The sequence below is a fragment of the Dromaius novaehollandiae genome, chromosome 15 (assembly GCF_036370855.1).
Source record: "Dromaius novaehollandiae isolate bDroNov1 chromosome 15, bDroNov1.hap1, whole genome shotgun sequence".
Classification (NCBI taxonomy): domain Eukaryota; kingdom Metazoa; phylum Chordata; class Aves; order Casuariiformes; family Dromaiidae; genus Dromaius; species Dromaius novaehollandiae.
Window position 1 is genome coordinate 2,916,263 of NC_088112.1, and position 70,925 is coordinate 2,987,187.

General features: G+C 44.9%; 2 protein-coding genes and 1 long non-coding RNA gene across 11 annotated transcripts in view; 1 reads left to right on the plus strand and 2 right to left on the minus strand.

Moving 5' to 3' along the window:
- Window positions 1-9,353: 9,353 nt before the first annotated feature.
- On the minus strand, window positions 9,354-41,593 carry LOC112981814 (uncharacterized). Of its 9 annotated transcripts, none has more exons than XR_010391710.1 (7): window positions 41,355-41,589; window positions 40,482-40,582; window positions 34,895-34,958; window positions 21,963-22,070; window positions 18,845-18,992; window positions 9,613-9,713; window positions 9,354-9,528 (listed from the first exon to the last, which is right to left on the minus strand). It is a non-coding gene; the product is annotated as an uncharacterized LOC112981814 (long non-coding RNA). The 9 variants fall into 9 exon arrangements; XR_010391713.1 differs by lacking the exons at window positions 9,354-9,528; window positions 9,613-9,713 and adding exons at window positions 16,739-16,973; window positions 34,382-34,552 and having other exon boundaries at window positions 41,355-41,593; XR_010391709.1 differs by having other exon boundaries at window positions 9,354-9,713; window positions 41,355-41,586.
- A 31-nt stretch (window positions 41,594-41,624) lies between these two features.
- DELE1 (DAP3 binding cell death enhancer 1) lies at window positions 41,625-54,700 on the plus strand. The gene is made up of 11 exons (XM_064521239.1): window positions 41,625-41,746; window positions 41,853-41,964; window positions 42,162-42,288; window positions 42,635-42,778; window positions 49,210-49,265; window positions 50,912-51,005; window positions 51,716-51,858; window positions 52,650-52,808; window positions 53,338-53,469; window positions 53,571-53,810; window positions 54,608-54,700. Exons 1-10 carry the CDS (start codon window positions 41,625-41,627, stop codon window positions 53,589-53,591), a joined length of 1,110 nt encoding a protein of 369 aa, XP_064377309.1. The 3' UTR covers window positions 53,592-53,810; window positions 54,608-54,700.
- A 7,141-nt stretch (window positions 54,701-61,841) lies between these two features.
- The window catches only part of PCDH12 (protocadherin 12), a 19,978-nt gene continuing 10,894 nt past the window's right edge, over window positions 61,842-70,925 (minus strand). The window contains exons 2-4 of the mRNA XM_026097711.2: window positions 70,526-70,620; window positions 68,192-68,343; window positions 61,842-62,677 (exon numbers count right to left, since the gene is read on the minus strand). Of these exons, the coding sequence (XP_025953496.2) occupies window positions 62,313-62,677; window positions 68,192-68,343; window positions 70,526-70,620 (612 nt within the window). The 3' untranslated portion in view covers window positions 61,842-62,312. The remainder of the gene's footprint in view (window positions 62,678-68,191; window positions 68,344-70,525; window positions 70,621-70,925) is intronic.

A 70,925-nucleotide genomic window follows, 5' to 3' on the forward strand; every position in this document is an offset into this window, starting at 1 on the left:
ATATAATTATGCAGAGTAATCTCTAAATCTCCTGACTTTTTGCTGGTTTTTGATAAAGCTTACAAGGTCTTCATCCTCCTTCCTTTTTCCTCTGCTCACCACAGCTGCACAGTCTTTGGCATTTTGAACAGTGCCAGCAGTCTGGCTGGGCTACCTAAAGCAGCAGATGTGGATAACATAAATGGTCTTTGCAACAGAATAGCTAACGACATTTATCAGGTTTTCCTAAAGCAGATTGTAAATATCCATGGTGCCTTTGCCACATCCTCTCTGTCTGAATACAAAATACCCGAGCTCGTAATACCATTTTGGTATTACGATATCTGTGCCAGCAGAGTTGGCAGGCCAGAGTCTAGGTCTCTGATCCAGGTCAATACATATGTAGGCATCTCCTCAGTTCATATTTAGGTCCCCTTTTGTTTTTTCTGCATTTGGTCCCTACTGATCCAGCACGCGAAAAAGCATGCGTTTTTAAGTCCCTTGAGGATCCACTGAGAAGGACTTCGCAGCAGGATAGCATAAAAATCATCCGAACAGATCAGTCCAGGCAGGGTAAATAACTCATGATTCTTTCATTCAGTTTTTAGCTCATACTTTTGTCTGTGGAATAACTGGGAGAAAATTGCTTTTTCCTTTCCTATTCCAAATTATTCAGTGATTTTTTTTCCTACTGATTTTTGCTATTCTCACTTCTTTGTGAACGTTTGCTCTTGAAGATGGCCTGTTTAGCTCTGAATGGAAAGCAAATGTTGCATTCACCTTCAATGAACTTTGAAGCGATTGATTTTACTGGCATAAAAGAAAAGCTAAAATGAGACTGCTCGTGGGCTTTGCTGAGGATGAATTTTGCCATTTCGTGAATGCCTGTGCTGGAGAAAGCAAGTGTCCCAGAAGAGATATGGCAGTTGCTCTTTTGACTAATCCCAGTTCAGCCAAGAGTCCCATCCTCTTTCACGTGTGGGGTGAGTCTCCCCTATCCCCAGACTGCCAGCTCCTCAGCAGCGGCAGCGTATGTGCTTTAAACAACTAATAGCAAGGAGGACTACAACAAAAATTATTCTCATTAGCTTTTGTCTGTTAATCTGAGGTCAAGAAAACAGACTGCTGCCTCTCTGCTCTTCATTCTCCTCTCCCTACTGCAGGCAAGAAATGCAGCCAAGCTCCAGCAAAGAGAATAAAGACAGAGTTGGCACAAACACAGGAGCTTCTTAAATGAGTTTGCCATTAGCCGGAAGGGCTGCAAATTGAAGCGAAGATAAGCCCCTTAGCATTTCCCTTCTTTAATCCAAGCCTCATAAAAGCGGAGATGTGTTCTTATTCAGTGGGCTTTATACAGAGGCAGGTATTTCATTTACCAAAAAACCCCTGGATCGGATAAATTATTAATGTTATTTATAAAGGCAATTCTGCCATTCAGCAACTTCTTTTGGATCCCTATGCTTAATCTCACTGCTTAGCATAAGATACACTTCAGTTAAAAGGCAAAATCACATTCCTTTACAAGGCCTGCAAAATAACGGAGTGCTGAGGTGCCTGAAAAAGGTTTGTAGTTTAAATTCCAGTTTAAAGACTAATACATTTATCAGTAGCAAACATAAGTACTAACTTCCACTTGCTCGTATCCTCCCCGCATGTTGGATAGGGCCTCACTTGCGCATATCAAGAGTCTTCAAAACTAGTCAATGAGAACAGCTGATATGCAAAACACACTAGTCCTTATAAGAGCCCCCGCAAGGCAGAGTTTGGTGGTTTTGTGGAGCCGCGCGGTGAGCAAGCGTTTCTGTCCTGTCCTGCAGCATGTCCTGTTCCAGGACACTCTCAGCCGTGACTCAGGCTCCTGCAGGCTCAGTGCTATGTTCACCTTGTGGACGAGTGTAATATCAGAGGCAGGAACACCAGCAGAAACGTCCAGGAGTCTCATCAAGCGGAAGCATGGGCTCCTGCAGTGGGGCATCAAAGTCGAGTCCCATGATGCTCAGAAGACAAAAAATGGGTCCTCAGGCTCCAAGCTGCAGCGATGAGTGGAGGCTTGGGGGGCACACTGTGCTTGCTGGGCAAGGAAAGCCAACATGGTACAAAATGAGAACAGAGAGGGAATAAACACAAGAAGCTGGAAGTCTTTGTCCACAGTCAGCATTATGATTTAATTTATAAAATAGGAGCTTTATGGGAGAGTTCCCAGGGCTGGAATACATATACTGAAGCGTAAAGCCAGCACCGTTGCTGTCAGCAGGGTGACAATCCAGTACCTTGGGGTACCTGCCAATGCTGAGGAAGAGGAGAGTCCGCATGTCCCCAAACAGATATGGTCCATCTTCCAGGTGAGGAGTAATGGCTTCTTGCTCCCACTTTGGGGGTACAAGTGAAATTAACTAAAACTTAGTATTTTGATCACTTTGGGATCAGAAAGGTTCACGACTGCAATGTGAAAAAGCACACTTGCAAAATGCTGCATTAATACAATGAGAAAAGGTGGCCATGGTATCGCACCTGGGTGCGGTAGCAGAAGCCACGTCTTGTGCTCTCCTCACTGCACTCGCTGCCCCGTGCAGCACCCACGCTTGGAGGAAGGGGGCGAAGGCGCTGCTGAAGACGCACAGCTCTGTGCTTTTCTGCTCAGCAAGCAGCGTTAGGAGGAGCTGATACGTGAGCAGATGGCAAGGATGTCCACCGTATGCTCTGCAAAGCTCTGTTTTCCCTCGACTGCTCTTGAGAAGTCTGCTCAGCCAGGAAGGGCTGAACCATGGCAGGGCCTAGGGAAGAAACAGGAATGTCAGTTGAGCAAACTGAGCAAGAAGAGTATATTTTGGCTTCAGTTACTATTTCTGAGCAGGTAATTTTGAATCAATGGAAGGAAGATGACTGGTCTAAAAATGCATCTTTCTGGAACGGCAAGGACACTGAAATGAAGGTTGTGGCAATGCTGCATTGACAGGAATTTTCACTTTTGGTAGAAGTGGTAGAAAGCAAAAGAAATACACAGTATCTAGTACAGCATTTGGATATTCTACGTGTCTGACACAAGCAGCATTTATAAATGCTACACAAAATGTCAGTGTGAAGGGAATGTCCTCACTTAACCCATTTGCCTCTAGAGAATGGGAAGGGCTGTGGTGGGCCCTGTGACGGTCCATCCCCTCCTGGCTCCTGCTGTCTCAAAGTCCAACGTTTATCTCTGCGTGCAGAACATGGAAGTCCTCGCAGGGAAGAGTGGTGCGAGGAGATGCTACCAGGACTGGAGCCCTGCAGCAGCATGGGGAGGACCTGGCCTTCACCACTGACACACGTGCTTGAAGGAGAACTCTTGGCCCACCGTAAATCGAGGTAATTGTCAAAACATAGTTGTGCACTCACAGCCTTTCTCCAAATTTGAAAGTGATGCAATTTTTCGCATAGGAGAGTGCATGGCAGCTGTAGAGAGATCTGGAAGTTTTCTAATGAAATGTTTTCTTAATATCATATGTTCCAAAAAGACCTTTCTCCCCCCCCCGCCCCAGCATTCTTCTCTTTAAAGACTGCATTAGAAACTTTAATTGAACCATTGGAGCTGACTGGTATTTTGTTTCAGCACTATTTGAACCAAATCAAAATATTTTTGTTTGCTGAATTCAGTCAAACTTTTCACTGTGTGATTACCACAATAATCTGTATTTTTAATAGACAGCACAGCCTCCAAGGAAGAACTGCTCAGAAGGTTCATGATTCATTCTTTTTCATGGGCTGGGTGGTGTGGACAAAGCACGGCTCCCAGGTGGCAACGTAGTTTGCCTTTGATCAAGGCAGAAGTGCATCGTGGTAGAGCAATAGCAGGAAGCTCTCCTGCAGGCATATTTGGAGCAGGGGGTGTCTGAGCCAGAGGAACCACAGAGAAATGCACTTTTATGTCAAAATGATTTATAATAAGATGTTAAGTTTGTTCAGGAAGCTGAAATGAAATATTTAAATACAGCACTAGAGTAGCATTTTATTTTCATGAAAATACTGAAATGTCACTTGCTAATCAAAAAACATTTTAAAATTTGCTTTGTAATATCAGCATCTTTATGCAACCATTTTTTCCAGGAAGAATCAAATGGAGAGGGAAAAAAAGTTGAGATATTGACCATTTCCTCATATATGGGATGTCTGCTTTTCAGTCTTTTTTGGTGGGTTTGTTTGGAGCCATCATTTTCATTTGGAGCAGGTAGAATCAGGCTAGAGAGCAGCCTATGTTGTTGCATCTAATTATATCATCTTTGTTTCTTACACTGATTACAAGACATTTATGTTGGAGAACTCCACTGGGCATTAGAGCTATTCTAAAAGGTTTTCATGGTTTGAAATAAATGTCATAAAAGAAATAGCAAGTTCTTGTATGAAAGTGCAGCTGTCCTACATTTTTGATTGGGGCAGTTTTCACTTTCTTTAGGTGAGACTTAGTAGTCTGCAGTTATTAATTTCCATACATACACACACACATACATATATATGTGTGTGTATATATGTTTGTGTATATAAAATATTGTTATATACAAAAAGTCTATCTCTATTGAGCTTCAGTCTCGCCTCAAAACTCAGATAAAGTTTCTTATCTGACTTCTGGTTGTTCACATGTAGCACACAGCTCCAGGCAAGCAGATTTAGTCATCTTTAGAAAATTTCAAGAGCACTGGAAACAACAAAAGGAACTTTAAAACCTTGAAAAACAGCTAGAGCCATCCAAACTTCCTGGCTCCTGGGTTTGGGTGATGTTAGGGCCATACTGACAACGGGGAATGTGTCCGACTACGGGAAATCAAAGAAGCTGGGGAGGTGAAAAACTTCTGATTGGTTTGTAGGGGGTTTAATACAAAAATTCAAAGAATTGTAAAGATAAAATGTTTGCAAGCAGCATAAAATCTGTTTTAAAATAACATATGGAAGCCTCAGAAGCAATGTATATCACTTATCCAAAAATTTAAGGAACAGAAAAAAAACAGTTGATATGGTTGAAAAGAAGGGTAGAGGAAGCAATCAGATGTATAAAAAAAAAATCTTTCAAAGAACTGAAGTCAGGTCTAAATGGAGAATGTAGACAGAGGCATAAGTCATGACAGGTTAAATGTAAAATGATAATAAGTCAGGCTGGTAAAATATTTTAAGGCACAACTTGCCAAAAGATATAAAGAAAAACATTTCACAATGAATGCTTTTCGAGTCGCTAGGAGCAAGAAACCTACCATAATGTCTGTTGTACCGGCAGATGTCCAAGATAGAAAAGAAGCTCCCAGGGAAGAGGAGCAAAGTAAATTGTTGGCACTGGTACTCACAACAGAAGTGTTTGGAAGGGAAGCTGGAGAAACTGCAGCCAACCGACCTGTCGGTAGAGGCTGCCTCTGAACAGACCATCAGGGCGACGGTGACCAGGTGAGGTGCCACCATGCCACAACCGGGGAGGGACGGGAGCCTGGAGTCAGTGATGCCCGAGGACCAAACCTGCTCCTCTCCCAGAAACATCCCCCACCTTATTAATGGTCTCCCTGCTCCCAAGTGATACCTGCGCTCTCAGCAGCGCTCAGCTCAGCCCCTCGCTCCATGCCAGGCTCGCCGCAGCGCTGGGGCCACGCGCCCTCCTCGGCCAGCCCAGTGCGGGTAGGACCACAGGAGACATTGGCCACGTAGCTAGGCAGAGACTGGATATCTTTTTGATCACTTTGTTTTTAATGAGGAAGGAGTCCCTCAGGTGATACATGCTTGCTTTTCATTTGTCCTGCTCAGGTGCAGGGCCAGGACTTGGACGTGCAGCATCACCCCATGCAGCCTTTGCAAGATGAGCCTTGGGAGTAGTTTAGCCCAGCTTCTTAAACATGAGCTTTTGCTTTATTTTCTGTGAAATTTCTGAACTTAAACTATCAGGCACTATACTTTTTAAGCAAACCCAGAGATTTTCTAATTCCCAAGTTGGAGAGGATGCTGTCTAGGTACTAGAGGCCTCTCTCTGCCTCAAGCTCTGTTCTCTACGTGACCAACCCTTACAAAGCCAGCAGATCTCCAACCTGCAAAAACCACCCAAGCTCTTTCTTTTTACCCTCCCCCTTGAGATTTTATCCAAGTGATTCAGTGTAAGGCTCTTACAAGTTGTAGATGTGTTATGAAATAAGATAAACTAAGTCTATTTAACAATGCAATGATTAGGAGCCTGCACCGTCTCCGGCTGACCCCAGTTTGCCCCTTGCTTTGCCAGCTTACTGAGGTTTTGGGCCCCACTCTCTCCACGACGAAGCGCTCGGAACCATTTCCAAGACCGGAGTCCAAACTGGCGTCGCTCACTGCTGCTCGCGGAGCCCACCTGTAGCTCCCAGGCAAGTAAATCTGGCTGCCGTGTTATCAATGACTGCAATACTGTGCACCCTACAAGTGGATCCCGATTGCCACATGTGTGTTTCCCACCATACGGGTGAAACAGCACTTAACACATAGCCATGCTTGAAAATCTAAATGCAAGCGATGGTGTGCTAGCAAGCGCTTTTGGCTATGTGCCTCTCCTCACCCGATTCTGGCTGCTGCGAATGGGGAGGCGAAATTTCTGTGATTATTGTGCAGGTGATTAGAGGAAATTGCATTTTCACCAGCTGAATCACTCCATGGCTGCAGCAGTGCTTCAGCTCTTAACTTGCCTGCTGGTAAGCCGCCAGTGAGAGGGGAAGTGTAGGCATAAAATGAATAGCGTAAGAGATTGCAGGTAATTATGTTTCTTAAGCTGTTAACAGGATTGGCCATTTGATAAATGAGAGGATTTGGGAATGTTTTGTCACTGACAAGCCATTGTAAGATCATAGTGGAAACAGGAGACGTTTCTTTTCACAGCGTGAATGAGAGGGGAATTCTCCCGGGCTTCTTACGCCCTGTAAAATTCATCTGCAATCTGGATGCCAGGGCATGGACAGGAAAGGAGAGATGTCAGCCTCCTTCCACTGGCAAAAGCAGGTATCTCATCTACCCCTGCCATTTGTATGCTCTTGGTGCCCCTTTGGAGCATTTCATGTGCCTTTGGGTGCCCCAGGGGCCTCCAGGTCCCTTTCAGTGCCCCCAGATCCTTCTGTTTATTTTATGGTGTCCCCCCCCCCCATCCTTCCATGTGGTTTTTGGTGCCCCCAGGGCCTCCCTTCTTTGTTTCAATTCCCCATGGGATGCTCAGTTTGCTGTTTGGTGTCCCCCAGAGCCCTCCGGTTCCTCTGCACCTCTGGGTTTGCGCTTGTTGTTCCTCAGGTCTCTCTGGAGAAATGAGGAGGAAGCCAGTAGTGCCAGTTTGCCTTTCTGCTCCATCAATACCCCTCTGTGTGGTTTCTAGTGCCTCAAGAGCCCACAGTTTCTTTCTCGGTGCTCACTCAGAGACTGCCACATGCTTTTAAGGGTCCTCAGAGCCCTCAATGTCTTTTACATGCCCCCCAACATCCTCTACCCCCCCCCAACAGCCCTCCGTGCTGCCCAGAATGGGCTCCTCCCCCGCAGCCTGGCCTGGGGAGATGCTCAACAACGCAGGAGCAGCCAGCCGGATCCTGCTTTCCCTGCAGACCCCAGCGCTGGAGGAACTGGTGAGCAAAGACCCAGCAAGACTGACTATTCCGGACCCCTTGCGTGGCTTCTGTCATGCGCAGTGCTGGGAGCTGCCCTGCAGCAGCTGGCTGTGCCCAGGCTGCTTTCCCCAGCCAGGGCAGGTTTCCTGGAGGCTCTGAGCCCAGTGCACTGGTGTTTCTGTGTGGGACCAAGTGAGGAGGCAAAGGCTCCCGTGAATCGCCTCTCAGCTTTGCACCTCTTTGCTTTCCCAGGGTCTCAGCAATCCGTGCCAGGGTTATTTGTATTGCTCTGGTTTCCCTGCAGGTAATAGCAGCGAACATTTCCTGGGAGAAGGTGGAGCCCCTCAAAGTCATTTTCCCCGCAGAGCTGTTCACTGTTATGGCAGCACTTCCAGCAAAAGCAAGTTGCTGGCTGATGCCTTCCTGCTTGGGAGGCCTGGTATACCTAAGCCAGGTGGCACAGTCCACAGCTGCGGGCAGAGGAGACATCCCTGGAGCGAGGGCTGGGTGAACAGCTGAAAGATGGGGGCAATGAAGCTGTGTTTTTGTTTTCTTTGTAGCATGTCCCATACTGCAGAAGCTTTACCAGAAAGTCTGTGAGATGGCCTGGACCTGATCCCAGCCCCACTTTGTCTCCAGAGACCCAAGCACATGGCCGATGGGGAAGAGCAGCCTCTTCTCCAGTGCCACTGCCGGGGAAGCAGCTTTTCCAGCCCTGCATGGCCGACCTATGCGGCAGGGCTGGCTGCGAGGAGCTGGAGAAAGCAGCAGCTGTCCCTTGGGGGGAATTCAGGTACCAGAGGCCACAAAGAAGTTCCTGCAGTTCCTAACGGCAAAGTGGTGCTTCAGCCTGTACAGCTGGATTGGGCAGAAGCAAAAGGACTCAGGTACTTTTAAGAACAGCAGTCGCTGCAGCAACTGAGTTGTGTGGGGGCAGAAAAGGTGAGCAGCTTTTTTGCCCCCACACAAAGCATTTAGGCTGCGGAGCAAGGTCTGGCCTCCAGCCACTCTGGTCGGGCCGTGCCCCCCTCTGGCGGGGGCTTGGCCCTGCCACCCACCTCTGCACTTAATGCGTCATCTCATGACCCTTTGAGGGAAGACTTAATGCGTCATCTCATGACCCTTTGAGGGAAGACTTTAAGGGAAGTTCCCTTTAAGGGTCATGAGATGACGCATTAAGTGCAGAGGTGGGTGGCGGGGCCAAGCCCCCGCCAGAGGGGGGCATGGCCAACCGGAGTGGCTGAGGGAGGGGGCAGCGGCCAGACCTTGCTCCGCAGCCTAAGTGCTTTGTGTGGGGGCAAAAAAGCCGTTCGCCTTCTCTGCCCCCACACAAAGCACTTAGTCTCTGCAGCGACTGCTGTTGCTTCGACTTCCCAGCCAAGCTGGGGTTGCCCCTGTCTTTCCAGGTGCCCTGCTTCCAGTTCTCCTTCCCTGAGTAATTGCTTTCCACCATATATTTAATGGAAATGTTTTGGAAGGGTAGAGGAAGCTGGAGTACGGGTATGAAACTGGAGTTGTACTTGCTGGCTCCTCGCTAAAATGGAGTAAAGCTCAAGCTGAGATGAAGGGAGTATCTGTAAAGGAGGGGAAACAGCGCCCTGTGGCACGAGCCATCACCCGCTGCAAGGAAACAAGAGCTGCCGCAGCGAGACAACTGCTTCTGTTTGCTGCCCCCTTTTAGCGCCAGTGCAGCAGCAACGAGCTCTTCTCGATGCAGCAGCTGCAGGACAAGCTGGGGCTGAGGAGCAGGGCAATGCCTCCTTTGCAGAGCTGTTAGCAGGGGATAAATAAACCATGCATTAAACAAACCAAATGTCACCTTGTTTTAGTTGTGGCTTGCTCCAATTTTTATTTCCAAGAGCAAAAACAATCCAGTGCGATGCTCCTCTGCCCAAATCCCAGTCCGCTCTTCCTGGAGCATGGCTCTGTGGTGAGAGGCTGCAGGGAGCAGAGCGAGCTGGCAAACACAGGCCCCTTCCTTCTGCAGCAGCTCCTTGAGGGGTAAAGGCAGGCAAAAAACAGTTATTGCTCCTTTGAACTAGGTCTTGAGGAGGAAAAAAAAAAAAAGATCACTTACTTTTTGCTCCAGCTCTAGTTAGGGTCTAAAACAGTGGCCCCCCAGTCAGCTGGAGGAGGTGTGGACAGAGGTGAAAGAGCAGTTATTCTCAGCACCAAGCACTTAGGAAAAGAAAAACACATTTTAATAGCAACATAGCAGGACTAGGAACTCTAGACACTTTCCCTCTATGAACAATATGGCTCAAGCCCTGCTTTCCCCAAGCAGGGGAAGGAGTGCAGCTCTGCACACTGGCCTTGGGCCCCCACCACCACCTCCAGCAGCCCCAGTCCCAGCGCTTCACTTCTCTGCACCGACAGCGCAGCGGGTGCCGGTTTCCCACACCTAACCTGGGGCTGCACACTTAACCCAAGCACAGCGGGAGCTTCAGCTACAGCCAGGCCAGGCAAAAGCACAGGGCATCAACAGGAAAACTCCCCCAGCCTCACGTGGGCTGTAGCTAGAGTACTGAGATGCCTGTTCTTGCCAGCAGGTTTAGAGAAGCAGTATGGTTTTCCAAGTCGCTCCTGGGGTGGATGGACAGGACAAGGGATTTCCCTAAGGGCCGACCCAGAGCCACAGCCTTTGCCATTTATAAAGCCTCATCCTCCATGGGGTTTTGAGCTGAGATTTATCTGTGCTCCTACTTGTTTGACCCTACCAGGCTTTCCTGCGGGGAACGCACGCCCCAGCGCAGCACCCTGCACCCATTGCACAGCCCTGAAAACAGCCCCCACTGCCCACCTCGGTCACAGGGGCTTTGCAGACGCTCCCGGGATTGCCGTGCCTCCAGCAGGCAGCAAGGGGCCTCCTCCAAGCCATCCTGCCTGGACACACTGCACACAGCCAACCCTCGGGAACAGGGAAACCCCTGCAAACCCCAACCAAACACGTCCTGTCTGGGAACCGGCTCTCTACTGCAGAGGAGCCAGCGATGGCAGCACCTCGCCAGGAACACCTGCCCCGCAGCACCCAAAGGCAACAGCAGGCGACACATCCCGATATCTAGCACCGCCCCCCCAGCTCGCTAGCACGCGGAGCTGCTGTTGTGCACCAAGCACAGCATCATCACCCCCCCCCCCCCAAACAAAGCTCTGGGGAGCAGCGGGCGGTTGGGGAACCCCAGTGATGGGCCCTGCCCACCCCCCGCCAGGGACACCCCCGCGCTCACAGGGCCGTCGGAGGAAGCAAGGCACCAGCCGTGGTGTCCCCATGCTGCTCATCCCGCTGTCCCCGAGGCCCGTGGATGGGGAGCCGTCCTTCTGTGCTGGCTCACCCCAGGAGGCAAGAACAGGCTCCCCAAGCAAAGGCAGAGCCGGTGCCAGAGCACCCGGCTCTCAGCACGGAGAAGCTTCGCATTGCCACACAGAGGGACAAAGCCGAACCTCCCCACCTCGTGCCAGCTGCGCTCCCCAGCCATCCCTGGGGACACAGCAGGCCCAGGGGAGAGATGAAATCGCTCTGTCCTGGCCTGCCGGGGAGCTGCAGCTCCCAGCACAGGCAGCAATCCCAACCCATCCTCAACTTCTGCAGCCAGGACCGAGGGCTGAGCCAGGCCGGGCGCAGGGCTCAGTCCCAGCTGGCCCCTCCACCCTGCTGCCCCACCGGACCAGCAATGCCACCACTTCAGCCCCTTTGCCAGTGCAGGAGGAAGAGAGAGGCAAACACCAGCTCCCCTCAAGCAAAACATCCCCGTGGCGGCTATCGCTAGCACGGCTGTAAGCACAGCTTCACAGAGCCTCACGCCCCTGAGCCAACAGAAACCGGCTTTGGGAAGACCCTGCTGCACAGACTGGATTCAGGGACTGTTTCCCCCTCTGCCCCCTGCCCCATGCCCATGCCAGGTGCTCGGGGCAGGGCAGAGGCTGATTCTGCATCACATTTTGGACCCTTTTCTGCCAAGCAAAACTCCTTTCTCCGCGGGCACAGCACAGCCCTACAGACCGGTGCTGGGAAGAGGACGCGGTACACCCGGAGCCGACTGCGCCTGTCCCCAGCCAGCGACCCACAGCCACAGCTGGCCCCGGCTACGCTGGGTGCAGCCATGCAGGTTTTGGGCAAGGCATGGGCACGGCGCAGGATTTCCTCCCCCTCGCTCAGGGCTGAGGCCAGGTAGAGAAATACGAGTGCCTGGGAAGCGTTTCTGCTCACCCGCAGGACGGCTCTTTAGCAATTCCTCACCCGCAGGTTTGGAGGCGGTCAGAAGGCTTCTCCCCACAGTTTCTCCACGCCAGTGCCCCCCGCGCGGCCCAGCCTTCCTGCAGCCGCGCTCCACACCCGGAGCTCGCTGGGGAGCATCACTTTAAAGGCCAAACAGCAGGACGAGGCTTAACAGTGCTGCTCCAAAACAGCGATTCACTGTTTGCCCAGAGATTTACACCTTGGTTTCCCTTCTTTGAATCCCTCCCCCTCCCTCCACAGCTGCAGCCGGGGCCTTCACCATCCAGCCCCCGTTCAACGGAGAGCCTTGAAATGGCCATGCTTAAGGGCAACTCTCTGCAGCCCAAAGCCAGAAGCCCCCGGGTGCCCGCGCAGCCAGCGGCGCTCAGTAACTCGGTGCTGCAGGACAGACGCTTCGCAATACCCCAGCCGTACGGCCCGCGCCGGGACACAGAGCAGGGCCGGGGATCCCCACCAGCGATCCCACAGCGCAGGCTGCGGTCAGGAGGAGCACCCGCTCACGGCCCACGGGATCAGTGCCGCAGGCTCAGCCCTGCACCCAGGCGCTCTCCCACCCGGCACAGCACCTGACCCACCGTCTGGGCCCGCAGCCCTTTGGGGCAGAGGCTGGCAGTTCCGGTGCGAGAACGGGCATCCCCCACATCTGCTCTGCCACGTGTCCCTTCAGTCCTAACGGGGAACCAGGCGATCACACACAAGCAAATGAAACTCTCCCTCTCCTGAGCCAAGCAGTGATCATGCTACAGCTTCCCAAAACTTCGGCATCACGGCCCCCCCCTCGCCCCACACTGGCCCTTTTGGTGCACGCTGCAGGGACCAGGCACCTCTGCAGCGCCTGGAGACGAGCCCTGCAGCAAAACACGAGGGGGTGAAGACCTGCAGTGGGGCAGAGTGTCCACCGCTCTCCAGCGCAGGGTGCAAAGGTCCCTGTGGCTGCCCTTGGTCCAGGCAGCCCCGGGGCAGAGACGAGCAGAGCCTGTGCCAGGGAAGAGGGTCATCTGCACCAGGGAATGGGGAAGCTGCCCTGTCCCCAAGGGGCCACTACTGTGACTTATTGCCATTCCCAGAGACAGAAGGGAAAGGACCAGCACAGCCCCTGGTGCTGTATGTGAGGAAAGGGGCCAGCTAGCGAGGCCCTGGAAATGAGAACGTGCAACATTGTCTGTTCTCTTTTACAGAGGAGAAGGAAATACAGTAAGACTTGCTTCTAACCACACACAGAAAGATACCAGGACTCAGAAGGGTGAAAGACAGACTCACAGACATGCATGCTAACCACTAGGCTTTGCTCCTTCACTTCAGGAGATTGTTCCCTCCCAAAAAAAAAGAGAAAGAAACTCCTCACCTGCAGTTCTTCCACCAGCCCAAGGAGCAGCCCAGCACTCAGAGCTCAGCACCCGACCATCCCAGCTTGCGCCAGCAGCCCCAGTGCAATCACAGCAACAGACTCAGCTGCTGCAGGTCAAGGAAGCGGCTGCCGCCTCCAGCCCCAGCTGCTATCCTTCACCTCCCCTCAGCCACAGCACCACTGCCTCCATCCTGCCAGATAAATCAGATGTTCATTTTCTGCACTATTTTTTTCTTTTGGTAAAATGGATGTGGTATAAAAAACAGAGCTGTAACTAAAAATAACCCTCTTTTCCTTCTCTCCACATCTACAACCACTGAAGACACCTGAGCCAACTTAGTTTGGTGCTGGCAACTCTCAGCCTTCTTCAGTTACACCTACGGTAGTGTTTAAATGCATGAGCTCCCTTGCTTGAGAAGTGGTTGTTTCCAGACTTGTGGTATGAGTGTCTTTACAGACCTAGAAAGACCTGTAAGTAATCTTATTAATTTATTTATAATTTTTGTTAAGCTGCTGTCCAGGTTGAGACCCATATAGCTGTCAGAATAGGACATTAGATAAAGACTATACGCCTGAAGGCTCTCAAAGAGAAGTTTGAAGTACTTCTTAAATTTCAAGCGATGTTTGGTGTGCCCTGAAGCTTTCAGTGCTCCCCAGAGCCCTCCCTTGGGCTTTTGATGTACCCCCAAGAGCCTTGCATGGGCCTTATGGTTCTCAAACTTAGTCTTTGAATTTCCTTTGTGCCCCTGCTCTGGGTTTTGCATATTCTCACTGCTCCATCGTAACAAAGTACGCCCGACTGCATAATTGTCTTACAGCTCCACAGCTTGCTCAAAACCACAACCCCTGCACAGCATGTGACCCCAGAAAATAAAAGGTAGTTTCTGTGTGCACAGAGAGAAGGAGCCCCATCCAACAGTGCTGGAAGGGGGGCAGAGCCCTGCAGCTGAAGGAAGGCTCAGCACAGGCAGCACGCCTCATGCACCATCCCTCTTCCAAACTGTGTCCCTGCTCCTCAGCCATGACCGCAAAGGACAGTGACTTTGGTCAGTCCATGACTTTGGTACCCCAACCCTTGACAGCAGAACTGAGACTTTCTAATTAATCTAGCAGAAGGAGTTTTGAAGCAACTTGAAGGAAGCAACATGAATATGCACCATATATAGCCAAAGCCTGCTGTCTATTGAAATGGCTCATTAATACCGCACAGACAAAGCAAATGACTGATGCTTACTGCAGTTAAACATATCTGTGCTTGGATTATTGAAGCAGTGCAGAATATTTCACCCCATATGGTTTGCCTGAAGAGGCTGTTTCAGATAATGGTTCTCGTGTTGTTTCCATGGAATTTCAATATTCCCCAGAAGATGCTTGCTGGAGCACTCCAGAGCAACTTTGTGTCATTTGGTGCCATGTGAACTAGCAGAATGCTGGGTACTTACAATTAAAAGCAGATTACAGAAAAATAATAATGAGGTTCAAATTTAAAAAAAGGGAGCATCGAATGTTTTCACTGCTGGTTTACTGACCCAGAAACTTTCAACAGGGTTTTTTAAGAAATGTCAGTTACAAAATAATTTTATGTATGTGGATAAAATTAATCAAAATCACTGGATGAGAACTAGCACAAGATTAAGCATCCACAAAATATGCCTAGGCACCAGATATATCCTGGCAGGAGGGATGGAAAGAAAGAACTGGGACTCATGCTCCATCTGCTAATAATGATAATGAAGAAATATAGCAGTGCTACTACAAGACAAAGGTTCAGAAAGGAAAAGCCCTTGAAATGGAAAGTGCTGTAAATGCAGCTATAAGGAAAGAAAGCCACTGGGCTTTATGGTACCAACAATGTAAAAAACATCCTGTTCACACAGATCAAAGGGCCATGTAGTCTCTCTGCTCACGTCTTGTGACCTTTAGTGGGTGTTAAGGAAAAAAATATAGGGCGATATATTCTTTTTTTGGACAAGTTTTTCAATTGTCAATTAATAGCCTATGGTCATGGGAATTTATAGTCCAAGCAAACACAGGTGAACAGAGGGAGAAGATACAGCACTTGGGCAGTGGGTAAGACTGACGGTTGGTTTGTTAGTCCATGTAGGAGTAGATGTGTGCATGTATTTCTATACACTTACCTGCACATATGCTCTGTCTAGGAACATCAGTGAGATGAGGAGGCAGGTGTGAACAAGAGGTTAACAGCTTTGATGAAGGAATGAGGATCTCTGATGTGTGGTGGCAAATAGAATACACACTGGAGTTTGAGGAGCCTGAATAGCTTGTGAAGGAGTGGGCAGATTTTACACCTGAACTCCCATGGTCCTTCCATAATCTGTGAGCCCTCTCTTACCACCTGCCTCTCCTCCAGCCCTGCTGAAGTTACATCAGGAGGTCTCTCCAGATGGAAAGAGTGCAGGGTCCCCCTGCCCGGACAGAGCTCTTCCCAAAACACCGCAGGCGAAGACAAGATGTTCTGGTATCCTCTGTTCCCTTCTGTGGCCTGCTATCTACAAATAACAGTAAGGTGCTGTCATCCTCTATAAAGACTTTAGGTAGACTGTGCTTAAGTAGATGCTCATGCTGTGCTGGTTGTTTCAGTATTTGCTGCCAGAGTTGCATGGGATGCTGCGTGGTGCCAGGCTCCGTTCCACATTCCTGATGGGAACGCACTCTACTCGGCACTGAGCTTTTCACCTCTATTCTGTAAACTCTCCCTAGCCTCACTTGTGTCTGTTAAGCTATTTTTGCTTTGCTTCCTCCCTTATACCTATTTACCTTTTAAGTCCTCCTGCTTTTCTTCCTACCTTACATCTATTTACCTGACAAGTCCTCCTATCTGCCTTGCTTCTCAGATCTGCCCGCACACAGTGGCCCCTCTGCTGTCGATTGCACATAAAACCCTGTTCATGCCTGAAGCAGCGCTCAATGTTGGACAAGTCTCCATGGACACATTGCTGAATGCTGGCAAGTCTCAGCTGAGCATACATGGAGTGAGATGGTGAGGAACTCACAACGGGTCAGATTTCAAGGGAGGAGCAAAAGTGCATCTCTTTCTCTAGGGTTATTCCTTTGCTAAGTTTCAAAGCCTTACTTCAAATATTAAAAGACTCCAGCTTTTCAAAAAGGGACTATACAGGATTGTTATCAGTAGGTTTGTTCATACATATGTTCAATATTAAATATAAAGTGCAAATATAAAGGTATGTATGTATTTAAACATTGCAAAAATGGTGTATTTTTTCCTAATCCTTTTGGCATTTTACTTGACACTCTAAAAAACATGAAAATAAATAGGCAGAGTAAGACACTCAGTATGATATCTTAAAATAATTAACTCAAATGGTTACAGTTTGGTAGTGGTATAAGCAATGAAAAACAAAGGCAGAAATGTCAAACTACCCGAACTGCTTATAACTGGTTGTAAATCAATAGGCAGGAAAACTTTTGACCTACATGAACAGAAGCACGAAACAGAAAAACCTCAGAATAAAATCCATGGCTGACAGAGCTTAGTGCAAGAAAGTTGTGTTTGCAAATGAAATCCTAGCAGCAGTACAGGGTCACTGTTCAGTGCAGACAGTAGAATTGTGAAGGATTATGCAGAAAATGCAGAAGTGTTCAAACAGACTTTTATTCAGTATTTGGAAAGAAGGATGATTTGCTTTCATTGCTTGAAGATGATGAAATACCTTCTAGTCTATTAGTAACTGAGAAAGATGTTAGAATATATAAGCAATGAACATTTTTAAATCAGCAGGCTCAGAAACTCCGAAATAGTTGGCAGAGAAGCTCTTGGGTCCACTAACATTGAACGTTAATAGAAGATCCGTATGTGCCCAACTTATGCATTCTGTTAAATGAGAAGGGAAACAAAGGGAATCACTGATCCATCAGAGAAAAAAACAGCTCTGGGTCAAAGTGAGGGAGGGTTTCTTTCCATAACATGTATCATTAGGATTGTCAAGTATAACGTGGAGTCCAGTTGTCCTAACGAACTGGAGTCACCATCTTCCAGGGCTCGTTTAACCTGGTGGCTTTGAGATACTGAGTTGTCACTCAAACCAAAAAGTTTCTTTTTAGTAAGAAAACTTTGACTTCTGGATTCCTAACTGCAGCAGGTGTGTAAGTTCATTCAAAGAACTGTGTAGGTCTAGAAAGTATTATCAGACACTGGAAATGATTACTGTACCACGATGGTGCCCAAATACATCCTACATGTCCAGCTGAAGTTACAGCTGTGCATAAAACTATCTTTGGCACTTACTGATGTTTTCAACCACAAAAGACAGTGTTGTAGTAAACAAGCTAGTGGAAGTTGAACAGTGGGAGTTCTAATACACTGTGTTTTATCTCCCATTTAATGTAATGAGGGCTTCACTGAAAAAAGAAAAGCAAAAAAAAGATTAATCAAAATCCTATGTGAATTTATATATGGATCACAAAAATGTTTCTAGAATATCCAAGACATGGTCAAGGGATAAAGTTAGATGAAGTTAGGATTTATCTCGATTACCTAACCTGGCATTAAAATCCTTTCCACTGATCAGCAAACAGAGGGATAAAAAGATTTCAGAGACATTATGTAGGTCTGGAATAATTCCCAGTACAAGTTCCTATAAGAAGAGGAATTGTGGGAGGAATACAAATATTAATCAGAAGAAAAGGTTCTAAATTGGGAAACTGTGTTCTGGCAATGAGACAAAAATCTAAGTCATTAGCGTAACAACCTCTAATCCCTATCAAAGCAGCCAGTCTTATGACAGAGACAGACATGAAATGGCTTTCTCCATAAATATTTCATTTTTTATTAACTCTAACATTTTATGTCTGGACACAACAAGTATTTTGTGAAAAATATCATGAAAAAACAGAGACATTTGGCTGAACAACCCAAAACGTTGTAGAGAACTCATTCTCTAGGAAATAGGGAAAGATATTTTAAAGTTGTTTTTTCCTACCTCAGAGCAGAAAATTCCCATGTACAACTTTTAAAAGTAACATGTCCCAACAAGCTGCCTATCTAATCAAGTCCAGAGCTGTGCTACTATTCTGACCCTGACTTCCATTGGAAACTTCCTGACAGGCACCAAAATATCTTATTTAAGTTTTCCAATAATAGCAGTTCTGATTTATGAAAACATAAGTAAGTATCTTCTACATCAGGAAAGTTGAGAGATGCTGTGAAAGGTCCTCTGGTCACAGCATTCAAATGGAGCATCAGGCAGTAATCTGGTGACAACTGCTCATATAAAGTAGATCATTCCTATCCAGAGACAGAGGAAGATACATATGCACACCCAAGCTCTGAGATTACTCAGAGCACCCTCTTTTTTGCATGTAATTGCAAATCTTTTCCCTTCAGAGGCTGTGCCAGCGTAAGAAGCTCCTGTGGCAGCACCATGGTTGTGACAATACAACTGCATTGGGGCTAAAATTCAAAGTGGATCAAGGCGGATCCCAGTTAAGAACAGCCCTGTTTTGGGGAAAGAGTTTGTGTGTTTGTTTTAAGGTAGCCCCATTCTCTGTCGAAGGTTCCCGGGCAGCCTCTCAGATGAACAACCATGACCAAAAGGGACTGGGGACAGAAAGGGATGGGAACATCTTTAGCCTTGTACCGGCACTGGAAGAAGTCTACTTGTAATCACGGTCTTTGATTAAGGTGATTCATAAAGCAGAAAATTTCATGCAGGTGTGGAAGGCTGAAGTGCTTTTCTGTCTTACCTGGAACAGTAAGGTCAGAGCCTCTATCGCTTTTGACAGTTGAATGAGCCTTGGTGTCTTTGGCAGGACGCTGGCTTCTCATCAGCCTTCCAGAAAATTTTAATCCATTTACGCTTTTGACATACACAACATCATATGGCAAAAAGTTCTACAATTTAATAATGTGTTATATCAGAATGTATAACTTCCCATTTCAGAACTGATGCTGATAATTTCATGGGGTATCCTTTACTTCTCCTCATTGTTTCCTAACTGGCTATGATTCTCAAGGTGTCTGTCCCATGCCCCACTATTTTCTCTCACCTGGTATGAAAACTACTCTAAACTACTAATAATTTAATGTTCAACCCATAATTGAATGTGTATATTTAGGGTTAATTCTTCCCAGACAAACTACTTCGCATTTATTAGTGTTGACTTTCATATGCCATTTTTGGCTCAGTCACTCGCTACTGTGAGAACCTTCTGCCTCTCTTCTCAGGGTTAGATGATTATCTCAACTAATTTTATGCCATCTACAAACTTTGTCACTGCAATAGTCACCTCCCTTTACAGACCATTTATAAGAATATTGAATAGCAGAGGTTCTCATTCAAGCAGCTGTATGAGTGAACTTCAGAGCTCCCCCCATTGTGAAAACTGACCATTTTCTCCTACTTTTTGTACCATTTTTTCTCCAGCTATTTACTTACAAGAGGACTCCTTATTATCTCAGCTTAAGTACTTAAAAGATCTTTGCAGAAAAACTTACTGATATTTGTTTGAAAGTCCGTAAACACTTCATCTACTAGTTCAGCCTTACCTACAAGCTTGTTCACATCTTCAAAGAGTTTGAATAGATTTACGAGACATGGTCTCCTTCCACAAGAGTCATAATGACTTTTTCCAAATAAATTACATTTATGAAATTGTCTACCAGTTTTCTTCTTTATTATTGTACTTTTTACTCATTTATTCAGTTTGGAAGTGAGATTTACTGATCTATCATTTTCCACATTACTCCTGTAGTCCTTTTTCTCAAGGCTGGAGACACATTTGCCACTTGTCATTCTTCTTGCAGTGTGGTCAGCTTAAATGGCACTTTTCATGCTACATTTAGCTTTCTCTTAATCTAGTATGTGAGGTCTTTCAGAACTCTTGACTAGGTATCATCTTATCTTGGTGCTTTCTCACTGTTCATTTTATTGATTTGTTCCAAAGTGTTCTCTACTGAAACTTCATTTAGGACAATTCCTCATGCTCTCCACTGCTTCACCACTAATGTACCCCTTTCCATCCTTCCTCTATAATTGTTCCCTATTATTACAGTTTCCTATCCTTCTGCCAAGTTTCTGAGGAATTTATTATGTCAATAACTTCCTTTAAAATCAGACATTCTAGTTCACCTCTTTTAGGCTTCAGGCTTGCAGCATTTGTATAGATACATTTCATCATTTTTTTTATTGATTTAGTTGCCCATTTTTCATGTGGCCTGCTTAACTGGGACTTTAATTGCTGAGACCATTCTTTGCTATTTCCTTCCTCAATGATATTGATTTCAGTTCTTTCAATTTTTCTAAATTACAAGAATTTTCTTATTTCTCTTGAAGAGGAGATGCCACCTTGAACTACCTTCATTTGCATATTTGGTGAGTTTCCCCAAATGCAAGTACAAAAATACTTCACCACTTTAGAACGTTAAAACCCTGCAGTCTAGTTTTATATTGATTTACATAGCTTACCTCTCCTGTAAAAATCTACCTCACCAGTGACTGAGAATCTGCTTGTCTGTCTGCCCAGCATGGTACTGGGAGAGTTTACAACACTGTTTTTGCTTTAAGAGTATCTTCCCTACTCATTCCTCTGTCATTGGTATCCACATGATTCACAACAACAGTGTTCTCTTGCACTGAATGGGGACACAAAATTCCAAAAAAGGCCAGCGCTCCAGCACTGAGGAAAATATAACTTCCTCCCATGTTTTAATAAGACATTTTGTTAACACCTCCCAGTATGAGACTTTTGTGATTGCTCACTCATGTTTCATTTTTGATTTTCTCCAGTTCTCATATCCTTCCCTGCAATACTGCTGCCTAATCAGTTATCCCTTTTTTATATTTTGGTATTTATCTTCTCTTTCATAAATGTGGCACTTTGCACTCATCTCCTTTTCTAGTTTTATTCTGTTGATTTTTGGATCACATTCCCCAGTTTCTCAAGATCATTAGAACTTTGATCCTGACCTTCAAATTGCATCTTGGTATTATCCACAAATTTTATAAGTGAGTTCTCTGTTATATCATCTAAGCCATTAATTAAAATACTGAGCAGAACTGGGCCCAGGACATAACTCCAGCAAGACTCCAGTCAAAATAACCTCCCAGTCTGACAGTGCATCATTGCCACCCACATTACAGTAATATCATGTACATTCTAAATGATGAACCTGAAGCTATGAATTGTGCGTGGCCTGCTAGGACAATTAATTCAGGCATGGTGGCCCCTCCCCTATTGCTTTTTGGATCCAGACTAGAGTCTACAGGGAGCAGGGCTGCCCACCAGATGGGCTATTTTGGGTACACTGCAGGCCATCTTCTCTAGGAGCCCAGTTCGTGCCTCTGATCATGGCAATATGTGGATCTGTCTGCACATACACAATAAGCTTCATCACCTCAGGAAGCACTGGCTTTTCTGCACTTGCACAATGCACTTAGGCATTAGAGGAAGGGCTGCAACATACAGTCTCTCACTGATACAGAAAGAAGGTAAGTGACTCACCTAGCCAGAAACACTGGGCACATTGATATAGACCATATTTCTTTAGTCTGCTTCCGAGAGAATCATGTGGAACAGTTTCAAAAGCTTTCCTAAAGCAAAATATGTCCCATCTGCTTCTTTCTCTTCATCCAGTAGACATTATTTTCTCAAAGAAGGAAATTAGATTGAGATTGCATGATTTATTCTTGGCAGATCTATCTGGCCTTTCTTTTTTTCTTTTTATCTTTTTTATCTTGCTTTAAATTGATCATTTAATATTTTTTCAGACTTATCTCTAGGCAGACTGGTCTCTAGTTCCCCGATTTCCCTTTTTCAAAAATGTAAACTGTGTTGGCTCTTCTGTAATGCTCAGTGATCTTACCTGTCTTCCATGATAGTCAGTAATACCTCAGTAATTGCTTCAGCTAGTGTCTTCATTACCTACATGGTTCTCACAGAACATACACGGAGCAGTCTGAGGCCAGAGCTTCTGATCCGGAGGAGCAAAGAGAGAAAAAAAAAAAAGACACAAAACACTGTAAAAGGACACCGGGGGCTAGACCAAGCTTAAATCGGTTGCTCTCATACCTGCTTCAAGGAGGCTAGCATAGCATAGGATAGCACAGTGTAGCACAGCATAAATGGGGTCTGCCTTCAAGCTGAAGAAAGGCAAGCTGATAACTCCAGGAAAGCTATATCTGAAAATACATTTTAGTTGAGAACTTTTTGGTCTACTGCGCTGATGGGAATTTAAATACCAAGATCAATAGCAGATGTGGATGTGATGACAGGAACTTGATGACTTGCAGGCAGAATATGAACAGGTCTTCTATGAGACACCAAGGTGGATGCTAGAGAGTGCTGGGAAGGGGCATACGATCATACTACATGTCACAAATTTTAAAGGGAAATGCAAGCGAAAGATCCTGGAAGGTAAAATCAGACTGCTGGCTAGAAGATTTAGCCCCAGGGTACTACTGACAGTTTCTCTGAAATCCTTCCAGTTATACATAGAACTCCAGTTAGGCAGAGAGAAAGAAGACGCTATCCAGAGGTGATGGTCTCCATCAAAACTCAAAAGTGAAATCAGAGTGCTCACAAGGCAAATGAATATGGTGTGTTTAATTAAGTAGGAGATTGGGGAAATCTGTCATGAGGTAAAGCAAACAGATTGTTAAGGGTTGGTATAACAACCAGGTTGAATAAGGTTAGGAACAGTTCGAATGTGGTTGGGAATAGGTCACAGGTGAAGTTGTATTGTATCAAGAAGACAGTGGACTAAGAAGTTAAACACAGGTGAGTACCAAAAATTAAGAACTATAAGTTTGTGTATACACAGGCAAAAGCTTAAAAAATAAAGTCTAGAAGAAGTAAAATCGAGCTAATAAATTCAGATTTTGACATAGCAGAATATAGTAAATCCCAATGACAAAACCAATGGTATACTATAGTACGTGGCCATAAACTATGGAAAGTGAGTATAAGTCATAAAAATGAAATAATTTTTTTGCATCAAAAAAATGTTTCATTGAATCTAGTGAGACTAAAATTCTTACTGGAAAAGACTATACAGCTAAAAGTGTCTGGCTGCATTTCCTGAGCTGTAAGAATGGAAATATATGAGTAGGGCTATCTCATTGGTCACCAGAGGAAGAAGACTGAGTGCTTAGTGCTAAGAGGAGAAATACTAACCATGGGGACCCTAACTATCCATAAATTAACTGATATAATGGTACAATGGAAAAAAAGTTTACAGAATCAATTTATTGAAACACTTAATATTATGCAACATATAGGAGGAATAAATTCAAGAAGTAGTAGTCAATGAACCAACCACCTAGAGACGGTGAATATGGGCTATTCTTACAGAACAGAAAACTCTATCTTCAAACGCAGTAATCATGCTTTAGGAAGTCTTAATGGACAAGGACCTCACCACAAATGCTCAAGGTAAAAGCATGATAAAATGGGAGAAGCGATTAGAAATACGGAATCAGTTCAACCTCTGGATACCATGTCACTGAAACCACTAGTATATCTAATTCTGATGTTCACATTTAAGGATGTTGAAAAATTAGATTGGGGGCAGAAAAGAGCCATAAAAAGTATATGAGGACAGAAGAACATGTGTAACTGAGAAACTTAAACAGCTCAACTGAGAGGTGATTCGATAAATGTCTTCATAAGGGGAAAATATCAACCAACACTTTTTAATCTAGCAGAGACAGAAGAAAGACTAAGGGCTGAAAAATGAAAGTGATTCAAACCAGAAATGAAACACACATTTTTTAACAGCAGTGATGATTAAATTTGGGAACAAACTACCAGCTGAAGTGATGGATTTTGCAACTTTTGACATCTGGAACATATGTTCCTGTGAAAAGTTCAAGTTTTGATAAATAAGAATTTTTTTTCCTGAAAAATAATTTTGTCAGAAAATTCTTACTCACTATTTGGGTTACACATCTATTTAAAAAGAAAATAAGATGAGCCAGAAAAATAGCTCTGCATACTGAAAGTTGGTCAAAATGATAATTAAAAGCAGAATAATGGAGTTCCTAGATAAGGAATGTGATATGGTAAAAGCTAATTATTGCAGTGTCTGTAGCAAAAATTTTGCATCACTAATATTTCAGAAATATTTGAACATATCTCTATAATAATGATCAAAAGGGAACCGCTTGACATAATCTACTTGAACATTCAAAAGCCTTTTGACAGTCTTTTTCAGGCCTATTCTGGAAGAATACTTTATCACTAGATATTATGGATGCCACATAAAGCCAGAACATAGACCACATGCAAAGACCATAATAAGACCCAGAACACAGCCTAATATGACTACAGGCTTTTGGTTTTGGTTTTATGTAGTGGTGCTAAGTGGCATCATTCCAAGCATAATTTTTGTAATTGCAATCAAAGCACCAAGAATACTTGCATAAGTGGTTTTCATGTACTACAGGAATGAAGTATGATAATTAATGCATAGACAACTTGCAGAGCTTCAACAAACAGACCATGATCATTAACAAACATACCAACAAAGGCTAGTACGTCCATACGTAATTCAAGCAGAGTTGGGTTCCACGTTATTTTTGAGTCTTTAGAAGACTCCAGTTTATCTTGAGTCAATAAAATGTGAAGCATCACTGAAAAAGCATCCTCTCGGGATTCTTCACTGGACTGAGAATTGTGGCACTTCTCAGTAAGTGTCAGGCTTATCAGTGCTGTGAGTAAGCATCAGTTAGCCCTCGAACAAGCTGAGACTCTTCATTTTTTTCAGAACTGCATGTAATATTCTCCTGGCAGGGAACAACTCTTTTACTAAACTGCAGCACAAACTTGTTAAAGAAACCTGCCTCAACTCTGATCCAAAAACTGAAAGAGATCTAGGATATATTAGATCACTGTAGAAGGATCTGCCATTTGACTATAAGCCCTGGATCATTTGGAGTCAAGGGACACAAGAAATGCACTAATTATAAGGAAACATTCTTTGTAATATTTGTTTACCTACTTCAAATTACATGAGCAGGTTCAAGTATATTTTTGACCTATGAGTGGTTAATGACATCAATATTTGCAATACATTTTCATCCCTTCTTAAAGATCCTTTGTTCATTTTCCCATTTAGCTTTTCTCTTTATATTGTTAGATGAGACCTAGCAGCATCTTGGTGAGATCTTCATTAGCATTCAAATAAAAATTCCTCGTTTGCTTGTATAATGGGGAGATGAGTTCAATGTTCACTGTGAAGCTGCTACTATCAGAAGTGTTTACATTCATATCTACGTTTCATTTTCTTTTGATAGAACATAACAAAGCGTAAGAAAGGCTGCACTGGGTCAGATCAAAGGTTCGTCTAATGCAGTATGTTGTTTCCAATACAGATGCCTGGGGAAGGCATCTAAGAACATACCAGGCATAGAGCAATGCTTTCTTAGAATATTATTCTGTTTTCCAACAATTTCTTTCTTAAGACTTTCTGAGCAAGAAGCAGTATCATTAGTTTTAATATTTAACAGATTATATTTTAACTTCATTTCCCTCCATTTACTTTTGCTGTTACCCCCTGAGCACATATAAACTTTGAGCATCCACAATATCCTATGGCAAAGCATTTTACACCTTAACTATCAGCACTATGAAGAACCCTCAGCCAGATTAAATTGATTTCTAGTTCTTGCTTTGGAAATGACACTAAAAGGACTCCTAAGTTTTGAAAGAAGGCAGGTGAGGGAGATATGACTGAGGTTTATAAAATCATGAAGGTGGTGGATAAGCTGAATGCAGAATAGCTGTTCTCCAAAGCCTATGATACATGAACTAGGAAGCACTTAATTAAACTTGTAGATTGGTTTAAAGCAAACAAAGTATTTCTTTATACAGAGCATAGTGACTTTGTACAACTTGCTGTTACAGGATGTCATACAGACAGACAGGTTCAAAAAGAGATGAGATGAGCTCATGGACAGGTCTGTAAACAGATACTGAATGAACTAGGCAGAAGATGTGCTTTCTGCCTTCCCTAATACACTAACAGTGAATGCTGGAAGAGCATGAGAGGAATGGACTACAGAGGCTGGCACTACAGTGGCCAGGCTTGTGTATTCTCTGGAAACAGCACATCCTATTGTCATAGGGACAACAGGTAGACAATCAGGGAGATGGACCACTTGTCTGACTCATTGGAGCATTTCTTCTGTCATTATGACTAGATCATCCCAGCTGTATCTTCAGGTGTCTTTCAGGAGTTTTAACGGATTTGTGAAATTTGGTTTTTCACTACAAAAATCTTCCGTAATGTGTTGGGTTTTATCCATTTGAGATATATTCTTGCAATTTCCACTCACTTGCTCAGTACAGACTCCAATGCGACGGTCTGCAGTTCTCCGTTTTGCTCCTGGGGTCCTTCTCAGATATTGCTGTCACATTCACCATACTCTATCCCTCCTATAGTGAGACTCATTTAAGTGACAGGTTACACACTATAGTAGCTCCATAATTGCATATTTGTTTTCCTTCAGAGCTCTTGAGTGAATACCATATGGTCTTGGCAATTTCTTACTGTTCATCTTATCAGTTAGTCCTAAAATGCATTTTAATGTCATTTGAGACAGTTCCTTACATTTGTCCCCATAAAGTTTGGTTCTCATGGGAGAATAACCTACCTCAGCCATAGCTGGAACCAATGCAAAGCTTCAGTTTCTTTTTCAACCACAGTTTTCTCCTGTTACAGTACTCCTTTTAGAGCTCGATCATCTGTTGACCAAATCTCTGGCAAAGTACTTTACTCTCACAATTTTGAAAAAAATTATACTAGTAGTTTTTATTCCTCTACTGAGTTTGCACCTTAAAATTTTTTCTTGCTTGCCCTATAGGTTGAACTTGATAGTTTATGCTTTCTTTTTCATATAATTTCTTCATTTACTCAGTACTCCCAGATTTTGAATACTATCTTCTACTTGGCTGTTAGCATATTGCCTTTCCGGTCCCTTGTAGAATTATTTCACTTAGTGATACATTTCTCTGAGCTTCAGATAAAGGTTTTTTCATCTAGTGTCTCATCTCCTGCAAGCACTGCATGCTTATAGCAGCTGCTTTTAATTTCCTTTTAAAAAGCTTCCACACATTTGAGTTAAGTCCTATTTTAAAAGTTAGATATTATTGTGATGTACTTGTGGGGAGGAATCAAATCCTCTCAGGTTCTCTACCATGAGTCCCTCAGAAAAAAAGATCAACATCCACAAGGTATTTCCCAAGAAGGGAACCAGGGAGGCACGGGAGGGATGGGCAGAACGCATAACACCTCCATCTGGAAGGGAAAGGATGGAGAGGTCTTCTGCCACCACACTGCAGATAATGGGACCCCTGACCCCAGGGTAGGCGGGGGCAGAGGAGTCTCTATCACCAAGTTTTCAAAAGGCCCTGCAAGGAGGCTTTATCAGGCCTAGGTAGAGGAGAGGCAGGGAACCTGGGGGAGCAGGTTTTAAAGGATTCATGTTTAAAGGCAAGAGCCTCTACCTACAGAACAAGGTGAAACCCCTTGCTCAGGGAAGGCAGCCGGAGAGATCCCCCATTGCTACAGCTCTCCAGACACTCACACAAGCCCCATTTGGAGCACAACTGTCAAACGCATGGCCTTTCTTCAGTGTGTTAGATCGTTTCTGCTAGGCCAGCTCCGCTAGGCCAGAGAGAGCTTGGGGCCAAGACCTGTCGGCATTGCCCTACCGTGGCTCCCGTCTCTGCTGCAGGGCTCAGTACTCTCGCAGCTTACAGGAATTAATGATCAAATATCTCAGGATTGGTCAGCTGTTGCAGTACAAGGCCAGCATTGAAGGAACATACTGCACATGAAAGCCCCTGAGACAAAAGTAGGATCCAGGTTTGGTTGTCCCTCTGGTCTGTCCAGGCAGCTTTCTGCTCACAGCTGTCCGAGTCCCGGCACAACAGTGTGCAGTAACACACCAGCCTGTCTGCAGGGGCGGGCTCCTTCCCGGTTTTGGCCTCCTGGACAAGTACTGGAAAATGCTAGTGCTTTGAGTGTTACTTTCCTTCTCTGAAGTTGGTGGGACCACTGGTTTGTATAGTTAATGAATACCAAGAAGAAATAAATCAGAGCTTGGAGAAACGACCTTCTTCACTTTTCCTCCAGTGTGGCTTGTTGACACTGCTGCACTCCAATCTGAAAAATGCTGTCTATAACGAATACTAAATAGTAGGAGTCTCTTTCTCAGCACTGTGTTACTAAACCCGATTACCGTGGAGCACAATATGCTAGGAGAGAGCAGGGGTTTGGCTGTGTTTCTCTGCTTCAGATGCAGTCACACAAACTCAAGCTTAGGTGCCTCTGTGATCTCCAAGCAGCACGACTCGCTAACACCCTTTCCTAGCTACCCATTTATTTTTAAAATGTTATTTTGCTATTGTAACTCTGTTCTTTCAACCAATTTAATGTCATTTTTACTTCTGCCTTTTTAAAATTTACTTATGCTATCTGAATCTTCTTTTTAAACCAATCCATAACAAAATGTGAAGAGCTGCCTTATAGGGGAGCTCACCTATAGTTAATATTCAAAAACCCTCACAATTTAAGAAATTACTTACCTCTGTGTTATAAAATCCATATTTCATTGCCTTGCACCCCTCTCCTCAGTAAATTCCTGTATGCCTCAGCTTCACCACCGAGAACATTTCTGACCTTGTTGTGAGTACCTGCCCATGGAGGGTCCATGCAAAACCAAAGGATACCAGAAAGCAATGAACATTTTCCATACACTAATGACTTCTAAAGTGCTTCTACCACTCTTTAAGCTCAGAGGACCAGGAAGGAAAAGGGGATTTATATCGCAGAAGATGGCGAAACAAGCAATGAAAGAGGAAAGAGCCATAACAGGGATCCCACACACTTTAAAATTCCTGTGACCAACATGGAATACATCCGTCTATATTCTGGGACAACATTTTTGATTTACCTTCTCTACCAGCAGTTCCATCTTCCAAACATTTCAAGGCACAACCATTATGATAATTCTACACAATGAAGCACACAGGAAACAGTACTGGCAAAAAGGCTTGTTCATGCATAGTTAAGAGTTTGCTGGGTGATATTTTTTGCCCTTTAGAATATTGAATTCAGGCCGAATTAAGGTTTCCGAAAACAAGCACATAGTTCATGCCAATGCAATGTATAGCCTTTCCTTTTTGCCTGATATACTAGACTGATAAATACACACACACTTGCTATGCAGACAGTACCAAACACTCCAGCAGAAGTGTTATGAGAGAGTATAACAGGTTTTTTCGGTAAGATCAAACATGGAGTCAGGTGGGTGCACTGAACAGGAGATACTGGAACTTGCCACACATGCAAACACTTACATTGAGCTGTGCAAAGGTCATTCTGTTCTGTGAATAAGCCCGTGTCAACAGTGAGTATATATCAGAGTCCAGAAAACACTTTGCTAAGGAGATCTAGGGTTCCTGGGTTAAAAGGTTATGAAATTAGTTTAATCTCTATTTCTGTTTTCTTAGCTGTTCACTACCAATCTATTATATTCAAGTAAGTTAGTACAACCTAAATTTAAGTTTCCCAGCTTTTTTTTTTTAATGTAAACCTCATCATACTTCTACAAGACTGTTCAGACTTGTAGTTCAGACTGTTCAGAAGCTTCCCAAGCTAGCTTCAAGTTTCTTTTTTTAAATTAAGGATGAATTGAATGGTTCCTCAGCTGTTCACCAGCTCCATTCAATTTTTTATTGATAGCCTGGAAGAGGGAATGGAGAGTGTTTATTAAATCTGCCAAGATTAAATCCACTAAGAGAGGCTACAAATACATAGGGGATGGGAGTATTAAAAACTTTTAACAACTTGATTCCTAATTTACAGACAACTTCTCTATCGCAATTGTACTAAATGGAGCATTTTATTTTAGGGGAAAACACAGAATGGCCATCAGCTGGGCAGAAAACAGTCTGCCAAAACCAGATCTGAAGGTTCTGAACGAGGGTCAATCTCTTGAGCAAAGAGAAAACATTATACAGATACATTATCAGAATCGACTGCAAGACATCTGAAGCAGTCTGTCACTATAGTAAGTCTTACTCAGATTTCAGTGGAGAGGCATGTCCAGTATTGTACCCCTCTTCAAGAAAGGTTGACAGGCCAAGTGGCAAGAATAACATGAACAGTTAGAGGTTTGAAAAACATGACCGGAATCGAAAGACTGAGAAGATAGGTGCTCCAAAGAGAACAGACTGAAGGGAGATGCAATGACAGTCTTGATGTATACAAAAGACTGCTATAAAATGGGAGAGAAAGAGCAGTTCGACACATCCCAAGCTTGTCACAGGCAGATCTGATGCTGTTGCAGAAAAAGCAGATGGACAAAGTGATTTGCTGAGATTTCTTCCAGCTTCCACAATTCTGCGGTCAGTTGATGCTCATTAGAGTTTCTCGGTACTCCGTTCATCCTGATGTACCCTAGTGACTTCATACAGTAATTGCTCATGCACATTTACATCATTGCTGCACTAAGACATCATTAAGGTTACAGTGTCATACCTTCCTCTTATCATCTTAAGATTATCAGTCTTACAAATACCTCAAAGTGCTATTTGCCAAACCAGCTTGACTTACAACTCATTAATCGAAAGCCATTTTAATAATTAGTCCTCAAATTGTAATTCAACAGAAGATTTGTATCTCTATTTTCCTTTCTAACCAGTGCAACGGGCAGAGGGTCTGTAACTATTTGGCACCAGTACCTCCAGTCCCCTAGGACCTACATTAGAGCTCCTGGTGACAGTCTCCCATTCCACTGCCATCCATAGCTATAACAATTTAAGAAAAAGTGCACAAATCTTGGTCCTCTCCACTTCCAGATTCTTACAGAAGACACCAATCACCACTGCTGCCATTAGCATCTGGTCCCTTCCCTGGCACAAAAGCAGGGCCAGTAAAACTTATGTCAGTTCTGACATAGGCAGAGAGGTACTTAAAACCCTCCCCAGAGTATCCATTGCAGTGATTATTCATTCAGTATTAATGACAAATTCTTAATGTCGCTGTTGCTACACTTTAGCCTGTTATCTCTAGCCACATCCCCAGTGGGCATGGAAAACTGTTTAAGATGCAGCAACCAGTCAGGGCAGCTGACTGACATGACTGCTTCTTAGCAATGATTACTTACCCAAGGTGCCAAGGGAAAGCAGCGACGCCTTACCAAAATATTATAATCAGTTACCAATATTGATTAGAACCAGCTATAGCTTGGTTTCCCACTAGACTCATCAAATAAATGGTTGTGCTGTAGTACTGCTGGAGATTGTCAAGGAGTGGAAACCCAGAAGATTGCAGCCGTAAGATTTTTTTTTTTTTAAGCTTAATTCTTTACATCTCCTTCTCACAAATTCACATGGCTGTCATTTTCTCTTCCATTCCGATTACCTTCTTTGTAATGTATCGGCTCTCTTACATTTACTGAATAATTCCTGGTCTATTATATCTATAATTATACTAATAATAAAGCATGGCTTTTCATCAGCTAGCAGCTAATTACTTCAGTTCCTACCCAGCTTGCTAAGAAAACAGTCAGTTTATCTGTATCTTTATCAATCTCACTGTTGCTAAGCAGTCAATGCTAGTCAGCAACTGGTGTTGTTTGGTTTACTCTGGCTTTAAATGTATTTTGCAGTAGCTGACTAGCGGTGCCTTTTCAACCTCAGAGCAAGTGTTTTTCCATAGCGAGGAATCACAAGCCATCCGAAGTGCGGCACCTGCTTGGCAATGATTGTTCATCCCCACCAGTTTCAGAGCAGCTTTGGGGCTGCTAGTAAGCAGCCACTAGTTGCTGCAAGGCACAGCTTGGAACTGGAGAGCCCCAAAGAGAATTAGTTAGCAAACCAGCCTCGGTCATCTGTGATCTTAGCCCTACTGTTATCATGCTTTATCCAAGATTTTGTTACATGCAAACCGAAGTCATGAAGCACTCAAAAGCTCTGGTTTATCTAGCATTATCATAGTGGAGAACTACTTGCATTCACACACTATCTTCCCAGACTTCTTGGTATATCAGATTGTTCCTGTATCAACCGACCTACGAAGGGATGCTGTCAGCACGACTCTCCGCCACCTCGCTCTGGTTCCCACAAGCACAGGCTCCTAGCCACACCAAAGATGCTGAAGTACAACTAGTATCAAACTTAGTATCACAACAAATCAGCCCGGGTTGCTTTTTCTGCTAAGTGTCAGCTGTCATTTTTTCTATTACGGGTTGGAGAGAGAAGCTGATGTTCCAGGGCAGGAATTCCCACCATCTCCAGCCCTGGCAAGCTACCTCCTTATCTGCTCTCAGTTCATGATGAAATGTTAATGGCTGGTATCTCCAGCCTTTCTAGGGATTGGGCTAGGCCAAAACCCTTAATCCTTATATCTGATTCATGACTGCATACTCTGAAGCAAAAAGTGTTGGCAATTGACGTTGTTGTGCTTGATTTCAGACAGAGCGAATTCAAAAATGAGGAACTTTTGTTAAAAAATATACTCAGAGTGGCAGCCAGAAAGGTAAAGTGTTTTCAGATGGCAGGTAGACTATTTTAAGATTCTATATTGGAAGCTCAAAGAAAATGCATATAACCTGTCAAAAAAGACTTGAGAGAAAAACAAAAAGCTAGCATCATAAAACAGCAGGATCAGGGAGGCTGTTGGAAGTTAAAAGGTATCCTGCAAAAAGCTGAAGTTGTGTCTGAAAAAGGAAAACTAAAAAGAACATAAATTCTGGCAAACTAAATGTAAAAGCACAATAACGTAGACTGAAGAAAGAGTTTAGAAGCAGTTTGCTAAAGAAATAAAAAAAATGTAATAAATCCTTCTTGAACATATCAAGAGCAAGAAGCTTACAAGAGCCAGTGGGCTATACAGGTATAAAAGAAGCACTCGGAAAAGATAATGCCATAGCAAAAAATCAAAAAATCTAAATAGGCATATGGCTTGCATCTCTATTCACCTGGAGAATCTTGGAGAAACTCTGACACCAGCATCTTATTTTTAGGGACTCATAGAAGGATTGTCTTAATATATAACATTATTTAGATTAGGAAACAGACAAAATGAATAATAACACATCGCTGGCAGTGAATGGTATTCATCTAAGATGTTTACAGAATGTTAAATATGAATTATGTGAGCTAATACCTATAGTCTGCAACCTTTTGCTGAAAAATGCTACGGTTATCAGAGGACTGGAAGGTAATTAATATGAAACCAGTTTTTAAAAATAAATTCAGGAGTGATTCAAGGAACCACAGACCACTAAGTCTAATGTCTACACTGATCATGTTGGTGGAAGCTCTAGTAAAGAATGAATTAATCAATATATGAGTAAGTGCAACACATTAAAGAAGAGTAAATATGATTTTGTCAAAGGAATCTAGGCCTCCTAAATCCACTGGAATTCTCTGAAGGAATCAAAAATGTGTGAATAACGGAGACCCAAGTGAGAAGTTTTCCATGTATTTCTAACTCGCCCCAAGCTCCCAGAAACCACACACAGGTTTAAGGAGATCCCTCATGAAAAGCTCTTAAATAAACTAAACAGCCATGGACTAGAGGTAAGAACCTCATAGAGATAAATAACCAGTTAAATAGAGGAAACAGAAGATAAGAGCAAATGATGAGTTTTCTCAATGGAAAAGGATCATCAGTAGCAAGAAAAATATGACTATGCCACTGTATGAATTTATGGTGCATCCGCTGCTTGACTACCAAGTACAGCTCTGGTACCCTCACCTCAAAAGAAAACCATAGCAGGAAAAAGATGAGATACATGGAAGGATGACAAGCATGATAAGAAGTACAAAACTGCTTCCATAAAAAAAAATTTAGCATGTAGAAGATGAATAGGAAATGATGATTTGCCTGCCTTTGTCTTTCCCAGTTGTACTGAGTAGGCCAGGTGCCACAGAGGGAAATGGATATTATATGTTCGGCCATTGAATCCTTCATATTCTGTCACACAAGAATTTCAAGAGGCATGTAAGAATCAGGACAGAGAGGTTTCAGTCACAATGCCATGCATGTTCTTCCGAAAAAAAAATGATGGGGGGAAAAAGGAAGGACAAAAGACTGTTGTTGTAGTGCTTTTTGTTCCTGTTACTTCTAAATTGTCATTCAGTGGATGCCTCCCCTTCTTTTCTCATTTGCCCTCCCCACTCTACAGTTCTAGAATTCAAAAAAAAAAAAAACCTTAGGCAATATTTACCAGCATTTAACTGACTATGACAATCCAGCCATGTACTTACCAGCCTATATAGTGATGCATTTTATCACAGCTCCTCTCACCTTTTTACTCTTCTCTCATTTTTCAAACTCACTTGAGCATAATAGGTTCAAGTTATTAGCTTAAGTTTCTTCAAGGACAGCACTCCATTTGCTTCAGTTTGTGCAGTGGCTAGTACCAATTGGTCCCATACCTGATAATGGTGAACTATTAATATTATGCAGTCATTTTAATTGCAACCTGTTGCCTAGAAATTAGGAGCTGTATGAACAGTTTCTTCTATCCATAATATTATTGTCCCATTGTGCATTTTGGATTTTAGCTCTCATTAAAAGTAATAGAGGGAAACAGTCTGTAGCAAACTGAATGTGTTTGTTTTCACAGTTCACCTCCTGCTCTTCTACGCTAAAACATACTCTCACTCAGTGTCAAGACCACAGCTGTTGCCATCTTTTACTTACCTGCTGAGTGCAATATTTAGCTTGAGGGACAGTGAAGTTTTCTGTTTGTTAGTTATCAGGTCAATAACTCTCACCTTATCACTTCAGTTTCCATTCTGTTGATAAAACCTGTCAGCCTTCCTTGAGTGGTTCCTGGCCCTCAGAAAAAAAAAAAAAAAAATCACATTAAATTGGCACAACCAAGTAAATCTGTAAGGGATGTGCTCCTGAATCCCCAAAGGGAAGGGGGGAGGGCTTGATTTCTCTCCTTCTTCCTTCTTGCACAGCTCCAATGTCCAACACTTAGAGCTCTGTTGAAATCCTCCCTAAGGATTCAGCAGTTAAAGTCAGCTCAGGTCTTTCAATATGGCCCAGAGGAGATGTCCATGGAGCTGAAATTGATATATTTAAGTGCAAGAGACAATAATCATTTCTTCAAGTATAAGCTAAAAATACCCAGAAGAAAGTGGAATTCATAATGGAGATTTTAAAGATCTGTGACATACCAGAGTCTGCACAAGGGTTTTAATGAGAAAGCAGCCAATTTAATTGGCCAGTGAGAGCAGATGCTTTGCTGGGTGAGGGGGCTACAACGCCTCACATCCCATACACCGCCACAAGCATCGCTGCTGTGCTTAATATGGCTGCGACAAGCCCATGTCACAGGAGCAGATCATCAGAAACAGGAAGAACCTCGATAATCAACATTTCTTTGTTGTCAGATCACGCAACTGAGCCATAAGAAGAAAGCACTAAAAGGAGGAAGCAAAAGCTGACACCGAAGCGCTTCCAAAGGTAATTACACGACTGACCATCTTTGGTTATCGATGCTTACTTAATTATTATGATACGGCTCCGCACTAGGCAGGAAGTAAAAACGGTCTGTTAAATTTCAAAGCCTGTTAATATGCTGCATTAACAGGCAATTGCTGAGTAAAAGGGTTAAAATCTGTAGGTCTCCTACAGGAAAAACACTTTTAAAGTATATGTCACCATTCAAAGGAAACCCAGAAATAACCTCCATGGACCATTCAATTATAGGCAATCACCACACAGCGCTCCTTCTACTTGTGGCATTGCTCATCAATCAGGTTTTCTGTCATGATGTCTCTTCTCATAGCAGTCACCAGAAGGCTCTGAGCTCCTTCTGAATTCATGTGACATCTCCTGTCAGGGGCTGTCAACACCAGGAGATTCTCCCTGGGCCTCCGAGTTAATCACAAAGCACCAAGATACAGCCCCAAAACGCACTCCCAGTTTCAGCTCTGGATTACAATGACTGTGACTGAGGGGCTTTGCAGCAGGCAGGGAAGAGTGAAACGCCAGTGCCAGTTACAGCTTATGAAAATAAGAAAGAGCAGATATTTGAATATAGATATTTGAAAGATACAACAGCATTAAGAGAAATACAGTCCAGGTTTTAGGTCTATAATTAATTAGGACTTCCTCAAAAATGTCCTTTACAAACGTATTTAACAGAAAGATGAGATTGTTATCTTTAGCCTTCCCAGCTTCCCAGCTTGAGCATTGATCCTGCATTCCATGTCTGTTTAACAATAAAGTGACCTAGTGGAATAAATTTATAAACCTTAATAAATCGTAGTTGGCAGTATTGACAGGGTGTGTACATGCACATTTGTTTTTGTTTGAACATATTATAAGAAATCTAATAAAATAAACATTTTCTACGTTTGTGAATTGTGAACTTAGATCTTCTATAATTACAGTGTTTCAAGTATACTCAGTCAAAGTCACATTTTTTTTTTAAGCCATAAATTTCTGGCTAGAGAAAATTTGATGTGTATCAAACCTTACGTGTTCCATAAGTTACTTTGTTCAAGATTCAGAAAAAGAAAAAAGTAGATGAAATACCTAATTTACCAGAAGACCCTTATGAGACAAGAGGAAGAAACAGCTTCGGCACCTAGGGAATAAAGTTCCAGTGGCAAATACGCCTCAAAGAGAAGAACTTGTAGATAAGTTGATTTTGCCTAGGCTTTAAAGGGGGATTGGCAGTAATGAGGGTTTAAGGCACTGAATAGCTGAGTGCTTTCAATTCCAAGTCTTCTGAAGGACCTGAGAAGAACTCCTATAACTTCCTAGAAAACAACCTCAGATGTCTGTTTTTAACTTGCTTTCTACAGCCAGTCTGGTGTCCTCTTTCCACTAAAAGAAATACATTTCTTAAGCAGCAAAGTGTCTATTTGCTTAAAATTACTAGTGATATCTTGACAGCCTCATTCTCAAATTGTGAGAAACAGAAAATATTTTCTCTCTTTTCACCTTCTCCATTCCCTACATGATTTTATGGACTTCTATACATATAAATATTAGAGTAATTTCCTATTTGCTGAAGTCATCACCTGTTCAATCTTTTCTTCTATGTAGACACTTCCTATTTTATCTCACCTTGCTGCTTTTTCTATATCTTTCCTAGTCCTACAGTATCTTTTTGAGATTTAAGGACCGGAACTCCTCACAGCACTGAGCCGATGAGCATGCCATGGATTTATCCAATGGGATAATTATGCTTTACATTTTGCCCTTTAATCCTTTCCTAGCAGTTTTTACAGATTGACTTGCCTTTCTGACTGCCATGAGCACACAGCTGATGTTTTCATAAAACAACACGAATTGATGCCAGAACCTCTGCAGCAGATAATTTAAAACCTACAGGGCGGTAGGTGACTGCCTGGTATGCATAGTCAAGTTTGTTTTCCCTCATTTACATTACATTGCATACATATTACAATGAAGTTCATCTGCAATTTTATCACCCAGTAACCTGGTATCATGAGAGCTTTCTACAGCTCCTCATTGTCAGCTACTGGTTTTACTTACCCCAAGTAATTAATAATGTCAAACTTTATCATCTTTCTGAACACTTAAAAACTTAGTTTCTTGCACTGTGTTGGAAAACGTGAAGAACAGCTGGACCACTGGTAGTGAATAATAAAGGAGCCCTCCAGCCTTTATGCTCTTCCCATCACCATGATCTGGACAGGGACTTTCCAGCAGAAGAAGAGCACATAACAGACAGCACAGCCTTTAAAGGAAAGCAGTAAAGGTCTGATGAGGTAGAGCAATCTGTTGGACACAGGCAAACAAGGCAGAATGACAGCAGTGGGGAAAGGGATGAGGAAGACAGGTACACCAATATCTTCCAAGGACTCAAGAAGAAAGCCTCCACCAATATTCTCTTTTTCACCATTTCCTGACCAACAGCCTCTGCTGCCAAGAAAACTCTCTTCTGGTCTCAACCAGAAGCTGCCACCACATCCGACAGCCTCTCTCCCCTACTCCCCTGTCCCAGTCCTCACTAGACATCTTCCTATAGGCCTTAGATGGGAAGAAGCAGCCTTGGCCACTAGAGATGATGTATAAGGAGGTGGTCAAAGTGGCAATGCTGGTGGAGGTTGGGCCCTAGCTTAATGTTGCAGCTGTGGCTCCATACTACTGCAGCTGTATACCACCTAGGGCTAATGCACAGCTGTCTCGTGCCTGTTGTCACTCATCCTATGCCTGAGTATTTCTGAGAAGAAGCTGGCTCTGTCTTCTCTAACCTTCCCATTGGGTGGTTGTAGGCAGCAGTAAGATTCCCCTTTGACTTCTCTTCTTAAGGCTAAACAAACCCCAGTTCTCTCAGCCTGTATGCTAAGTTCAGCAGCCCACAGATTACCAGCATCCGAGCCCAGCCATTCAGGCAACTTTCCATCCAACTTACAGTCTACTTCTCAAATCCATATCTCACCAATTTGGTACAAGGATACTATGGCAGACCATGCCAGAGGCCTGGCTAAAGTCGAGGTAAACTACATCCACTGCTCTCCCCTTGTTCACTAGCCAATCTCATCCCAGAAGGCAATCAGGTTGGTTAGGCACAATCTGCCCTTGTCAAATCCACACTGGCTGTTCCCAATGACCTTCATGGGCTTAGAAAAAGCATCCAGGAGGATGTGTGCCATCACCTTCCCAGAGTCTGAGGTTAATTTAACTGGTTTATAGTTCCCAGTCCTCCTCCTTACTCCTTTTGAGTGTGAGTGTGTGAGTCATTCGTCCTTTTTCAATCATCAGAAACCTTCCCTTATTAACCATGACCTTTCAAAGACTACAGAGTGGACTTGCAATGACATCAGCCAGCTCTCTCAGCACCCCCGGGTGCACAACACAAACGTCCCTCCCAGCTAGCAGGAGAACTGTAGCAAGTCACGCTGGGACCTGTGGCAATTCTTCATGGCTTATCACCTCTTCCTTCTCCATGCCCCTTCAGCTCTCTGACTGCAAGCTGCAAGGATGCAAAGTAGCTGAGCTGGAAGGACACAAGCAGCAGCCCTCCTGCAGAATGCACTGTCCTCCTGCACGCCTAACTCTCGAGTCACTTGTCTCTCTGACATTTATTCCTTCAGCCATGTTACTCCACAACCACCCGCTTCTCTGATTCCAGCTATCTCAGTTTTAGTCCTGCTTTGGACCATCTCCTTCCTCATCTCTCAGAACCTCTCTCTTCTCATCTTCATTCAGCCGCTTTCTTCCTCCAGAGTAAATCACATAAATGCGCAGCAATTCTTCAGCTGAAGTTGTTCAACTACTGTGGCATCCTCATAATATGAATCAAAACAGATTAGCTCTGCTATTGACTTGGCTGTTGCAGAGAAGACAGAAAGCATAGCATACCAAGTGGCTCGGGACTTGAAAAGAAAAACAGGGCTAACACAGCAGAGAAGATCTTGGATGAACCAATACCAACAAACACAGTTTAAGTTGATACCATGTTGATGAGAGAGAAAATTAAAGCAGGAGAATAGAGTAGGGATGCTGATATTTCTATTCTGCAGGTAATTTTCATCCTCAAACAAATCATAGTTGCTTAGAAAATACCAATCTACTGAGACAATTTTAATATTCATTGTTTTATACAGACAAATTTACTAGGACAGAAAACTAAATGGCTTTGTAATTAAGAGAAATCTGGGGTTGAAAAGGACAAATGATTTGTGTTGTATACAACACTCCAAAAAAGAATCTATTGAAAACCAAAGGAAATTCAGTAGTTAGGGCAAGCTTTCAGGCCTATGGAAGACAGAGTAGTTACATATTTCCTGGAAAGCTGCACTTGGAGCTCAAACTTGTAGCCAGCCAAGAAGAAAACAGGAGTAATATTGAGCAAGAACTACGAGTTCTTAACAAGAATTACCAGCAAAAGGAAGACCACATCCTGGAAAGAGAGGCAAATTGTCACAATGACCAAGAACCTCTCTACCCATGGAAGTAGGAAATAAGTATATAAGTACATTGTTCAGCTGGAATGAGGAGGGCAGTAACACTTGAAGTTCTGAAGGAAACCAGCAGGGTAAGGAGAATATAAAACACGTCTATACTCATACTGGCACGCCAGGCTCTTGGTTGGGAACTCTGCCATCTCCTGTTGCAACACAGCTGAAACAAATATGCAGACGTACAGCAAATATAAACCGAGGAAATCTGTGAATGCTATCAATCATATAATCAGGCTGACTGGCAACAGAGATGGATGGAGGTTTATACACAAACCCAACCATAACTGCTTTTCATTCACAAATGTTTTGCACACATATATACTCATTTCCCATTTATGAGTGTCTTTAATCATATTACTGATTACAGGAATATTAACGAACTGTTTCTGATCACACCAGAGCTTACTTTTTGCCGTAAGAGAAGTCCTTTCTGATGCGCTAACTTCTCCTTTTGTAACCCAATGACAGAATGCTCAGCTGTCCATTAATCTGCTGTCCCAGGCCACGCTGGATCAGGAAAAGGCACTCTGTCAAGTTCCACTTTTTAACACAGACACTGGCACAATTCAGTACTTCCCACTGCCTGGTCAGGCACAGCACTGCGGGTCCCAGCCAGTCTGGCAGCAAGGCTCCCAGGCACACTTCCAGGCTTGAACGCTCCTCACGGAGACCCCAGTGCCACAGCACAGCCAGCTGCCCCCGCCTGCCTCTGCTTTCCATCGGGGATTTATCCCCCAGAGCTAAAAGTGACACTCCCCTCCCCCCCCCAGGCCTATACCCCAGGGACCTCGCAGACCTACAAGAGACCTCCCCCCCCCCCCCCCCCGCCAGGGACCTCCCAGACCTACAAGCGACACCCCCCGGGGCTTCCCAGACCTTCAAGGTACCCTCTGGGGCCCCCAGGCGAGGGGACAGGCAGCACGGAGGGGACGGCCATGCCCTCCCCCAGCCAGGGCCCCAGGCCCCGCCGCCTCAGCCCTGCAGGAGGCTGACGAGGCGCTTCTCAACCCTTCCCTCTCCGCCACAGCACAGGCAAAGCCCTTCCCGGGGCGGCCACCTTCGCCCGCAGGCCCTCACAGGCGGCGCGCCGCGCCGCGGCCCTCCCCTCACAGACACCAGTGGTGCCGAGCCCGGCCGCCGCCTGAGGCCCCTCTAGGCAGCGCCCGCCACTCTATGGCTCGCGCCTAAGCCGGCCCCGCGCTTTTCCCGCGCTCCGCTGTGGGGGCGGAGTTGAGGCCTGTCTAGCTCCTCTCTATGGTATGCGCCGCTCTACCCATACCCGGCTGATGCACTCCCGTCACCCGAGGCTTCTTCTCGGTGCCCGCGGCCCGCTCTGTCCGTGCGCGCTCCGCGCTCCCTGTGGTCCGGCGCGGGGGCCGCCCCGGTCCTTGGGGCAGCCGGCCGCGGCTGGCCGGCCGCTCGCGGCGGCGCAGCTCCTCTCGATGGCCGCGTGGCTGTTCCGCCGGCGCTCTGCGGTGAACGGCCCCCCCCCGTCGCTCGGCAACGCGCCCTCTCTATGGTTCCCGGCGGAGCCGCGCTAGGCGGCGGCATGTGGCGCCTGGTGCTGGGCCGCGGCGGGGCGCGGGCGGGCGGCCTGGCCCCCGGCCCGCCGCCCCCCGGCCCCGGCCCCGGCCCCGGCGCGGGGCTGCCCCAGGGCGGCGGCGCCGAGCGGTGAGTGCGCGCGGCCCGGCCCGGGGCGCTGGGTGCCTGCGGCGGGGCCGCCGGGGGTGCGGGCCGGGCGCGGGCTCAGGCCGTCGCTCATTTCCCGTGTTTTTAGCCCAGCCGGGTGGCAGAAGGGGCGGCAGCGCGATGGCTGGAAGCAGGAGCAGGCGGCGCAGGCCCTTCCCCGCCTGGTTCCCCGCTACTCCGTTCTGGACGCCGTCACTTGGGTGAGCAGCGAGGAGCGGCACGGCGGGGGCTGGGAGGGGCGGCCGCCGCCGCGGGACGGGGCCTGGGGGCTGCCGGGAGGGGAGCAGGCGGGCGGAGGAGGTAGCGAGCGGCGAGCTGCGGCCACGCTGCCCAACGGAAAAGGGACCAAAAGAGGGAGGACGGCTCTTCTCACTGACTGCTTTCTTCTTTCCCTCAGGGAGCCCTCACTGCGCTGCTCCTGCAGCTGGCCAGACAGATCTCCTGGCTGAGGTCTCTGCCGGAGACCTGGAGAGAGCACAGGGCTCCCTGGCTGCTCCGTTCTTCACTGCCTTCTCAGCAGTCAGGTTAGCAGCTCTGCCTCGCGAGGAAGGGATGCGGGAGGGCCCAGCTGTCACACAGGATTTCTGCCACAACAGCTAACAACAGCTTTTAAGCTCTCTGAAGAGAGTGAGGGCTGGTATCTGACAGGGGAATCTCACTATTTCATACCGGTGTAGTGCAGCCTCTCTTTGCATCCCACATCCAGTTACTTTTGTTTTCTGCTCTGGATTCTGCTCGGTGGATTTTCCTCCGGCTTGCCATCGTGCTCAGAGCAGAGAAGGAACCTGGGTACATGTGCAGTTCTGTGTTGTCTCCTACAAAGGATGCTGCGCAGCTCACGGGAACTGTGTTTTGTGCTCTGTATTTCAGTGGTGACTGAAGCCTCAGCCGGCTGTCCCAGGAGGCAGCTGCGGTCGCACTTCCTGCAGGAAGCAGGTCCAGGTGTAGTACCAGAGAAGTCATCCTCGGGCATCCCCCCAGGGCAAGGAGAGAGCCAGCCCTGTGCAGACCTAGGTATGTGTTGTTGCACTACAGGGCAGGATACTTGTGACAGAAAGACTTCTGAGTGTCCCCAAGGCAAAACTAAGAGGCAAGACGTGTGCAGTCATTCCTTGAGAGCTAGAGGAGGGAAGTTAGAGTGGAAAGAGGGAACTTCAGAGAGATGAGTGAGGAGTCCAGAGCTAGAAGCTCCTGAAGGCAAGGGGGAAGCCTGTGGTTTTTAATTGTGCAGGTAACACTGGTTTTACCAATACTGGTCTGCCTTAGCCACCAGCATACAGCATCCACTTTCTGTTCTTTCATTGTGGACATTGTTTGCAGTCAAGAGGGTTCAGGAGAATAATGCAACAATGATCTGGAAGATGTGCCACATCGTGAGAAACTGAGGGAATTTGCTTCTTCCTAGAAGATGAAGATGTATTTATGAGTGCTTATGCTGTAGATAAGAGGGTGGGAAGAGGCATCAAAGGCATTCTTATTTTAGTAAGTCTTGTAGAAATAAGCATGTCCTAATGTGGTAAATTTAAAGTCATATCAAGGAAGATCAGGTAAGGCCTGCAACGGGGTTGCTCACCACATGTGTAACCCTAATAATGCAGCTTTAGGAGTACTTTTTGAAGCAGGAAGCCTGCTGGAGCAGGTGGAAAGGGGGACAACATATCAGGATGCAGATGAGGCACATAAAGAAGCCAACCCACCACTGATAGGTAGACCATGTAAGGTGTTCTGGAAGAGGTCAGACAGGTTCCCAATTATTTGCCTTCTTCCAAATTTTGGGCTTTCTTTTGTGCTGATTTAAGCTACTGCCCATAACTGCTTATCAAAGCCATCTCCTGCTAGAGGTTACCATTCCCGTTAGTTGGCAAATGGAGCATTTTGTTTCCATGTTTCCTAATTAGCTCTAGGAAAGCAGCCAGGTTAATTTACCTAAACTGCCAATTAGACTGTTTAACCCATCTGCTTTTGCCTGAAGCAGATTAAGAAGTGCTCAAATACACTGCCTTGCTGGCAGATTACTGGCCAGGGACCTCTGGGAGAAGTGGCGGAGAAAAAGTGGAGACAGTACTGTCTTCAGTCGGCACAGCTGAACATCCAGAAGTGGATGTGTGTCTGTGTCTGACAGACAGTTTCTTATTGAGAGTCAATAGGAGAAGCTTTTAGGCAAACTGATAAATTGAACAGCGACAAGTCACCAATGCCATGTGCTCTTTATTTGAACGTTCTCCAGAAGCTACGAAATTGCTGAGCCTCTGATGATGGTATGTGATCCAGCGCTTATATCTGCTGTGTGACTTGAAGAACGAAGACTGACAAATTAGACACTGGCCTTTAAAAAGCAGTTTTGATTGAGCCGCAAAGCTACAGAAAAGTAGTTCTAAGTTGACAGAAATTGTACTATAGAACAGAATTATTAGAAGCCTGGGTGAGCATGCTGTATCACAGAATCATAGGTCTGGAATGGCTTAGGAAACCATTTCTCCAACCTGCTTGCTCCATTACATAAGATTTAACAGAGAACAGGGTTGTATTTTGTAAATCTCTTAGTTTTTTGGAGATGTCAACAGGCATATAGAGTAAGATTATCCAGTTTTTAGTTTTCTGAGAATCTTTCAACAAGGTGCTACATCAAAGCCATCTGGAGAAATGAGGCTGATGGGAGGAAGGAGGGACCACTCTTGGGATAGTAACTCATTAAAGTATAAGAAATAGTTTTCACAATGGAGAGGTATTACCAGTGAATTCCCCTAGGTACTTTGTTGACACCCTTTCTGTTCAGCGCAGTCAGCAGTTATTTGGAAAAAGCAGGTGACAAATGAGGTGACAAAAGAAGCAAATGATACAAAATTATTCAGGACAGTCAAACTGGAAAGTCACTGCAAAAGATTGTGCAAGAACTAGCAACGGGGCAGTCCCAAGATAGGCTGAAGTCATATACACAGGGGAGAATGGCTGTAAATACACATACAGAATGAGGAGTGTCAATAATTGAAGAAGGAACATTTAAAGTCACTGTGGATATGTTCTTGAAAATGTTAAGTCAGTGCTTAGCAGCAGTCAGGCAAATAAAATGTTGGTTATTATAAAGGAAGGAACTAAGAACAAGTCTGCCATTTGTAGATCTGTGCCTATGATGCAGCCACATCATGAACGCTTAATGAAGCTAAAGACATTTCATCTTAAAAGCAGTAACAAAAATGTCATAGAAAAGGACAAGGATGTGCTCACATACAAAGAGACTGACTCTTCAGCTTAAAAAGAAGTGACTGAAAGAGGGTATGCCAGCGGTCTACAAAACTAAAAATATTGGGGGAAAGTGAATAGGGAATGGTATTTTTCTTAATACATATATGGATAGGTGACACAAAAAAGGCCAAGTATTAGGTCTGAAAAAAGACAAAAGACAGTACTTGCTTGCCCACTGCACAGGTAAATTGTGGAATGCATTGCTACAGGCCAGAAGTATAAATGGGTTTCAGAAAAGAATTAGGTAAAACCACACATCCAAATTAAACTTAATTGGTCCAACTGAACTCTCCTGCTCAGGATGTTGCAGAACAGCTGGTTGCTGGAAGGTTTTGCGAGGGAAAGCATCGCTTTATAATGCCTCTGCCTTATACTTTCTGCTCAAGCGTCTCCTACTGTCAGTTGTCAGAGATAGCTTGCTTGTCAGAAATAATTTGCTTTCATTCAATACGCCAGTCCTCACCTTACATTGTCACATTATGCTATGTATCCATTTCGTGGGAACTTACTGAGAAAAATCAGTGTAAAGAGATTCAGCAAGTTTAGAGGGTTTTTTTTTCCCCAGTAGTTATTTAGCTACCAAGTGAAAGTGAAGCCAGCTAAGCAGAAGCAAGGGAAGGACAAGATGCCTGGCAGGTCACTTAGGGGAATCTGGTAGAAAAGTCTTGCCTTTAGAGAACAGGCCTCCAGAACTTGGAGTGGAGCCAAATGTACCTTCACTTCTCCAGCTTGCTGTTGCCAGCAGTGGCGAAGGACCTTGGAGGGGGATAACACGTCCTCACGCTTTCTTCCAGTTGTTCACTTGGTTTCTGGAGTTGCTTGTTCTGGTCTACGTGTAGAGTGACAATCTGCCATTGCTGTCAGCTGCTCCATTATCTCGAGCGGCAAAGATCTTTTTGATGGATCCAAACATCCCAGCTTTGCAGATGAGCCATCCCAGCTTTAACAGAACACAATGTGATAGAATCTATTACTTTTAGTGTGTTTAAAAAGAAAACTTCAGGAAATTCATTTAGAAGTTGCTTTAAGTAGCCTTCTAGATATTACCATGAATGAGTCTTCAACTGTATGATCACATCCTATTTTTTTCGTGGGATTCATGCCTCATTCAAAGCTTTTTTTGCAGAAAGTTAAAGGCACATTGTGAACAAGCAGGTGATTACAGCCAGTCTCAGTGTTAAAGCGACTGAATGCTGCCCTGGGGAGCTGTATTCTACCCCTGGCAAAACTGTAAAATTCCTTATTTCAGTTCTGAGATTACAGACATTTCAAAAGTGTGTTTTCATTTCAAAGCACAATGAAACCAATTGGAAACACTAAATTTTTCCATGAGCCAAAAATCCTGGATTTTGGCCAGCTCCAGTTGTGCATTCGTTCTTGTGAAGCATTTGGTTGTTCTGGGATAAGCAATGTAGACAGTCTATGAGAAGCTTAATAATTCTGCATTTGGACCTAAGTTTCAATGGCATTTGATAAGTACAGGATGAAGAGTGAGGAAATACAAAATATTTATTAGCTGCTGAATATGTAAGCATTGTGCATCCAGTTCACTGAAAGCTGCAAGATGACATGGAAAAAAGTATGTGTAGTCATGTTGTATTATAATACATATTTAAAGAGGTAGAATTTAAGTTGCACAAAAAGTTTTAACTGTAGTATTTCCTTTTTTGCGCTTTGAACATACAACCATATGATACCTTAAAAATAATTTAACATAGTTCTGTGTGTGCAATATAGCAATGAATTTGTTCAAAGCACAGTTTCTTTGAAGTTCTGCGGAAGCTTGCTCAATCTTCAGATACTGTCCTGTGACCTTACATTGGGAAATGAGAAACAAACAAGTGGGATGAATTTGTATTAATGTTAGTCTGAAGGTTAGTATAAACTGGTCTTCTCATTCTGCTGAAATAGAATGGGATTCTTTGCTGCCTGGGGGTGCTTTTATTTCTCCATTTACTGTTGAAGCAAAGCAAGCAATGTGTTTAGGTTGTGTGCCTAGTTTTGAGACAGTTGCTGGGAGACAAGAGAAGTCTCTGAAAAGTTTTGATTTGGGGCTTGCCCAGCTTCAGATGTGAATTCTGAGAGAATTCTTTAATCTAGTCCTTCAATAAATAGGAATGGGACTGGGTGTCAGAATTGTTTGATCCCTGTGTCATCTTGCAAAGGATCTTCTGCTCTCTAGGATTAGTAACTCTAATCTGGGGAGATTACTGGGAGTTGAGGGAGCAGGGATTTGATGTGGGAGAGGGATGTGGGACAGTTCTGAGGGCTGACAGAATTCAGAATTAGTTTCTGTTGATTTTTCACGGGGTAATAACTTGCCCAAATTACAGCATGTTTTCCCAGTTACAGTAAAAGACAAATCTCTGATTTAGGAGTAGCTGTCTCTGCCAAATATAAAGAGCCTTGAAGGCGTGAAAGTAATAATACTTCTTAACAACACTTGGAAGAATTTTTAATACAGACTTTTTTTTTAATTTGCTGTTTTGTGTATGTTAAAAACAAATTACATCATGAGAGAGATACATAAGCAAGAGACAAAGATGTACAGTGACAAAGATCAAGTAATTTTATGTGTGATCTGAAAATAAATGTAAAGTACAACTAATAAATTTGGAGATTATATTACTTTTGGTGGACTGATAAATAGAAATTGTGTTTGCCATAGTGATCTTGCTTGTCTGGTGAGTGGGGCTTATTCAGATAAAATTGCCAGAAGGCAAATTGTTTATCTAGGAATAATGAGGCCACATTTGAAACATAGGCCACAGCTTTATGTGCGCTGTAAGATGGTGCAGCCACGAGAAGAAGCAATCCTGCCTGTCACACACTCATTTCTGTCCCTGTGCCAGCACAAGCATTTGTGGAGCCATACGGTGAAGGGAATCAAGGAACTGGACTCCCGAAAGGACTCATTTTTCACTCAGATTAGTTCCCTGCTCAGCAGCCACAAAGCTTGCAAGGGAGACGGGGAGACATGGGGAGGGCAAAGCTACTTCTGTTAGCAGTATTTGCTTAAACTGATCCTGGAATGATAGTGTTCGGTGCCTGATGGGATCTAGCTGCTTATGATTCAGGTTACAAAATAATTGGTCTCAGCCTGTCCTAGCTGTTGGTCCTCCCCTTTGCAGGAGGTTACCATCCTCTTGGACTGGCTGGTGTAAATGCCTGTGTAATCACTTCCGACACTACTGTCTGGGTGAGCTGGCTTAGCTTTTGCTGTAGACTTTTTAGTTGAATAACTTTGACTGAACCTGGTTAGACAGGGTCTAAACACGTGGCTGTGCCAGCATATCCTAGAGGACAGCGATGAGCAACTGGGACACTCTGGGGTAGTAACCTAAGCCTGGATCTGATGCAGCCAGAATAGCATGTCTGATCACCCTCTTACAGATGTAGAACTGTACCCTGGTAAGAAGTTACCCAGAAAAGGATTTAGGAGTTAGGATAGGCAAGCACTTAAACATAAGCTTTCAGTGTGATGCTTTAGCCCGTAGGAGTAGGAATACAGTTCTGATACATACAAACTAGGCAGTTATAAATACTAATGAGGAGGCAATTTTATCCTCCTTGTGACACTAGTGAGACTAATATAGTGTCCGCACTTTAATAACAATGTTGAAAATTCAGAAATAGCAGCAAAGTCATAAAATTAATCAACTCAAGGAGAAAAGTACTTCAGTTGAAAGACACGAACAGTTCAGTTCTGTTTAGAATCACAAAAAAGAATCAAGAGGGATTGATTAGTTATATCAGGGCTTTCAAAAGGAGAATGGGCTTTTTAGTAAAGAGAGAAAAAGCCAAGCAAGAGCCAGTGCCTGGGAGCAGAAACCAGATGTATTTTAATTTGAAATGAAGCATGCATTTTTAGAGGTGATTGCTAGATACTGGAACAAACTCCCAAAAGAAGTGAAAGATTCTCTACCTTTTAGTGTCTTCAGATGAAGACTTGGGGCCTTTCTGGAAGAGATGCATTAGCCGGATGCAGGTTACAGGCCTCAACAGGACGTATTCACGTGGTACTGTGTTGCTTACGCTACAGAGGTCAGATTGCTCCGAGTTCCTTCCGTTCTTAGTATCTCTGAATGGGCAGTTTATCATCCTCTAGGAAAGAGCTGTGGAGCAGACAGGATGAGAATAAGAGGAAGGGGTGAAGACACAGTATCACTTAACCCTGCCTTTTGATTCTTTTTTTAATGTAGGAGAGTTCCAGATTCCCGAGCGCTCCAGCCCAGGGCCGGCTCCCCGCAGTACACAGGTATGCTCTGCCATTTCCCTCCCTCAGTCTGCCCCGAGGTCCCTTGACTACAGGAAGGCATCTCAGTGCAACCCCAGGCACAGCCTGAGCAATCCACTCCCAGGCAAGACTCTTTTCTGCCCTGCACAGCCAGAGGCCAGGAGAACAAGAGATACGATATGCTTCCCTCTGCTTTAGCCAGCACAAAATTCCAGGAACTCCAAAGTGGCATCTCCATCCTTTAAGATATCTGTGTAACAGGGATGCCAGTAGAGAGGTACTGGAGGAAACCTGTGAAAAAAAACCAAACAAACAAACAAACAAAAAATAAAGGACAATCCAGTAGCACCAGTCTGTTCTTCTGTGTTGGCATTTTGGTGCCATCTTTCACTAGGTCACTGTCTGCTGTTGCTATTTTGGTTTTCAGCAGACAACCCATTTCTGCAGAAGGTGGTGTCAGTCCTCCCACGGCTGCAAATTGGGACTAAGTCTTGTCTGTTAGAGAAAGGAAGAGAAACACTTTGGGCTTGAGGGGGATACATCAGGTTGAGAGTCATAAGACCATCAGTCAGATTCTTGTTATGATTAAGCCTGTTAATTGCTTGCAATTCACAGTCTTAGGTGCAGACAATTCCCTATTTTACAAATAAGTCAGCTGAGCAACTGCTCAAGGATGCTGAACAGAATGAGGATAAAATTCCAGTATTGAACAGAATGAGGATAAAATTCCAGTATTTAACAGAATGGGATCCTCTCTTTGACATGGAAGTGACCTCTGATCCCCTGACAGTAAGGTGTTGCCTGTGGCATGCCACCAGGGTGTAAGCTCAGCTCCCCATCCTAGGAAGGGCCACTTCTGCAGGGCCCATAGGAATAGTCTCTGGTTCAATCTTGGGTGGTGGGTCTGGTCTTAAAAGGCTCTCAGGAGAGGACATGAGTCAACCCATGTTTATCCTCTTGTGAGCAGCACCCTCTGAGTGCTGACTGGGCAGTAAATCTGTTGGATGATGAGGGGCGTTTTTGTAATGTGACTTCTCAAGTATGGAGGTCTCTCAGGTTGTATGCAGTACGCACTGTTGCCACTCGATGGCACTAAATTTGTATGCAAGCTTGGAAACTAAAGCTGCAGGCCTGGCTAATCCTCCTACCTCCCAGAGCTGTGGCAAAGTAAAAAATACTGTTCATTACTAAGGAAGAAAAGAAAATCCTGCACAGCAGAGTCAGTGGATTAGAAGTGTGCAGTGTTCACTAAGCTGACAGTTTAGGCTCAGTTTGAATCATGTAAAGCATATAGAAATATGTCAGTGCATGTTTGGCAGAGAGAAAAGCTGTTTGTGCTGTTGAACATGATACAGGAGGGTGAGCAAGGGCTGACATTTCTTTTGAGGAGGGGAGCTATGCATAGCGCCAGGCAGTCTGATTATACCTGAGAGGCTACACCACCTTCCTGGGCAGAGGGGAGGTGAGCAGTGTCCACACAGCTTCCCTAACCAGATGTCTCTATAGGAAAGGGAGACTTCTTGTGGACACATGACACCAAATTAATTCACACTCTTGATTACTGCAAGACAGTACAAATGTGTCAGACTGCTCTGTTTCCTAGATAGGACCTCCTGTAGTGTTTGTATGTTTATGCTGTCTAATAACTTTCTCTTTTGACTCCTCAGGGTTACCTAGCACGGCAAGGGCATTTACAGGAAGCTGCTTTCCAGTTGCAGCAGATTTTCCGGATTGATATTTCCATTGCATTCAACATCCTTGGTAACGTGGACTTGGGTTTGTTGTGTCCTTAAACCACATTTTTCTCTTTTTGGAGGACCTCCAAATTGTTGCAGATGGTATATACCTAAAGCTGAAGCCTCCTTTCAGCAATTTCAACTGTGCTTTGAGAGATTTATTGCCCTTTGTCCCATTCTGCCACCTGATTTATATCAGTATATTTAAATCCAGTCTTGGTTGAAGCCTGCACTGTTGTCCTGACATCTGTAGTTGGAAATTAAGTCATCTCTGTCTTTTTATAACTTGAGCTGTCATATCTTCGCAGCTCCTTTTTCACCGTCTGAGGTCTCAGTCTTCCTGGCAAGCTGAAAAAGCAGATGCAGAGTTGCAGTTCTAAGAAGAGTTGAAATAAGATACAGCAATCTATAGGCCAGGGATTTTTTTTTTCTCTTATATGCCCCTAGTTGCAGCACTAGAAAAGGGAGACAATTCTGTGTGAACCATGCATCATGCAAGTCCTTGTTTCTTCTTTGCAATGAGACTAGAAAAATCTCTAAAACATAGCCTTGCCATTGGTCCTATGGAAACTTTTTAATCTAAGGTGAGGGTTGGTGAGCCCAGTGAAAGCGGACTGCACCACTTGGCATGGGACAAGGAAGGCCCAGTAGCTGTGCAGGAGGTCGCTGTATTTGAGGCTCCAATTCTTTTTGTCCATTTTCTTTTCCTCTCTTTTTACATTGCTTTCCTCTCAGGGATTGAAAGTATGAGAGCAGGCCACTACAAGGCAGCCTATACCTGCTTCAAACTCGCAGCAGATCGAGGCTACAGCAAAGCCCAGTTCAATGTGGGTCTGTGTTACGAGCATGGCAGAGGCACGGAAAAAGACCTGGAAAAGGTATCCACAGCTTATTGAGTTGTACATGTGCTGCACAGACCAGGAGAGTGGTCTTTGTTGGATGTGCAAGCACTTTACTCCTTTTGGATGTGTGTGACAGTCTCTGAAGTCTCGGTTGGAAAAAAATGGACTTTTTAAAGCAAACAGCAGATTTGCCATACTGGCTTCAATGCCACAGATATCCTTGGAGGTACGCTTCTGAAATCCCCTTTTACATACACCTGCTGAGATCCTGTCCCAGGCATGCTGTGCCACTAGCAGCTGGGAGGTACCAAGGAGAAACCTGTCATGTTACTGTATTTAAAACATCACTGCACATCCAAATACTGCTTTGTATCTAGAGCTGTCCAGTTCGGCTGCCTTAGCTACAGCCTGCCACCTAGTGCCTACTGGCCGTAGTCTGCATCTTTCTGCAGCTGTTCCTGGCAAGTCTGCTCATGCAAAAGATCTGTAAGGGCTGCTTGTTCTGAGTGATTGTGCAGATCCCTATTGGCACGGGGTAAGCTTTGGTATTGTCGGCCCACCTTCAAAACAGGAGTTTTGACTAAAGATGGCAGGGCTGGTTAAAAGGCTCTCCTACAGTGGTAGTCAGCTGTCTCACTGGAGCAATCTCACGTACTTCAGCAGGGAAGCGTGGGAGGGCTGCAGGAGTAGGTGTGTGCAACTTATAGTAGAACTAGAAGGAGAGTTTAAGCCTGAGGACTGAATTGTGGTGTTCTTGGGAGAGGAGAGTCGCGTCACATTTGAGGGAATGTATCACCTGAATCACATGTGTGTTTCTGTGTTTCCAGGCAGCTTTTTATTACTACCATGCAGCCAGCAACTGTCACCCCATGGCACAGTACCACTATGCTAGATGCCTCTTATGCCACAGACCTGAAAATGAATGGGACAGTCTTCAGAAGGCAGTGACTTTTCTGGAGCAGGCAGCAATGGCCGGGATTACAGAGGTTAGTGTCCACATAAAAGCTGAACATTTTAATAGGAGAGAGCCAGCAGAGAACCCCTTCTTTAGGATCTGAACCACAAGACATCCTAGAAAGCAGTATCTATGGGACTGGAAGCAAAATTCTTCCTACACATTGATACCTCTGCCAGTGTATGGGATACAGCTCCATCTGCAACCTGTATGTAGGAGGCAACTAGATACCCACTATGTCAACGGTATTGGTTTTCTGGTTTGTTGTAGAGCTATTTAATGTGGCTCTTTTTGCCCATACCGAGAATGCTTACAGGATTCTTTGCATATTAGTAAGTGCAAGCTGCAGGTTCCATCATGGTGTTGTGATAAAGACACTCCCTTCTTGGCTTTCCTGTTTAAGGAAGGGATGCAGCTATAACCAATACCCTTCACATAAGGCTCTTTCTTACCTCACAAATGAAGAGAGAGCTCAGAAGCAGCAGTTCTTATGAAACCTGTTAAGTCCTCTCTTCTCCAGTGTCAGGTGTTCCTAAGGTGTCCTCTGTTTAATATAACAGGGACGGCCTTTCATGTTTCATGCCCAGAGAATCTGCAGCATGGAGGCATCAACCTTCAGTGAAGAGAAGCAGCCGTATCCAACAGAGAGGGGTCTGGAGCAAAGCAGATTTAACATTCCTAGAAAGCAAAGGGTATGCTTTGTTACCACAGGTTACCACAACATCTGTATTTGCGTCAAACATGTTTTGACATTGTGTCACTAAACACAATTCACACCTCTCTGTCTTCTCAGGGTAAAGAGCTGTTCAGATGACTTCAGCAGGAAGGAAGCTCCAGATCTCTGTCATGCTTGCAGTCACTAGCCAAGGTTCAGCAGAGAACAGGAGACTTCTACCAGAAATTCCTGCTCTCTTAAGTGGAAGTAGCTTTCCAAAGTATCTTCTGTTCCTGTCATTTAGGATTACCACTTTTGCCCAGTCAGACTAATCGTTCAGCCTGCTCAGCAAGCATGCATCTGGTAGAAAGTATTAGGGTATGTGCCATGTGAGTGTCTCTTTTTGAATGACCTCAGCTCTGAAGCTGGAGCCAAACATGCCCATCATTGTTCTCTCCAGACTCAACATCTAGATTAGACCATCGTTTTAGGAAAACTGACCTGCAGTTGAAGTTGTAGCTTTATATCTCATCTCCTTTCAATTCCAAGAGTACAGGTCACTGGTGAAGCAAACTTCATGAGATGCTTGAAGTAAGAACAGATCCTCATATTGTAGCTATGGCTTTTCAAGATGATTCATCCGCATGGACCTGTGCGCCCTGCTCCTTTTCCCACTCTTTACGAGATGCATTCAGGTGTGTGCTACCTTGGGTTGTGGATGCCAGTCATTCTAGCAGTGACTGTATCTCACGTAGCACACTGTTCCACAAACTGTAGCTGCTGTAGATATGTCAGTAGGCATCTTACAAACAACTCAGACTAGGAGCTATTTTCTGGTTCTGCAGTGCAAGTTGAAAGGATATTCTGGGTCTTACAGTGTTAGTACAATAGTATTACAGCACATATAATGGAATTTTATAGACTAAATGTGGGTTTTCATGTTTGCCATGTCAGACTAATTTTCTTAGGCAGTCCCTCTTCTAGCAGACATTGAAGCAAGCAAGATACATTGTGCACCAGTCTTGCAAGTGTCCTTGCTGAGATGCCAGAGGCTATGGTTTGCCCAAGCAGGAGCAGTTGCCCAAGCATTTAGATAACTTGTAAAATAAGTAAAAGAACTGGAGTAATTAAGGTGGAAAATCCTGGCTGATTTGTATTGTGTGGTTTTGCTGCAGGCACAGGCTTATCTTGGAGTGTTCTACCTGAGGGGGCTACAACCTAAGGAAAAGAAAGGTCTGAAGTACTTGTTGCTGGCAGCCAAGAATGGCGTAAGTAGTCCCTTTGCAAGCTATGTTTGTTCTGCATTTGGGATCCGTGCAGGTTACAGGTGGGAGGTTTCAGGGCTTCTTGAAAATAGGAGCAAGTGTTAGGACTTTCCTGCACTGTCTGAAAGGACAGGATGGTGCCTTGGTGCACCTTGGGGAGGGAACAGGATGTGGGGCACAGACTCTACAAAATGTGAATGTCAAACCAGCTGTACTGGGTCGGACCAAGTCTTACAGGACCAGCGCTTATGCCGTTTGTGACGAATATTCATCTAACATCATTTCAGTGGTTTCCAAAGATGGAGTCTATACACTCTCTCCAGGCAACCTTGTTCTCTACTGTATCATTAACAGGACTTTATTGTGTCTGTCTTGAATGCGTTCTTCAAAATAGACCTGTTATTTCTTATCTTCTACAGAGACAATGAACAGATTATTTCTTTGTAGGGACTTTAACAAATTTAATACTTGAATCTCTGTTCAGCCTTTCCCAGTTATTTCAGTTTCTCTTCGGATGTCATGTTGTCTGGGTTGCCAACAATTTTCTTGCTCTCTGTTGAACTTTCTCCAGGTGACTCACACTTTTGTTAAAGGGCAGTGCCACAATCTGGGCATAGTACTGCTGCTGAGGCCTTACCAGCACTTAGTGGAGTGAAAGCATAACATCGCAAGTCTTGCAGCCTGGTTTCTGCATCCAAAGTTCTGCTTCTTTGGAGGAGTGTGACATTGTTCACTTGTTTTCAACTTGCTCTCTATTATAAAAGCTAGTTTCTTTTCTGAAGAACTTGCTTCATTCTTCTGTCTGATATTGCTGATTCTGTTGCCCTCTTTATGCCCTCTGAGACATCGCTTTTCCAAGCTGCAGAGTTCTAGTTTATTATTTTCTCTCTCCATGTAGTTAAGCTGTTCCATTTCTCCTGTCAGTGTTCTCTGTATTTTTCTCATTTTGCTTTGTCCATTCTAAGATGCTTGAACCAAAACAGGACTCGGGATGGAGGCATGCTAGGGATTTGACATAATGAGATCCTCTGTGTTGTTCTGTATTCCCGAATTCTACTGTTTCCTAGCACTGTTTGCCCTTTTGACTGCTACTGACTGGTGACTTGTTGTTTTCAGGAAATTATCACAGGGACTCACAAATTTTTTTCTGTGTGCACTACTTCGCATTTGTCAACGCTAACTTTCATCTGCCACTGTGTAGCCCAGGCTTAGTGGTGTGACATCTTCTGTAATTAACTCTTTACAGTAAGTCTGATCCCTCTGAATGACTTTATGTCACTTGCAAATTTTGCCACTTCAGTTTTCACCCAATTTAAGTATGCAGACTCTATCAGATCAGTGGTGAGACCAAATTAGACTAACTCCAAATGCTCAGAGATCATGTTCTTGATGGGTGGTACAGTATTTAATTCCAAAATCTGCTGGAAATTTTCCTTTACTGAAACCATAGTGAGCCCTTAACCACAGAAAATCTGGTGGGATAACTGCTGGTCCCAGCAGTACTCCCTAGTAGTCAGGTTTTTTGCAAGTCTCAGTCACAACCCTGACAGTTCTCAGAACCCAGCCCTTTTTCCCCAGCTCTCTTTTCCCTGGTGGATGCTGGCTACAGATGTACCACCAGCCCTTTGCCTCAACTTTGGTGGCAGGCATGTGCACAGACTCCATAGGATAACCCCATATATTCTCCTGGGAGAAGTGCTCCACAAGTACGTCCTTTTCCCATTCCGCATGGCAACAGAGCACTCTGGAGTGTGTCACTTTACGTGCTTAAAAGACTATTGGGTATGGGCGAAGCAAAGATCGCAGCATTTAGCTATAACTCTAAAAAAGGGAAAAACACAAAAAGTCATTGGATCAGGGTTTCTTTCACAGGTTGTTGCTCTGTGCTAGAGCCAAGAGGGGCAACTCTGACATTGTTCCAAACACAATGGCAGTTCAGAGAACTGTTTTACTTCGGTTGCTATTTTCTGTTCTGTCCTCCCTTACTTTTGGTAAGCAAACCATACAATATAAACAGCGTATCAAAGAGTGTTCTTAGAGAACTCTGGCTGGCTTTAGATTTCAAAGTATGTCACAACCACTTATGCCATACTAGTTTGGGGATATCTTCTCCTGGCGGCCTTGTCTTTGAGGTGTTCATCATGTATGCAATAGGGGAATAATTCATGTTTATTTAACCCTGTACTTTGTCACATCTAAAGTGCCAGTCCTTCAACACTTTTATCTCATCTCTCAGGAAGTTCCGTGCTGTCATAAACTGAGAACTGCAACATTTTGCAAAGCACCCACTCATTGAGTTCTTTGCTTTCCTCCACCAGCTACATCCCAGACAACAACACTTGCAATATGTTCCTTTCTCATGGTTTGATTAAAACTTGCTACTTACTTTTGCTTCAAAGCCTTGTTTAGATCACATTTCTGGCAGTCATACAGTTCACATTACATTGCTGACCTTTTTTTTTTTTTTTTTTTTTTTTTTTTTTTTTTTTTTAAGAAATCATGTGCAGTATTTCAATGGAAAATTAACTTGCTCAGTTTCTCCCATTAGTCAGATTTGGGGTGGGGTCTTAATATCCCCTTGTTCCAATGTTAGGAAAAGGTCTATGTGACCACTAGCCCATACCGTCTTTTCAGTGTCTTCACAAGACTGTCATCATGCTTTTTAGCTATTTGTGGGACCCTTTTACTCCCAATGGGTCTCAAAGATAAAGTGCCCAGCCCACACACAAACATATTGTTGTTTGGATTTGGCTTTACTGAGCCATTGCAGTGACATCCGCTATTTCCTAGTTCATTCTCAGCAGTTGCGTATGTCCAAGTAGCGTTTATTTGCTTGACTTCATTTCCGCTACTTGAGATTTCTTCTGCAGTATAACTGGGTGGGGCTGAGCAGGATGCTGGTGGGCTGTTCCGTTGCAGTCCTGAGGCATGGCAGGGTTGCCAAGGGGAATCTTCCAACCTTGGCAACAAGCGCCTCTGTGATATTTGCTATGTTTTTAAAAGACTCCTGTGTGAACTGCAACAGGGCAATCCACAGGGCGTGCTCACAGTTTGGGTGTGATCAGGATATGGGTGCAGTCAAGGCTGCCTGAGTCCTCTTAGCTCTGACCCCTGACGCAATCTGGATGCTCTGTGGAGACAGCTGCTTATTTGTTCCTATGACACAGGCCTGGATGTTGAAGAAAAATCAGTGAATTTAACTGGAAAGGGATGGTAAGGAAAGGAGTTGGAGATACCTGGTGAGAAATTCTGTTTGAGAATGTACTCAGAGAAGGAACTAAATGACTGAAGATATAGTCTGAGGGACCAAAGATAGAGGAGTAAACTTAAAGGAGGTATTAAAGATTGTCTGTTCTCCTTTCATGTACTGTTGTCACTTCTCCATCCTGTGGGTCTGATTGCTGTGTTGTTTTCTGTGGCTAGGATTCTCAAAGCAAGTATCACGTGGGCATTTGCTATGAGAAGGGCCTTGGAGTACAACAGGACCTGGCAGAAGCGATGAGACACTATCGACAGTCTGCTGCTGCAGGGAACAGGAATGCTCAGCAGAGAGTGCAAGCAATAGAAAAGCAGATGGAAGGTACCACAGGCAACAGGGGAAGAGGGGCATGCAGGACTGCATCATGTTGTGCCTCATAAGAATGGGGCCCATATTGCCAGAGGAAGGACAGCACAGGACCATGGCAAAAATGAGTCTTTTTTACTGAAGGGAAGGGCAGTGTGGCTGGGAGTGCTTTTTCTTTCTCAGTTCTTTTCATTTTTTACTAGCTATTTCCAGTCAAGCTGAAGAGGCAAAGCCATTCCCATAGTATGATGTTCCATTAATATCTTGTTTCTAATATGCTTTCAGATGTGGAAAGAAAGCATCCATCCCCTTCTGGATTAAGAAGAGCATCTTCCTCTAGTCCCTGTTTCTGGGCTATTGAGCACATACCTGCGGGTCTCCAAGCCTCCCAGACAAGACAATCTGCCCTTACCCTGCCCCACTCTTGGAGCGCAGACAGACTCCACACGATGACATTCAGAAGTCCAGGATGGAGCTATGCCCCAGAAAACAAGGCAAGTCCACTGGAATTACAGAGTTCGGAGACCCAGCCACTGCTGTTATTAGAGCAGTTGGTGAGTGAAACAAGGAGGCAAAAGAGAAGATGGACCTTCTCAGTCTGTGTGGGACTGGAAGCAGGCTAATAGTGAATGGAAAGAGAAAGCTTTTTGTTAATGGAACAGGAGCAATTTTGAAATACAGTGGTTTTCAAAATAAATCTTGCAGTATCTCCCATCCAGCCACATAGCCTAACCCTCTGCCTACAAACACAAGGACTCTCCCTATGCTCCTATACTTCCATCCAGAATTACTCTGACCCACACCATGCCCTATTGATATGATTTGGGACTATAATTCCAGTAGTTGTTGCAAATGGGTCCCCCCGCTGAGGTTTATAAGCCACCATAGGCTGGTGTTGGCAGCTAGCTCTGTGATGGCCTGGTTTGCACCTTCTCAGGCAGTTTAATCTCACTTTAGGGCTTGCTATTCCCACAGTGGTTCTGCTGCCAGCACAACCTGGGTTTCTCTATACATTGACATTGTAGCAATTTAATCTACTTTAAAACCTTGTCCAAGAGGCGCAAGCAAAAGAGTGGATGCTGATTATTAGGGCAAAGGTTTTGTGGGATGTGGCATATGGGTCCACCTGCACTGATGAAAGTAATGGATATCATCAGCCATCCTGCATCTTTGTCAGTGCCCTTCAGCCAGCAGTTATTATTCCTTCAGATCTGACAGTAAGCTGCTCCCGTGGGTGCACCATAGTCAGTCACAATGAGCAAGCTTTGCTTCAAAATTTATATTGTACAACTTCATTAAGCAAGCCAGCTTATTTTCACTCAAGTGGACAAGGGGTGCTCCCAGTGGGTGGTAAGCACTGCCAGGGAGACAGAGGCAAGCAGCTGGTGGAATAATATTCTTCGCTAGCGAAGCTGAATCCAGAAAAGGCTCTTTGTCCACACAAGTTTAAAGTGGTTCAAGGGCATTTGTGCAAACTATCCAACTTCCTGTAGCCGTGTTGCTCTGGTGCTTTGTGTAGATGAGGCTCTGAAAAACAAAGGCAATGGCCTTATCCTGAACTTGCTGTGGTCCCCATTCAGCAAGGGAGGGGCACGGCCATGGCTCAACGCAGCTGAAAGCTCCGACTTGTTCTTACAGTCTGGTCTCTCCTACTGTTCAGACCAGACTTTCTTAGGCCATTTCCTTTATCAAGCAGGATACAATTAGCAGGAAATTCCTCGGGTGGATTTCCTATTCTGTGATAATCCATGGCATGCTTACACATTGGTTAGGACAGGACGGGGGTAAGGGATGGGGGGGGTGGGGCTGAAAGCAGTTTGCAGAATCAGGAAACTAAACCAAGAGAGAGGAATTTGTCTCCTTTTAGATCTGCTTATTATAGTCTACTTTTGTGTCAAGATTGTCCTTTGACAGGGACATCAAAGTAATGCTCCAAAGGAAGATGTGAGGTTGTACCGTGTGTTTGTCCTCTGTGTGTATTCCCAAGATGCAGGAGAATCCTATAGGGCTGCATTTCCTCATAGCCACAGATATGCCTTCCTCACAGTTTGCACAGCTGCATCTCAGTTAGAATTTGGCCCACTGTCATTGTTTTGGTGCAAAAGCCTGTTCTGTTTGTGAAACAAAGCACCAAGACATTTCTGTCAGCAGTGTGGCAGTGTAAGCAGACTGGGGTAAACCCCTCCCTGTAGTTTATAGCTAGAGATGGGGTCATGCGTAAAGCACTTTGGGAGACTCCAGCTATAACAGTGCGTATTTTGGATATTAAAGAGTCCATCTGGGAGGATCTTACTCTGTTGCTTTTGCCATTTGGTCCCAAGAATAAAATAGACATGCAACTTTTTCATTTTCTCTGCTTTAAATTATGTGTATGATTCTCTGCTGCTGTGGCTTGTGCGTGTACACACTAAAAGCAGGGCACTGTCACCTCCAAGCATGTGGGAAAGGAAGATGGGTAGGACACTGTTGAGACACTCAGGACCATGTCTGTGGGGTGGTGCTACAGTACAGGTAAGAGCCACAAATATGACCCGGACATCTGACACAGTGGCCCCACTATCAGCAAATTAGCTTTGGAGAAACCTGTGTTGTGAACCGCAGTATCTGGGGAGAAGTCAGTGCAGCGTTGGTAACAAAGATGGCAAAGCAAAGAAAGCAGTGTGTAGAAAGTACGGCTGACCCTGCACCGTGGCAGTCTTTCAAACTCTTTTCAGCCTGACTTCTGTGGTCAATTAGCAAGCGATGGTGCTGTGCATTGTTGGCAGTGGAGGTGATGGCTTACCCTCATTCCCATAGCATGACTCTCCCCTCACCGATATAGCCAGCAGCCACTTTGCCAGCGAGCGTGCTCCAAATTTGTTCTGATGCTTTGTATCATATTTGGAAGGCAAACACGATGGTATGGAAAGCAGAGCCCTGTATGTGTATGATCCAGAAGGACTTACCTGTGGTCTCCATTCTCCCACAACTCCTCCGCTACTCACCCCATACACAAGTCCCATCCACACACTGCTGTGTAAGCCTACAGTTCTGCTCCAGATGCTTATGCCACTGTTGTCTTTCCATTCTCTGTGAGTACAGATCCCCATGGCTAACAACACCTCCCCCCTCTATTACTAATACCTGTAAATTAGTTTTTCCACATGTGCTGTTATCCCAAAACAGTCTTACTGCTCACATACATTCAGATCAAAGTGGAAAACAGTAACATGGGTGAAGCTTCTGACTGAATATTTAAAGACTGTTTTCCTGCTTTCCTTTTCCCAGATCACCTTGATAGGCTCCATCCATCTGCTGTCTGCTGTTGGGCAAGGGGTATGATCTGCATTCAGGGGCCTCAAAGGAGAGCGTGGAGAAAGAAACTGTGGGCAGTTAGTGCAGCCGTAGGACAGAATCCAAAGCAGAAGTGCTGAATTTGGGGTATTTGACAAAAAGCAGAGTTCACAGCAGTAGAATCACAAAGCCAAAATGTTCCCTTTAAGAAAATATGCAGATCTCCCCTTTCTAAGTTGCCATTTCAGGCTTTCTGCAGATACATCATTATGTCAGTTATATTGGACTTTGTCCCAGAGATGTTAGTGTTAGAAAAAAAACATTTTTATTTTAAATAAGAACTGAGATCCTTTGGGCCAATTCTGCAGCATGTTGCCAAGTCCATGACTGGTAGTACAATATCCATGGTGCACAGTCCACGATCACGTGGCTGTATCTGATTGTGTTGTACTTGTGGATAATCTAACACCCCCCCTTTCTTAATCTACCTGCTCTGGCTCTTCTGTTTTATGACTTGAGTGTAATTGAAAGATGGGGGTGGAAGAATAGGAAAGATAGGGAGGCAAGAACAGGCAGTTGGAGGAGAGCTAAAGAAGGTGAAATCAGTCATGGAGAAATTTGATGGGGCTTGGCAAAGGGAGAAACATGCCTGTCATGATCAGTCTAGATGCGGATCTTGTTGTGGTTCTGTTGAACCTGTTTTGACACACACTTGTGCACCTTAAATACAGAAAGCTCTGTTTGACTCTCCTCTCCTTCTCACAGCTGCCAAGCTGCCTACAGAACAGGAGCACTGTCATCCAGTCCAAGGCTCTTCCCACGTGCTGACAGCTGCCGCAGAAGCCCTGAGCCTGTTTCATTGTGGACTTGGACCTTCTGAGATAAAATCATTTCAAAGAGGGTGCTCATTTCTGAAAGGAAAGTGCTGGCCAGTTTTGTCCCAGCGGCACTCGAGTCAGACTCAGTAACTTTGCCAAATGTCTCAAAGGTCCTTGGTTTCTCCTGCCTTGCAGCTTCCTGGTCCTGAGGTGAGTGCGGAGAATCAGGGGAGAAGACATTGTCCTTGTAACTACTGGTGAGTGGCAAGGAGAGCCGAGCCACCCATTCTGGGTCTGCAGCTGTCAGCCTCTTGAGGGCCAGCTCTGGAGGGAGTGAAAACAAGAACTGTTGGTGAGATATGTAGCAGGGGAGACCACAGGAGGAAAAAATGAGAAATGAAGAGACTTATTGAGATCAATTGCAAGAGGAGTAATTGTAAGCAGGTCTAAGGATAAGCTCCCAGTGGCGTTATTCACACCATCAGCTTAAAAAAAAAAGAACTGATTCAAAACTCTTGTGATTTTTTTTAAATACAATAACATAGAATCACTTTGCTTTCTCATTTATTGCATTTTCAAGTGGCACTTCAATAAATTGTTAGCAAAGCCAGAGAAAGTGAGGGTTTAGGACTGGCTAAAGGGGAGACAACAATGGAAAGCTTTCAAAGGGGGGAAGTATCAACCAGAAAAAAGGTCACTAGTGGACTTCCTCAAGGGTCACTTTAGAAGTGGGAATTTGCTGATAAATGGGCAGACTGAGACCAAAAAGAAATGGATTATTGTGAAAACAGTAATAACAGAAGTGGAATGAAATTCTGGATTATAAAATGCACAGCTGGATGACTGAGGACTAGTAACAAAAAATGAGCTATAAAGTAGTTGTTCATCAATTGGAAACAGATGAGGAGCAGTGGGAGCCTGGTGTGGGTGTTGATTGCAGGCTCATTAATGCACCAGTAATGTGATTCTGCCCTGAAATGAGCAAATGAAATCATAAAATGTGCTGGTCAAGGTATTCCCTGTTGGCATAAAAAGCATATATATATCCGTGGTATTGTTATTAGGTCTGGCAAGACCTGATTAAGAGTATTACATACAAATTTCATCATCCATCCCTAGGAAAGAGGATCTGAAATGACAGAACTGCAGAGAAAACCGCTGAGATGAAAACAGGAATGAGTCCAAGTTTACAAGGTGGAGACCACAAGAGATAGGGTTGTTTAGCCTAGGAAAACAAATGCTTATAGGGGAACTGATTGCAACCTGTTGTTATTTTGATGAGGTAAGCACCGACAAAGGAAATATTTATGCTCAAAATAGTATTGGCACAAGAAGAAGTGATTATAAACTGTCCGTGAATAAATACATACTGGAAATTAAAGGAAGGACCCCATAGCAGCATGAGCCTAGAATAGCTTCCTCAACAGAGAGCAGGGAAGGAAACAGGAATTCTTGTTTTTAAGGCAGAGCTTAGCAGCTGATGAAGAGACCGTGTGCTGTGGTGCACGGAAGCGCCTTTCTAGCCCCGCATTTCATTTCCAAAGCGTACACTAGAACCACAAAAGCTGGAAGGTTTCAGGTGACAGCCAAGTCAGTGAAACACTTCTTGAGTCAGAGAGCAGCAAAACAAGTAACTCATGTCTGATAAGAAAGCATCAAATGCCATGACAGTCCCAATCAGATAGCAAGAGTTTGTGTCATTATTATAATTACATGACTCTCATTGACTTGCTTTAATAGAGTGATCTTTGAACGGATGGTCCCCATTCTCATACACTTAATCATGCTGCTTCCAGAAGATAGTCTAATCAATAATCTGCCACAGCCTGGGACATGTGGTCTTCAGTCAGTGGCTGGCCAATTCCCAAGACAAGTCTCCTTCCTCAGCCTACTAAGTGATCAGTCTTTTTCCTCTGAAACAGAATTGCGTCCCAAGGTGTGGAAAGTTTGGTATTCAAACCTGTTGAAAGCATGGTGAGGAGAGACAGGGATATATTACATAGGTTTTGTTCCAGTTAAAGCTCCAAATTTCTTTCATGTTGCTTAATTTTCAGGGTTTTGGGGGTGGGGGGCCTTTAGGGGTGGTTTTTTTGTTTTTTGGGTTTTTTTGCAATTGCAGTATTTTCTGCCTTTCGTTTTCAGTGGTTGTCCCTTAAGAGATAGCCCGAGCGTGATGAAATCCCATGTATTTGCTTTAAAACATCCACAGTTCTGTCCTTCTCAGTTTGTGAAAAGCCACAGCACCCAGTGTTTGCTAAATGCTAACACAGTACTCCAGAGAAACTGCCCAGGAGCGTATCAGGAATGGCAGGAGAATTACTGTACACCTCTGAATGTTTTGATACTTTAGCTCCGAAATGGGGTAGTATGATAGTCTGGTTTTGGCAGAGAGCTGGGAGTTGGTGTGCTGATCTTCCTGGCCTCTATGACCATGAAATCTTATAATTAGGTATGTTTAATTTGACCCATAGCTCTTTACTGCCTCATTTTAATGGACATTTGGAGTTTTTTATAATCAATAAAGCTGTATCTTCTCTGTTGCTGTGACTGCTCTGTGTTTCACTGGTATGGGATAGGTGTTAGTACATGGTCTGCAGTGCTCAAGCCTGCTGCTCAATGCTTATAGTATAAACAAACATATCGCTGGCTAGGGCAGATTATTCAACTCAGTTTTCCCCCCACTGTGAATAACACAAAGGCCCAGACAGCCTCAGCCAGCTGTTACGATACTTTTGAGCACAAGCAATGCTTCCTTCCTCCCTAACTCAGGATGCAAGTCCACTTCTCTGTTTGTGTTTGGGAGAGGAGGAAAGAGTCCAATAGCTCTGTGGTCTTTTGTCTTTGTGGGAAGGTTTGGGCTCATGGATAAAACTATTCTTCATCACAGAAAGCTTACTAGGCCTTATTTGTCATGTCCAGCGCTACTGCAGGGGCAGGAAACCACACTGGCACAGTCTCAGCACACACTTTTGGTGCTTACTGCAAGATCTGAATAATTTAGTACAGGCTTTTACCCATTGCATCCAAGCAGCAGGGAAGACATGGATATGTCCGTCTGTAGCACGGATTTGCTATCTGGGGTCATATCGGATGCTACCTGGCTGGGCAGGACTGGATCTGGACAGCTTGCTTTGTTGAGCAGGTCCATCGGGTCTTACTGGGACTGACAAATGTCAGCACCCCAGTACAGCTGCGGGCTGGAGTTGGGCAGCCTCTTCACTCCCTGCTCTTTGCTGAAGACCTTTAAAGCTGAGGAGGCTGGCAGCTCCCGCTGTGCCCACAAAATGGGAGGCTGTCACCTACAGGTGACACCTCCACTCACAGGAGGCTGATATCTACAGGTGTTCTCCACCGATGCCATGGCACAGCTCCTCTGCGCTGTCATCAGCAATAAGCTGTGTAAGGAACGTGCAAACCAGGGGGCCTTCTGACGCTTGGCAAGGGTGGCCTGGCGCATGGGAGTCCCTGTGAAGTCAGTGGTCTAGGGCCTCAGGCGAGCACGTGGAGTTTGGGGAGCTCGTGGCTGCACGGGACTGGAGGGAGACAGGGATGCTCTCCCCTGCTGGCGTGCTGGCAGCCAGACATGGACAGAGAAGGCGCTGCCTGAACACCAGATAGATCCTAATTTGTCTGCAGAAGTAGAAAGTAGCCTGACTATAGGACCACATGCCATAGCCTGCTATAGACAGCTAAGCTGGATTGAAGGCCTTTCCAGGTAGCTTTTCCACTCGGTCTTTCTGAGTTCATCTTCCCCACAGTAACTTTGCTCTCATTTCACCCAGCCTTTCTTTCACTTGTTCCTTATTAGAAGGGCAGGAGGGCAAAGAGACTAAACCAGCGTGGTTCTCCCCCTACTAAACAAGAGCACAGAAAACCCTCAAGTCTGGAGTTAAGGTGGAATTTACTGCAGTCACTCCCCAATTTACTTCACCGGGTGCTGAAACTCCTTCCAGGTAGTACGGACAATATTCAAAATGCAGACTTGCAAGCTGAGCACAAAACCATAATAAAGCAGGCCAAAAACATTTCTGAAGAACGCCTCACCAAAGGCTGCTAATACTCTTTTTTCAAATCAGTGGATGTGGACAGTATGTTGTACAGTAGGAGCAAGAGCTGACTGGGGTGTAAAAAGATCGTTCAAAGAAGTACAGCCACAGCAGAAAGCCTAAATGAATTCGTGCTTCTGCTTGCTATGGAGGAGTGCAGAGGCTCCACAATGAAGTTTTTGCTACAGGACATGAGTCAGACTAACTCCTTCAAATTGAAATGCCAGAAGAAGAGATTTTAGAACAAATCAATAAAATGAACATGCAGAGAATGTCAGGCCCAGATGGTATTCACCCAAGAGTGCTAAAGGAACTCAAATATGAAATTGCTTCATTTATTAACTGTTGTTCATTAACTCCTGCTTAAAATGAATATGGTATCAGAGGGATGGAAGGTAGAAATTGTGACAAGTTAAGTGCATAAAGGTGGATCTAGTCTGGGCAGATTCACAGAAATCATTAATTCTGAGACTCAGTAGATAGGTGAATACCTGCTATATGGACAAGAACTGACAGGACATATGCGGGCTGAGGAATTCTATTTTGCAGATTTCTGGAGTCCTTGAAGGAGGCAGACAAAGAGTCCTGGTGCACTTGGGCTTTCAGAAGAGCACCAAGACAGACTATCAAAGGACCTAAGCTGCCCCAGAATTAACGGCAAGTCTCACAGGGACTAATACGTGTTAAAAGCTAGGAAAGCAGGGTAGGAATAAATAATCTTCCCCAAAAAGAGAGATCATTAGTGGAATCTCACCAGAATATGAGGGACCTGCAAAATTCAATATAGTGATAAACGATGTAGAAAAGTGGATGGCATTAGTGTTGACTCCACTAAAACACTCAAAGAAGTAAAAGCCAAACTGACTACAGGGAGTTGCTAAAGGACCTGATGATCCTGAGTGACTTCAGGAAAAAAATTGGTTGGTGGCTTTCTGTGTCAATAGCTGTTGAATGATTGACATGGGGAACACTTCATGTATTGATCGCTCTCCCACCACACAGAGGAAGGGTTGGGGAGCTGCCATGAACTGTTCTAATGACAGAGCTCAGTGCAGAGCTTGGGCAGGAGAGGAATGAAAAACAAACCAGAAAACTTCCTTATACCACTGGTGTAAGTGTATCTTAAACACTGTGCATAGTTCCAGTCACCACATCTCAATAAAAATATACTAAAACTAGAAAAAAATGTAGAAAATAGCAAGGATGATAACAGGAGACTAGACCGGATGCCTTCAGCGTGGTGGAAAAGCGCTGGCTGATGGGGATCAAGGGGTCTGTGAAGTTGCAAGAGGCTTGCCAAGGGCTAGCAGCACAACTCTTCACCTGTCTCACACTGCAAGGCCTAGGAGGTATGAAAGGAACGGGCTCACATCACCATGGGAAGTGGAGCTTTCGTGTGGTACATAAACTGGAATTCACTGCTACAATGACAAGGAGGCCAGTTTTACGAATAAGCTCAATAACAGAGAAGACAAATCCATGGAGTTTCTACCAAGGATAATTAAACACACGAAAAATCCAACGTGAAGCTCAGCAAGTCCCTTCACTGTAGTCTGCTTGGGACCACTATTGTAGGCTGGCCTGTCTCACATGTCATGCCAAGTGTGTGCCACTGTCAGACCCACCCAATCAGGCTAGACATCCTTGGGCCTGCCCCAGGCCTGCCAGTTTCATCTTCTGTATGGGCCTAGTATGTTATGCAAGGAGATCCCACTGCCTGAGCCCATCACCAGTCCCAGCATGCCCACCGGAAGGGTCCCAGCACATATCATATGCAGCAAGACAGCCTCACCTGCCTGTGGGTCCAGAAGGGTCTCAAGTTCTTCTCCCACCAGCTGCTGCATGGAAAGATCAAACCCATTCTCTGAATCACGGTCTTCTGCCTCGCTCTCTCCATGGCCACTGTCCTTTGTACTCAGGCAATCGGCATCCAGCCCCGCAGCCCTACAGGGAGGCCAAGGGCAAAACACTGAAATCGCACCTGAACTATCAGGACCAGTGTGCCTTGTCCCTACCTGGTCTAGTATTATGAACGTGACTGTCCTTATCCTCCGTAAAATGACACAAACCTTGGCTGCTTTCAGAGGCTAACTAGTCAAACTCTGTTACATTCAATCAGGGGATTTTCCCCAGTTTTGCATACACAGCTTGCCAATGGGATGGGATTTTCTGCCATATCAAAACTAGGGTTAAGATCCCGGAGAGCCTCACCATTCCCCTGTGCACTGCTCCTTCAATTCCCAGGAGGGAAGGCTCAGCTCCAGCCCTCCAATGCAGCAGCTTGTGGGTTCCTTGTATCCCATCCATCTGCAAATGGCCCCCCATGTGAGTCAACTTAGAGGAGCCCTCAGGAGATGGGGAAGCTTGCAGGGGTTTTCTGAATCACTACTTTTGCCATCATTTTAGTTCCCACCAAATCATTAGTCTGTTACAATTTTTTAATAATCATGTAAACTAAAGCACTGGTTGAACCCTCTGAAAACTGGGCTCAGGCTGGGTGCTGTCCTAGATGTGGGTCTTCCCCACATTTCTTGCTAGAAAGGATTTTTCCTTTTGCAGTGAGACCCTGCCCTGAACCAACAGGGAGCCATTGGCTCTTCCTGGTGAACCCAGAGGAGCACAGAGCATCTCAGCCTAGTCTTGCACCAGCATCTCCTGCACTGGGTCTCACCTGCTCTCTAACACACATGCCTTCAGGCAGAGACTATTTGCAAACCTGAAGGCACCAGTCTCCAGACAAGGAGGGACTAATGCCAGGCCCCAGGACAGCGAGACTCCTGCAGCTCCCATGCCAGTGGCAGTGCCTATGCTATGCTGGGCCAGGTTTCCGCCTGCTTGTCAGGAGAAGGAGCAGAGCAGGGCTTCTTGCAGTCCTTCAGCAGCACAGCAGGGCCCCACAGCTCACCTCCCCGCAGCTTGCACCCTCTTGTCCCTGGAGCAGGGCAGCAAGGCCTTAGCAGCAAGTGCAGTGGGGCACAGAGCAGGTGGAAGGAGAGGCAGTTTGGGGGGGGGGAGGGGGGGAATGATGATGAGAAAGGTGGACAAAACTACATCTACCTGCTGGTTTTTTCCTTAGCCAAGTCCTTTCCCCTCTTCCCTATCTTGGCTGATGAGGAGGACATGGTAGGGCAGTGATAAGGCCCTGCTTGCTGTTCCCTCCTGCTTGATTTCCCCTCCTGGGCCCGTAGCCCGCAGTGCCCTGGCCTCTCCGGAGCCCTCAGGTCAGGCTGACACCTTGCACCCTTGCAGCCACGCGTGGAGCCAGCTGCGCTGGAGGAGGCTGGCTCCCACCTCAGGCTCCTTCTCCTGGGCAGCGCAGACCACAGCGCCCCTGCCCAAGATGCCTGGGGTGGCCTCGGCCCTGCAGCTTCCCCGAGCACTGCCGATCATTGGCAAGCTGGCGGCAGCGGGGGCACAGAGGAAGACGCCTCCCTCCATCACCAGGAGCATTCACCCAGAAATGTAAACACCACAATTTAATGGGACCACTTTAAAGTTCCTCTCTGCGAATGTCTTCAACACACAGCTGGGCTATCTCAAGCCCTTCTCATCTCTGACCTCCTCTCTGACCTCCTGGCACAGGGACAGATGCACCTAATTCACATCAACAGGCAAGGACATCTTTAAGAAGGTACCCAGAGCAGGTCAGAGCAGTGAGAAAGCTTGTCCCTGTGCATGCTGCCTCCAAAGCTGCGGCTCAGTACGCTCATCAATGCACTGTTTCATTGCATTTCAGCACATTGTTTCTTCCCCCAGCAAAGGCAAGCAGATGGCTCCTGGCAGCAGGGGAAGCTGATACGGAAGTAGCTGGGAGATGAAGGTGCTGCAGGGAGGAGACGAAGCGCAGCCTGAGCAGGGAGCTGCATAGCTGTGTCAGTGTGGACATGGGACCAGAGGAGCCATCATCGTCCACAGGGAGGACCTGCCAGCAGTGGCTTCTGTGCCAGGTACATGACTATGTACCTCCCTGACCAGCCACTTTCCAAGGCCCAGGTCAGGGAAACTGGGGACAAGCTAGTGTCTCTTGCTCTGGAGGCCTTTGGGGCCAGCAAGATTGAAGAAGAAGCAGGCAGAGACACTAAGGGACAGTGGGTGAGGGAAAGGATGGGCTGAGGGCAAACCTTACCTGCTGCCGTTCTTGGCCGTGTATTTGTTCCCCCTGTGATTTGTTCTGGGCTGAAACTGGCCCTGGTGCAGCAAGGAGAGCAGCTGAGAGATTTGCTGTAAGACAGGAAAAGCCTATTGAGCCCATGCAATCACCACTCAAGATGCTTCCTGCCAGGATGTTCCCTCTAAACTGCACTGCCTTTTTATAGTATTTCCTCCTTCTGCAGATGGTTAGGCATCCCCACTTGGAGGTTTTGCAGTGGAAAAACAAGAGATCAAGCAGCCCACCTGGCCCCAGCACTTCCCCTCCATCCACAGTGCTGTTTCTGCATGTCATGCGCTCCCAGCACGCACCCTTTTCCCTTGGTTGGGAGAAGCTAACCCAAGACCATCCCCGTCTCTGTGTGACTGCCATTCTC

What these genes read in the sequence shown, in the direction of transcription:
- DELE1 (XM_064521239.1), top strand. Translation starts at nt 41,625, where the DNA reads ATGTGGCGCCTGGTGCTGGGCCGCGGCGGGGCGCGGGCGGGCGGCCTG. An exon ending in ACTGCCTTCTCAGCAGTCAG is followed by an intron (nt 42,289 to 42,634) that starts GTTAGCAGCTCT and finishes TCTGTATTTCAG; the next exon opens with TGGTGACTGAAGCCTCAGCC. An exon ending in CAATGGCCGGGATTACAGAG is followed by an intron (nt 52,809 to 53,337) that starts GTTAGTGTCCAC and finishes TTAATATAACAG; the next exon opens with GGACGGCCTTTCATGTTTCA.